General features: G+C 31.6%; 6 protein-coding genes and 1 pseudogene across 9 annotated transcripts; 4 read left to right on the forward strand and 3 right to left on the reverse strand.

Moving 5' to 3' along the window:
- Positions 1-358: 358 nt before the first annotated feature.
- On the reverse strand, positions 359-2416 carry LOC7498161 (transcription factor MYB4). The gene is made up of 3 exons (XM_002325645.3): positions 2192-2416; positions 1636-1765; positions 359-1094 (listed from the first exon to the last, which is right to left on the reverse strand). The coding sequence occupies exons 1-3, from the start codon at positions 2322-2324 to the stop codon at positions 605-607; spliced, it is 753 nt and encodes a 250-aa protein (XP_002325681.1). The 5' UTR covers positions 2325-2416; the 3' UTR covers positions 359-604.
- Positions 2417-14003: 11587 nt separating this feature from the next.
- On the forward strand, positions 14004-19906 carry LOC127904762 (uncharacterized protein At5g23160-like; annotated as a pseudogene).
- Positions 19907-24606: 4700 nt separating this feature from the next.
- Positions 24607-27015, forward strand: LOC7458851 (uncharacterized). Its single transcript, XM_002326068.2, has 4 exons — positions 24607-25216; positions 25585-25686; positions 25784-25961; positions 26399-27015. Exons 1-4 carry the CDS (start codon positions 24666-24668, stop codon positions 26621-26623), a joined length of 1056 nt encoding a protein of 351 aa, XP_002326104.1. The 5' UTR covers positions 24607-24665; the 3' UTR covers positions 26624-27015.
- A 710-nt stretch (positions 27016-27725) lies between these two features.
- LOC7498159 (G-type lectin S-receptor-like serine/threonine-protein kinase At2g19130) lies at positions 27726-30591 on the reverse strand. The gene has a single exon (XM_002325644.4). It carries the CDS (start codon positions 30449-30451, stop codon positions 27977-27979), a length of 2475 nt encoding a protein of 824 aa, XP_002325680.1. The 5' UTR covers positions 30452-30591; the 3' UTR covers positions 27726-27976.
- Positions 30592-36760: 6169 nt separating this feature from the next.
- Positions 36761-40702, forward strand: LOC7498158 (uncharacterized). 2 transcript variants are annotated; one of them, XM_002326067.4, is made up of 5 exons: positions 36761-36932; positions 37682-38140; positions 38229-39474; positions 39588-39734; positions 39863-40702. In XM_002326067.4, exons 2-5 carry the CDS (start codon positions 38090-38092, stop codon positions 40486-40488), a joined length of 2070 nt encoding a protein of 689 aa, XP_002326103.2. In that variant the 5' UTR covers positions 36761-36932; positions 37682-38089; the 3' UTR covers positions 40489-40702. The 2 variants fall into 2 exon arrangements, with proteins under 2 accessions (XP_002326103.2, XP_052305479.1); XM_052449519.1 differs by lacking the exon at positions 36761-36932 and adding an exon at positions 37028-37052.
- Positions 40703-44176: 3474 nt separating this feature from the next.
- Positions 44177-46708, forward strand: LOC7458850 (universal stress protein PHOS32). Of its 3 annotated transcripts, none has more exons than XM_024590902.2 (3): positions 44177-45106; positions 46070-46118; positions 46428-46708. In XM_024590902.2, the coding sequence occupies exons 1-3, from the start codon at positions 44359-44361 to the stop codon at positions 46429-46431; spliced, it is 801 nt and encodes a 266-aa protein (XP_024446670.1). In that variant the 5' UTR covers positions 44177-44358; the 3' UTR covers positions 46432-46708. The 3 variants fall into 3 exon arrangements, with proteins under 3 accessions (XP_024446670.1, XP_024446671.1, XP_024446669.1); XM_024590903.2 differs by having other exon boundaries at positions 44177-45109; positions 46072-46118; positions 46428-46605; XM_024590901.2 differs by lacking the exon at positions 46070-46118 and having other exon boundaries at positions 44177-45109.
- Positions 46709-47158: 450 nt separating this feature from the next.
- On the reverse strand, positions 47159-51133 carry LOC7498157 (uncharacterized). The gene is made up of 5 exons (XM_024590900.2): positions 50875-51133; positions 49687-50161; positions 48339-49596; positions 48074-48220; positions 47159-47944 (listed from the first exon to the last, which is right to left on the reverse strand). Exons 2-5 carry the CDS (start codon positions 49735-49737, stop codon positions 47322-47324), a joined length of 2079 nt encoding a protein of 692 aa, XP_024446668.1. The 5' UTR covers positions 49738-50161; positions 50875-51133; the 3' UTR covers positions 47159-47321.
- Between the last annotated feature and the right edge of the window lie 9078 nt (positions 51134-60211).

The following is a 60211-nucleotide window of genomic DNA, read 5'->3' on the forward strand; positions in this document are numbered from 1 at the left end:
TTGCTGGTAACACATTTGCTGTCGGGAATACTAAGAATGAAATCACTTTTCAAGCCCAATGACTTGCGGTTGGGTATCCGTAATCCTCACAGATCATCAAAATCATTTTACACCACCAGAAAGTCAAAACAAGAGATAAGCCGGAAGGTACACGTCAAGTAGAGGAATGGGCAATGGGCAATGGGCAATGGGCAAATTAATGATTTTCCTTATCGTGATGAGAGTGAGACAATAAACATCGCCATACAGTGCCTCCACATGCATGAATATCAGTTGCCACTCAAAAATGCTAATAGCAAGTTCCCGAAAAGAAAAATAAAAAAACATTGAAGGATATTGTGAAATAATTATCATCTCATGAGTTTCAAGAATATAATTTTATTACACTTACTAACAATATACAATAGAGGATAACACAACATTTTTACAGCATATGACCCAATGAGAACAATAATGTGAGCTTCCCCCCTTTCCATGCATGCCTTTAGTATGTGACGTCCAAGGATACAAAACCATCTCACGAGCTCGAATCGAGGAAAATCTTCGTTAGAAGTACCATATTGATCATAGATAATAACAAGAATTGCACAATTTTTAGCTGGTTTCAGTATAAGTTATAATCCTCCGTATTGATGAAAGCAAAAGGGCTTGAAATCTCGCCATCAAAAATTGGTGAATCCGGGTTCACCAAGGGTGCCAAGAAATCATTAGGCATGAAATAATCATCGGACAAGAAAGGTTCTGTCCAGAAATTCCCACTAGGGATCTCATATGCCTCCAGGAAAGACAAATCATCGTCAGAAACGAGGTCCATGTTTGTTGCCGCTATGTTATCTGTGGTTGAAAAATCACCAGATGATGCCTGGGGAGACAATGCACTTGAGGAGCTTTCAATTATTTGAGCACTATTCGCAGGAATTTGTTTATTGACTTCTGTCTCTCCTGTGTCTTTCTCCTGGCCCTTGTCATCATCTGAGCACGATCGTGTTGCTTCCACTGATTTTTCGCTCAATCGTTTCTTCAGATTTGTGTGCCAATGGTTCTTTATCTCATTGTCAGTTCTTCCAGGTAACTGGGCAGCGATAGCAGACCACCTACATGTGAACCAACATCATAATGTAATGTAATTCATGTAATTCCATGGGATGTAAGAACGACATATAATCGTTTTAATAACTAAATTAAACATATTTTTCACTCTATTATTATATTATAATTAAATCTAAATATTATTTAAGAAAGTAATCCATTCTTAATCTTTTATATTACGTCGTGTTCTTGTATATATGTTTGTGCATCAATATAAATTAAATATTTTTAATTTTGAACCAGAAAAAATATGATGATAGCTTTGAAAAATGCGGTGTAATTGTTAATGTAACAAAAGAAAAATAGATTATAATCTCTTATGAATCCAAGGATGATAATGATGACAAAATAAGCACATGCTTTCACTTAGGGAAGCACTAAAAATAACGTAATTATCATGTAAAACTCATATATATGAACTTTCATATCATACATTTAATTAAGAAAATCCTGAAAGGAATGATATAATTAATGTGATGCATCATCTTCTATTTTTCTTGTCTATTTGTTTTAATCTTTATTTGGTCAAAATCAATGAATTAGTACCTGTTCCCCAGTGTTTCATGCAAGCTGATGATGATTTCCTCTTCTTCTTTAGTGTAATTCCCTCTCTTGATATTTGGCCTCAAATAATTCAGCCATCTCAATCTGCAACTTTTGCCACACCTTTGTAGACCTGAAATGAAAGCAAATGTGATCAATGGATTAGTTGTCAAGCCAAGTCGAATGCGTCTACGAAAAAGTATCCTGGCTCTAGCTAGACTTTGCTCCAAATAATAATGAACTGCTCCACAATATTTGAAAAAATTCAAAGAAAAATGGAGCACAAATTGAATTGCATATAGATCCTGAATTTCAGGTGACAAATAGATTAATCAGATTAAACTTTTTTATAAAGGGTTTTTCTTTTTCTCTATCGTTTTTTTTACAGTTTTTGAGCTCTCATTCTTATCAAGTAAGTCCTCAATGAATCAGAAAATGTTGAACAGTTTGAGTTTAATTGATTGACATAATGGGAACAAAGCAAAAGGAAAAAAAAACAAGAAGAAGAAGAAGAAGAAGAAGACATTTCCACTATATGATGATTAATTCATTCACATACCTGCATACTTGGGAAGTTGTCTCCAATTCCAAGAGCCATATCTAGTAACATAAGCCATTAGCTTCATATCTTCTTCTGGTGTCCAAGCACCCTTCTTTAGTTCAGTTTTATCACAGCAAGGAGTTCTCGCCATTCTCACACTCTCACTCCCCTTCCCTGACTCTCTTCCTCAGTTACCATCACTTGTGCTGCCAGCTACTTATACCACACACCCCAAGTTTAGAAAAACAAACGTGCTTCACATCGATTTAATGCTTCCACACTTTCTGCTAACGTTTTTTTTTTCCATTAATAATACACATATAATTATAACAAAAGCTAAATTGTGTGGGGAAAATCACTGTAACTTTTATTATAAGACACTTTGAATTGTTATAGTATTTTTCCATATGGTTTTTTTCTTTTTGTTTTTTTGTTATGATTTTTTTCAAAATTATTTTTATCAATTATATTTTTTAATATTGAGCTAGTTAAAAATTTAGCTTTATATTTTTTTTCTTTATATTTTGTCTTTCTATGAGCTATGCGTGGTTTGCGGGTTTATCGAAATAACTCAGGTTGACTCACTTTATGGATTTGGTGGGTTTTTTTTAATTGAACTTGATTGTTTTATAGTTTATTTTTTTTCTATGTTGTTGAAAAAAAAATTTTAGAAAGAAACCATGTTATTAAATTTTATGAAGTAACAAAAATTAAAAGATGTGAGGGAAATCAATGTTCATCCAGTACCCATTGCATTGTGGATTACAATAGTAATCCACAATGTTTTGCTTTCTTTTTTCTTTTTCTTATTTTTTAATTTTTTTATGATTTTTTTCAAATTTATTTTTGTTGATTTTATCTTTTAAAATTGAGATAGTTAATAATTTAGCTTCGTAATTTGCTTCTTTTTATTTTTTATTTATATGAGATTAACGTGGTTTATAAGTTTGCCAAAGTAACCTAGGTTGCCCCGATTTACGAGTTTAGTGCGTTGTCTTTTATATTTTTTTAATTGAACTCAACTTTTTTATAGTCTATTTCTTTATCATATAGTTAGAAAAAAAATAGTTTTAGAAAAAAATCATGTTATTAAACTTTATAAAGTAACAAAAATTAAAGGGTGTGAGGAAATCATTGTTCACCCATACACATTGCACTGTGAATGACAATAATAACTCACAATGTTTTGCTTTATTTCTTTTTTCTTTATGTTTTTTTAATTTTTATCATAATTTTTTTTCAAATTTGTTTTTATCGATTTCATTTTTTAATATTAAGGTGGTTAAGAATTTGAATTCATAATTTGTTTCTTTTTATTTTACCTTTTTATAAGGTTAGCATGGTTTGCGGGTTTGTTAGGCTAACCCGGATTGCCCTGGTTTATGAGTTTGATAGAGTGTCTTTTTTTTAATTGAACTTGATTTTTTTTCATTTTTTTTCATATAGTTACAAAAATAGTTTCAAAAAAAATTTATGTTTTTAAACTTTATAAAGTCCATAGACCTATTCACAAGTTTGATCGGTTGACTTGGTTCATGGGTCAGACAAGTTTAACTTTTTTAAATTAGTTTTTTTCATCCTTAGATACCTAGTTAATTAGGAATTCAGTTTTATAATTGATTTCATTTTGCTTTTTATGAGGTTACCATAATCTAAAAAAACATCTCAGTATTAGATTAGTGTTTGATTTCGCAATCATTTATTTTTGTTATCATGCAGTTAAATGAAAAATAGATTAAAAAAAACAAATTATAATCCTCAGTGAAGTCTATAACCTAGTTCATAGGTTTAGTGTACCAACCTGGCTTACCTGATTCATAGGTTTAACAAGTTTACCTACCGATATGATATTATTTTTTTTATCTTTTAATTGTTTTTAATTTATTTATTTTTTATTTCATCATTTAATATTAGATTGGTTGAGAAATGAACTACATTATTGATTTTTTTTTTACTTTTTAGGGATAATTGTCTCAAATAAGTGTCTATTTTTAGATTGATGTTTAATTTTGTGAGCATCTGTTTTTATCATATAATTAAATAAAAAATATAAAAAATTATTAAATCCAATAGAGTCCATGACCCGGGTCGCGGCCCGGGGGTGAGGCGAGGTTGATCTAATCTGTTATCATCTCAATATTTTTTTAAAAAAATATCATCTTGAAGTTTTTTTTAAAGTTAAATCATGTTTTAATTGATCATTAAGGTTGCATTTGAACCTATGAAATTGATTGATTTAAATTGAGTTAGCTCTCATATAGTTTAATTAAAAATTTGAGTTAGACAAAGAGTTGAGTCAGAAGATTTTAAAATTAACCCACTTGGTTAGATTTAATAATACTATTAAAAAAATTTCATACTCTTAATATTTTTTTTATATTTAAAACAAATATACTGGTATATTTTATTTCGTGGATGGTCACACAAGAAGATTCACTAATCAACTTCTTTTATTTTCATACTCTTAAGATAGCCTTTCTTGAAATATTTAGAGTTTTAGAAATAAAACAATTTACTTTTAATGCAGTGCCACGTGATGCACCCTGACATAGATCTTGATCTATGGAGATTGAAAAAAAATAAAACAAAATGTAGGGGTGGAGGTTTATATATAATTGGCTGAAATTTTATAATATGCTTTTTCTTTGACTGATTTTGTTAATCCAGGGTCAACGTGTGTGATTATAATCAAGTTAAATCTTGATTGGTGGACGCCGCTGGCCACATCAAATTTTTTTTTTTACTGAAAAACAAAGTTCAAGAAATGATTATGTTTTTAAAAAATGGAAGAGATAATCAAATTAAATCTTGATTAATTTGATAATATAATAAAAAATAAGGTAGCAATCAAAAAAATATTTTTTAAATATTGTTCTGGGAAAGCTGTGAAAAAGAAAATGAAAAAAAAAATATTAACCCTTATTAACTTTCTAAGCTCATGACTTAAGTCATCAGATTGAAAGCATCATGTATGAAAAAATCATTAAGCTCAATCCCTAAAAAATAAAGCGTTAAAAGATTAAATTGAAAAACAATTACACAAAAAAATAAAAAATAACAATTAGGTTTGTTGCTATCTAATTTTTTACCTATATTTTTGATAAATTTTCAGAAAAAAAAACCAAAAGTTTTATGATTAAATGAATACGAATTCAAACCCTATCATTTTTATTCTAACTAATTAAATTAATAAGATTAAACATAAAGATAATAGTAAATTTGTGTAAGTTTCAAATTCAAAGAATTTTTATTTGCAAAAATACATTAAAAGATAAATATAAAATTATTCTTGGAACCTCACTTAACCATTTAAATTTTTATATTCAGTTTTTAGGTTTAACAGTGCATTGCTTAGAAAGTGTATATATCTTAAATTTAGAATATAACATATATCTTTTTTTCTATGATAAGAATATAATACGTATCTATTAATAATGATTATTATATTAAAAAAATGATTGAGGTTGTGATTGGTTCCTTAGCTTAAAAAATTAAAATCATGAGAGGATGAATTCTGAAGAAGAAATGCAATGCCTTATCTATTAACATAATATATCTTCCTTTTAAATAAATGCTTTTTGAACTTGGATTTTATAACTTCATCATTATTTTATATTTAATTTTTAATATATTTAGAAAAAAAATAAAATTCAAATTCATAATTATTTATTCATGGTATAAATATTATCTTTGCAGGCCTAAGTTGTTCCATAAAGAAAAAAAAAATCAAAATCAAAATCAAAGGAATATTAGGTCGTCTTTTGCTCAAAGATTATGAAAATCCAAGATCTCATGTTTGTGATTCAAGAGGAAGCACGAATCACAAATTAGGGATCAGACACGTGAAGTGGTATTTAAAAAAAATACCATTTGCATCTTTCACAGTTAAAGAAACGACGAGGAACCATCCACGAGCTAGTAAAGGATCATCGTTGTGTCTTTCAAGTTGCAAATTTCTTTGTGTAGCCGTGAAGTTAATCATTAGTTTCTGGCTAATCTACTCCTCAATCCTGCATAGCGTTTTGCATTGCATTTGAAAAGTAGTTTTAAAAAATTTTGAATTTTTTTTTAAATTAATATGTTCTTGATGTTTTCAAATCATTTTGATGTGTTAATTTCAAAAATAATTTTTAAAAAATAAAAAAATTATTGATATACTTTTCTGAATAAAAAACACTTTGAAAAACAATCATAACCACACTCCCAAACACCAAAGACTCTAATATATTTCTCATTTTACAATCTATCATACTCTATAAATCAGACTAAAAAACTTACACAAAACGTAGCACTATCTTCTTATGTCTCTGTGTGTGTGTGTGTATATAAGTAAAAATAAATAAATGCAAGATATAAAATAAATTTATTTTTAAAATAATTTTAAAGTAAATTTGTGTTTTTTAAAAATAAAAAAAGACAGGAAAGATATCATTTATAGGAACCATAAACTAGATGCTAATCCAAGCGCTGTGTCTATATATATATATATATGAATGAGTTTGGTGAACTTTCAAATCTATTATTGCCGATAAATTTAGAGATATTATCTCTTTGATAGAATCAAATATATTTTTCCTCTAATAAAATCAAAAATATTTTTTATTTGATAAAGTAAAGACCTTTAAGTCATCTTATCGATAGAAAGGTAAGAAAAATGAGCTATAAAGACCCATTAAATTCTCACAAAAAAAAGTTCTCAATCTCCATTCTAACTTGCATATTTGTTTTTAAAATCTCTCTAAAATAATATTATCTTTTCTCTAAAAAAATATTTACTTCAGCATCAGAAAGTCTCTAAATGCATCAAAAAAAACTTTTTACAGATATCAGACAATAACCACTATTTACTTTGGCTAAGAAAAATAAATTATATTAAATTATTAGAACTAAAAAAATAAATAAATTATCTAAAATATTAATCTTGATTCCAAGCTTCTGATATCTTATAGCCAAATATGAAAAACTCTTGTTTGAAAGTCCGTTAGAAAGGGCCAAAGACTGAAAGGCGACTCCACTATTGCAACTGAAATTCTAACACAACATACGTCCACACGTTTTTCCCTTCACTTTTATTTTTCCTCGCCCATTTTCTTGAATTGGTAGAAACACATCAACTGATTGATTTTGTTTTCTTCTGAAAAGAGAGAGGCTTACTTGTAAGTCAAAAAGCTCTGTCGACCGTCGTTGCTACAGTGAATTCTGACATATTGTTGCCTTCTTGGTTTTTTCCTTTTCGTTTTTTTCTGAACAGTACGGATTTCGATTAATTTTTTTAAATTAATTTTTTTAATTGTATTGTTGGGTTAATGTTACAAATAATTTTTTAAAATATTATTTTAACTGAAAAGAATTTTCAAAAGATAATATACTTCATTAACAAACACACAACGAAGATTTTATTGAAAGAAGGAAAAAATCACAAGGAAAATTAACAGCACAGTCTCTCAAGATCAATATAGAAACTAGCAAAAATCTTAATGTTTATTAATTTAATATCATTTTTCTTCTTGGAAGTGGGTAATTAATTACTGATCAATATATTGCTGTCCCTTCACAACAAAAATTACAACAACCAATAGAGAAGAATCAATCCAGGAGCTTCAAGTCCATTCGTGGGATCAAAACAAGAAAACGGTGAGCTGGTCGAACCACTACCACGAATACCTAGCTTGATATATATATATAAATTCATTTCAAAACTATTTTGAGAATAAATTTATTTTATATATTGTAGTTTCTGTATTTGTTTGCTTTAATCTTAGCTGTGCTGGCTAAAATCTAATGAACTTGCAATTTTTAATGTAATCTAACAACTTTTAGAAAATTGAAACAATAGAGAAATATTGCCAAGAGGATCAAATTGCCCTGCATCTTTCGTTGTTTATTGGAGCCAGTTGTTAGAGTGTTTGCAGCATTGGCCCATGCACGGTCGGAACCCTTCGTTATTAGACAAGAGCACATGACTTCGTTAAGTAACGAGATTCTCTGGCTGCTTTGTGGCCATGAACTTGTATTCATGCACCAAGTTGATCTACCTCTAAAGATCTAACTCTTTTAGTGTTGACAAAACATCTAAAAATCACTCTAATAACATTTTTAAACTAATTCTTAATCTCTAAAAGTGTAAAAAATTGATCTAAAATTTAAAATCAACCCGAAAACTAATTTCTTCCCGACCTCAGATATGGTTTTTCTAGACACTTTCAATGTAAAAAAAAAAAACACTTAAGTCAAACTTCCCTCATTATATAAAATTATTTAGAACAAATATTTAACATTTTGGTGGCCGGAATCGAAGAAATGACATTTATCTCTCTAGGCTGGATCGATCTCGATCTCTCTCTCTCTTCACTGGACTAAAAGATAATGAAAATAAAATTTAGTACCGAAATCCAATTGTTAAAAATGCAAAGGACTGGTTACTTTATAGCAAAAAAATATATATATATATATGAAACAAAAATATACTTTACAAATAAATTTGAACACACCACCCATATCACTCTTAATTTGCACTTTAGTTTCCTGACATTCAATTCAATCCTCAACCACAAAAAAATATTCAATTAGGCTATAATTTGGGCTCAATTGCGCCGTAACAAAGGAATCAAATTAAAATTTTTCAAAAATCTTACCATTACAAATTACAGTGAAATCTGAGAGAAGAAACAGTAAAAATATATACAGTAAAATAGGCACACGTTTTATATTATAGGTAATACATGATGCATTCTTTTTGGTCCAAATTAAATTGGATTATTATAGTTATGTCCCTTTCAACCTTTTTAATATATGGTTTTTTTGGGGTAGCCCTATGCCTGCTAGGCCTGTAACAGGGTTGCCTGCTAGGCCTATAACAGGGGACCATAAATATATTTTTTATTTCGATGGAAGGACCTTATTTAATAGTATCTTCATGTTCGTTACACTTTCAAATTATTCAACACTTGAATTATTTTGTCTGTTTTATTTAGCATGCAAGGCTTCCACATGAATTGGTCTGTATCTGCAGTTTTTAAACTCAAAATTTAGAACATTTGTTACCCTCTAATCAATTGTCACCCTATTTATTATTTGTGCAAGTGGTCAAATTTGGCCAGCATTGGTCTCTATGTACGTAGATTTTATATTTATTTAAGTAGACTTAGATTTAGTTGCACGAGACGTAGTTTTCGATGAAATTTTTTAAAAGCAGATATAGCTGTTAAGTATATGGCTTATCACCAAAAGAAAGAAATAACTCTTCATTATTTGTTTTTTTTTAAAAAAAAATCAATAATCCAACCATCTATTTTGTTTGGTATTGTGGTAGCTTTTGTGGTTATGGTTTGAAAAAAATTATTTTATGAAAAGTACTTTTAATTGAGGTTGGTTTCATATTTATATATATTTGGTTAAAAGTGTGATTGAAATTAATGTTGAATAAAAAATAGTTTAATGTGTTTGGTTAAACATGCTTTTTAAATTGAAGTTATAAAACAACTAATATATATATATATATATATATATATATATATATTGATTGTTTTTAATTTAAATATTGTAAATTTAATTACCACTATTACATCATTAAATAAATAATACTTTATATCAAATATTTTTTATTGTTCCATTAACTTATCTACAATTTCATCACGTATGAACAATGAACAATGAACAATGATAACACAGTTCACGTGAACAGTGCCACGTGAATTAATTCACTGGCACTGTTCCCTTCAAGAAGTGAACAATACAATGAATTAATTCACGGCAGGAAAGGAGAAGCAAATTAATATTGCTTTCTGCTAACCATCGTTTGAAACGTGAAAAATAGTAGGTCCCATATACAGTAAATAATGTTTTGGATTTTACCAAACATGTTGCTCTTGTGTTTTGCTTCAAACACAAACACAACCTCGTAAACAAACATAGTCTCTTTTTTTTTATTTAATACTTTTTATCTCTCAATTAAAAAAAAATACAATTTCATCATTTGTTATTGATAATCTATTTTTTTTACTCAACTCAAACCTAAAAAAATGCAATTTCATCATTTATTGTTAATGATCTACCTTTATTATCTTGGCCTCACGTGCCTATCATGAATTTTTACTTTTAAAAAATATGTTGTTTCATACAAAACAATATCATGCGTTTTATTGTCGTATAATTAAATAAAAAAATCTTTGTGATAAAAAATTTATTGGGTCTAATGACGTGCATGACTTGTATCACGAGTTTATTCGGTTGACTCAAGTTCACTATTTTTTTTAATCAAATATTGTTCTTTATCGATTTTTTCCTTTAACATTGAGTCAATTTCTTTCTTACCCAATAAAATGAGATCTCATTAGGCATAAATATGGTCCATGCCCACAATTTCAATTTCAAGAGCATAAACCTAGGTATAGATAACCTATAAAATAAACAAGCCCAAAGAAAATTTAAGATTCTAAATAAAAAATCATCAATCACTTTACCTTTTTAACATTGTCCACTCATAACCAATTCAAAAAAATTAGAATAAATTAAAGTTTAAATTGACTTAAAAAATATTTTTCTTGCAATTAAACCCTTATTAAATTCAAGTAAACCTTAAAAATTATAATTGAGTTCTTAAGCATCCAATATTGAATTTTCCTTACCAATAAAGCCTTCATTAGTAAAAAATATGTTGTCAAAGTTTGTCAATTTTGTGTATTTTGATCTTTCTCAATCAGTATTTGGTAACTTTTTGGTCGTTCTTCATGTTTTTCCCACTGATGTATATATTTATTTTTTAATTTTCCAACATTTTCTCTTTTATTTGTATTTTGTATTTTTTGTATATATATATATATATATGGGGTCTCAAAATGGGTAAAAACATCAATTATTTAAAAAGCACGAGCCTTGAAGTTCAAGGATTTACAAGGCCTAAATAACCTATAAAATAAACGAGCCCAGAGAAAATTTAAGATCCTAAGCTCGAAGAATCATCTGTTACTTTACCTTTTAAACATTACCTACTCATAACTAATTAAAAAAAAAATGAAATAAATTAAAGTCTAAATTAACTTTAAAAATCAATTTTTTTTATAATTAATTTCTTAATAAATTCAATTAAATCTTAAAAATTTTCTAATTGAGTTCTTAAACATCCAATTTTGAATTTTCCTCTTTAAATTAAATTTTCCTTATTAACATAGACTTTATTAGTCAATAATATGTTGTCAAAGTTTTTCGATATTGTTTATTTTGATCTTTCTCAATTAATTTTTAGCAACTTTATGTTTGTTCTTCGTGTTCTTCTCACTTATGTATATTTTTTAAAAAAAATTCTAACCTTTTCTCTTCTCTTTTTTGTAATTTTTTATATATGTATATGGGGTACCAAAATAGGTAACGACACCCACTATTTCAAGAGCACAAGCCCAGAGAAAATTTATAAGGCCTAAATAACCTACAAAATAAACCAGCCTAGAGAAAATTTAATATCCTAAGCTCGAAGAATCATCAGTCACTTTACCTTTTTAACATTGTTTACTCATAACCAATTCAAAAGGAAATGGAAGAAATTAAAGTTTAAATTAAATTTAAAAATCAATTTTTCTTGCAATTAAGCCATTAATAAATTCAATTAAACCTTAAAAAAATCTAATTAAGTCCTTAAACATCCAATTTTAATTTTGTTTCTCTTGAAATTGAATTTTCCTTGCCAACAAAATCTTTATTAGTTTTAAATATGCTGTCAAAGTATTCAATCTTATGTATTTTAATCTTTCTCAATCAATATTTGAAAACTTTATGGTCGTTATTCATGTTTTTCTCCCTAATATATATTTTATTTTTATTTTTCCAACTTTTTGTTTTTTTTATATATTTTATATTTTTTTTGTATATTTATGTAGAGTCTCAAAATAGGTAATAACACCCACAATTTCAAGAGCACAAGCCTTGAAGTTCAAGGATTTATAAATCCTAGATAACCTCCAAAATAAACCAGCACAGGAAAAATTTAAGATCCTTAGCTGGAAGAATCATCAATCACTTTACCTTTTTAACACTGTCCACTCATAACCATCAATGGATTTCTTACAGGTTTTTGTGGCCCCTGGGAAGCTCTTGGCCTAAGTTTAAGAAAGTTAAAATCTTTGAACATAAAGAATACCTGTGAAACTCATAGTAGGAATGTCTATTGCTTAGAATGTCTATTAATTTTTTTTAAAATGATATTAAAAATATATTCTTTGTATTGACATGATGCATGCTAATTAATAAAAAAATAAAAAAATTAGAAGGTCCGCCACTGTTCATGTAAACAGTGAACCTTCTACCATTGTTTTTCAATTATATCATTTTATAGTCTAATTATATAAAATTAAGATTTAAATTAAAATCAAAGAAAATACATGTCTCCCCCCAAACTCATGAAAATTCTTATTTTAATTTAAAATTTTATTTTATTTATTTTTCAGTTCCTGAGTCGGAGAAAGAAGAGAGAAAGTTGCTAGAAAACATATATATGCATGCAATTTTTTTTATTAAACTTGTTATAAAGTTCAAATATATATATATATATACAAATTATTATTTTTTTGTATTTCTTGTTTTTGTTATAAAAAAATTGCTAAAAACATTAATGCTAAAACAAGCATAAAGTTTTGGATTTTTTGTATTATAAATTTTTGGATTTTTTTTTTAATTTTCATGAAAAGCCAAACAAAGTTTACACACACACACACACACACAATGTCCAAATATGGCACAATGAATTTTTTTTAAGTACTTTGCCCATGCAAAACTTTAAAAAATAAGATAAAATGGACAAGATAAAATCCTAAAGATGATAAAAGCCATGAACCGAGAGCAAGGAGGGTTTTTGGGACCCTAAATAAGCACAGGTAAGACAAAAACTTCTCAATGAAGTTGCCCATTTTCTAGGGTTATCAAACACGATCATGCAATATATGACAAGAGGATATGAGATTGCAATGTAAAGGAAGGCCATACCACAAGCACTTTTCATCTTTTGCACGTGATTCAAGTGAAAAAAATTAAGTCCAAACATACATATGTTGCCATGTAAAGCAAAGGCTAGCTATATCCTGACCAAGGGAAAAGGACACCTTCATTGTTTTCTTTACGTGTAGGGTATGCATGAACTAATGCAAAAATCCAATGGGTATTTCTTTGTTCTCAGCATAGACCAAGGGCGAAGGACACCTTCGTTTTTTGTTCTCAGCATGGCAAGCAATAAGTATGTTATGAAAGCTATTCCAGAGGAAAGAGACCGAAACTAAACAAAGCTTAATGATGCAGAAGCAGCAATATTATGTTTATATCTTGGAACTAAGAATTCTTATCATTTAATTAATTAGCAACACCGGAAAAAAAAAAAGATCCGTGCAAAGAGATAAAAGTAACAAGGTAATGTGCAAACTTTCTTTTTCTCTCTCGCTGTCTAACGTTCAAACCCTTTCATTTCTTTCTTTTTTTGAAAAAAAAAAAAAACTACAACCATCACACGATTATGGACCCCCGCAAAGTCTGTGTTAGTGATCTTATGGATGGAGATAAATACAGCTAAAGTTTGTTCTGCTTTTGATGGAAAGAAAACACCAATAGTCCTGTCATTGTTGGACTGTTGAGGATGAGTTTTTTTTCACATTCGATGCATGATAGTCGTGGAGGTAAAGAAAACTAAACCAACTAGTGAGATTTGGAATAGACAATTTGATCTATAATTTGGATCAGATTTGGTGCAATTTGGTGGAAAGACTGTGTTAAACCAAAGTCATTTTGGTGGCTTCTCGGGCGACTTTCTCTGGTTCAAAAGAAAAAAGAAAATAAACAATGATCGAACGACATGTCGTTCGTATTAATGGTTCAATGTCAGTTTTCAATTTACTCTCTGAACTTCTAAAACCTTTCAATTAAACCCATAATTATCCTTTTTTATAATCTTTTTAATTTTACCCTTAGATTTTACAATTGGACTCTTGGATTAACAAATGATATGATGCATATTAATTAACAAAATAAGAATACACGCATTTAGAATATTAATTATTACAATTATTTTTTTCAAATATTTTTTATTGCCAATATGCTTTTCAGACCAAACAATCAAATATTGATTAATATATAATCGATGAATAATATAGTACTAAATGAACCGCACCATAACATTATTATAAAATCAAGGTAATTTAAACCAAACCAACTACCTTATTCAGATTTATTTAATATATCAATAAATCGTAAAAAAAAAGAGAAGTTTTTTGTTATCCTAAGTGACTGAAATTTCTTGATTCCAAAGAACTGGATTCATGAAAAAGTTTCTATTTCGCGCTAATTTGCAAGGAAAAAAGCGAGTACGAAAAGCTCTCATATGTAGCTAAAATAGTTACATATATGTTTAAGTTAAAATAGTTATATTTAAGTTTGGAAAGGCATGGATCTCTCATATGTAGCTAGCTTTATGGCAGGCCTGAAGCTGCCGGGCCTCAGTACAAAAAGCTCTCCACTATCTAACTCAGCAACGCACGCTCCACGCTGGGATTGGCACGTGGGATGGGCACACAAGATGAGACTGACCATGATTGTGGGTACCGACCGACTCTTGGGTTATGACAAATGATATTAAAAATATACACTTTGTGCACTTGAGGGTCTAGCTGCTGTGGTCAACCGTGTGACTTGTTCCGCCCCCGTCCCGGGTTCGACCCTCTATGTGCACGCCTGTCACCCCCGCGGTGCCTTACTTGCTCCTGGGCTTGCAGGATGTCCAGTGGGCCGTGGGGAATAGTCGTGGTGCGCGTAAGCTGGCCCGGACACCCCACGTAAATAAATTTAAAAAAAAAAAATATACACTTTGTAATCCTGAGAGATGTAACTTAACTGGACAAGCTCTAGATTTGCTTTCTAGAGATCACCAGTTCGAGTCCCACAAACTCAGGGTCAAATTATAATTTTTGAGAGTTGATTTGGTCAAATCAGGGACTTAATTGAGTAAATATTGAAGTTTGATGGCCAATTAGAGACTTAATTGAAGAAATCCGAAACCAACGACCAAACTAGAAAAGGCACATAAATAGAGGGGCTGTAATTGACGGAATCAGGGGCCAAATTAAAGAAATTAGAAGTTTATTGATCAATTGAGGGTCAAATTGCATAAATCAGAGACCAATGACTAAAGTGAAAAAGGCGGCCAACTTCAGGGGCGACATTTGAATTTGGAAGGTATACAATTGAATTGATTTTTAAATCAAAATTGCAATTTAGGACTTGATTGAACAAATTACAAATTGAATACTGATTTGGACTTTGACACGATTTTGCCGCCATTTTCTTTTAAATGAAACGACGCTATTTCATCCACTGTTTATTAAAAAAAAAACCCGAAATGGTGCTGTTTTGAACGGCACTGTGGGTCTTCTTCTTCCCCTGGACGCGCGAGGCAGGGGAAGAAGAAGCAGCAGCCTTCCCCTCTCCCTCTCTCTCCTAAAACTCAAAAAGACGCCGACCCGAAGCCCTCACTTGCCTAAGCTCTGACCCGTGGCCTACCACGATGTGGAAAAAACAGAGGGGACGTGCCCCTCTGGCAGTTTTTGGGGCGGTTGCACAGTGGTCGTCTTTGCCTCTCTCTCCCCTATTTTTCCTATAAATATAGGGAAGATAGTAGAAAAAAAAAGAGAGGAAGGAGCAGAACAGAAGAGGGAAGGAGCTGAAGACTGAAAGAAAAAAGAACAGAAAAACAGAGGAAGAAAAGAAAAAAAAATACAGAGAAGCAGAGGAAAAAAGAAGAAGGATCGCCGCCTGGAGCCACCGCCATTTCGCCACTAGCATCACCGCCAACGACAGCAGCCACCACAGGTTAGCTTCCCCCTCCTCTTCCACCTCCTTATTCTTCTTCTACGTCTTCTTCTCCACTGTTCACGTTGTATGTGAACAGTGGAGAGGCCCACTATTTAATGGGCCGGGTTCGGCCCAATTCAAAAAAAATTTCAAAAAAATTCTTTTAAAAAAAAATTGTTATATTTCTGTGTATTTTTCGATTAAATTTTGCTTAATATTGGTTGGTATTTTTATACCGTAAAAATATCAATTCGATATTAAAATACCCGGTTTTTGTCAAAACATTGAAAAATTAAAAAAAATTGTTTTTACGCATATGGACAAATCTCTCAAAGCTAAAACAAAAACCATATTGTATTTTCATACAACAAAGAAAACTTCAAAAATGTTTTAGCATGCATGTCGGCTTTAATAACCAGTTTATTAAAGTCACGAGAACTTGGTCAATATTTCAAAAATTTCAAAAAAAAAAAATATTTTTTGTTTTGCTTTAGTATTAGGGATTACGAATTTATACGTAAAACGTATTCCCGATATTAAAAAGGTATTTCTTTTGACGACATAGAACAATTAGATTTTTATCCGGTAAGATAAGGATCTCCTTACCGAGAATGACTTTTCTTAAACCGTAGACAGACCGGCAATTAGAAACCGCAACAAGACCTTATATTTTATCAGACAACAAAACAATGCAGCTTACCTTAGGTATGACATATTTGGGGTGCTAATACCTTCTATTTACGCAACCAGTCTCCGTACCCAATGTTTGAGATCGGTTAGGGTTCCTAGTGACCAGAATACTAGGTGGCGACTCTCATTCAAATTTTCCACTGATAAAAGACAAGAATTTCTTGTCTCTCCATATTTTTCAGATAGACATACATTAAACCCTGAGGGAGGACGATCGTCGCGGCGCCGCACACGTGCGACATTAATGATTTTATTTATCTAATTGTTTTTAGGATTTTAAGAATTTTCCACTCTTATATATAAATTTTTAACTCCACTATGTTAGCCACTATTATAAACTTGTTAGCCACTATTATAAACTTGATCTGACCTGACAAATTAACCTAAGATCTGGTCAACCCGAAACCTAGACTGGTTTAGGTTAAAGAAAAAATAGAGGAAAAAACTGACACAACCTAGCAGGTTGATTTAGAACTTAGACTGATTTGAGTTGAAGAAAGAATGCGGGGAAGAAATTGACCCGTTCAAAAACCAAGGTTGTTCACGGCCTATTCAATCTAGGTAAAACCTAGTTAAAATCCATGTATTTTTTTGAAAAATAAAAATTTAATCAAAATAATATCATCTTGATTTATTTATTTTTTAAAAATTATTTAACTCCAATTCACACCTCCCGACTTGATCTAAATCTTATCTAGAATCACCTCTGGATCGGTTGTGCGAGCCCATCTTTCTTTACAACATGAGTTATTGTTTAATCTCCAATTCCAATCCAGAAATTAGTAAACAAGACTCACGAGATTGAATATAATGGCACAAGACCTAGAAATTAGTAAACAAACCCATGAAAACAAAAAACAAAAAACAAAAAGAAACTAAAAAGCCAGACCGTAGTCCAAATTTAAAGGACGGCTACGTTAAAACCTCCAAGCTCCCATTCACCAACCTAGCCATTAAACCATCTTTCCCTTCCAAAAATACAAAAAATAAAAGAGAGTGAAGGTATTTAAAAATGTAATAAGAGTTAGAGTTTAAAACTAATTTTTATTTAAAAATATATTAAAATAATATATATTTTTTATTTTTTAAAAATTATTTTTAATATCAACACATTAAAACAATTTAAAAACATAAAAAAAATTAATTTTAAAAATAAAATTAACTTTTTAAAATAATTTCAACTATATTTCCAAACATTACCTCAAAACCTCTTCTCTATCCCTGCAGGGCAGCCCTACACTGCCCATCGTGACAACCTTTTCTAACTCTAAACGCACACCCTCATTAATTTGATCACTTTTCGTCAAGAGAGAGAAGAAATCACCCGCATGTATAAATATCCATTAAAGTTCCCTCATATATATATATATATCATGGCATTATCTATTTTGTCATAAAAGTCATCGTAACCTTGACTCCAACTCCACTTCGAATTAATTTTCTTATATATATCTTGTTTCAAGTAAATTATGTGCATGCATTTATTAGAAATTGTATTTAATCCTATTAAAAGTTGTGTTTAATTCTAATCCTATTATATAATGATTTTAGAATTTAACTCTTGAAATTAGTATTATTTATCTTAATATATGATGAAAAGCATGTGTTATTAAAACAATTCGAGAAAAAAATAATTAAATCTTGAATGGTATATAAACTAATTTAAGTATAAAAAAATTAAAAATTATGTTTTCCATGAACTTTCTAAATTAAAACGATGACTAATTAATAACATGAAGAGCACATACAATTAGCAACTGAGTGATCCTAATTACCTATTATCTAAGTATTGCTAAATATACCCCATCCTTGCCGACCTTCTGCTTCCAAATAAGAACCTCACAGACAAAACAAAGCACAAGCTATCGTCTGATTCATTTCTTTTTTCCCTCGTTCAAACCCAAAACTATGAAGAACAGCAATCTTTAAACCACTTACTAGCTGTTATAGTTATTATCGACAACCTTTCTCTATGCCCATCAAGTCTTTGTGTTACAAACAACAATACTCATGAAGAACGTTTCAAGAAACAAGTTGTTGCTATGTTTTAAGCCAGTGGTTAATGTGGATCAGCTACTGCTCGATCACTCCAAAGTTGGTGTTGTTGATCACTCAAATATCCAGGCTTTGAAGCTTCTTGGAAGGAGAAAGAAAGAGGATATGAAGCGATTGGTGTCCAATTCTTCTTTTCTTTCGGATGATAAGAGGAGGTGTTCAGCAATAATTTCTTCTTCGAAAAATTCATTGATTCTTCATCCTCCAAAGAAGAACTTCTCCCGTGTCATCAAGGCCGTTTTCTTCGAAACCATATTGGTTAGTTCAATATCAAATTTCTTACTTCATCTATTTCTTTCCAGGCTTAAATTTTTAGTACAATAATTAATGATTGTTCAAAATTTCTATATTTTGATAGCTTTTCAAGGTGATTTCTTCCTATGATCATGTTTTCTTCTTCTTTTTTTCTTCGTTTTCAGTACTCCTTCAAGCTTAAATTTTCAGAAGAATTGATTGTCTCCAAAATTATATTTTTAGTTCATCAAATTCTTTATTTCAGGTTTTTTTTTTATTTGTTTGTTTGTTTTAATGATGATCATATGTTCTTTCATTGTTTGTCAGTCCAAGAGAGTTCGTGATCGTAAAGGGAGTCAATGTCAAGACCACTCAAATGGATCAAAGCATATCTCTTCTTCTTCACCAATGAATAGCAAAAGAACTTTGGATGATACAAGTGATCATCATGACAATACTGACCATCAAGTTAGCGAAGCAAATTTGGTAAAATCTTGTTCAAGTTCACTATCAGAAACAAGAAAAATGTCCAAGATAAAAAAGAACTCAACAAACCCAAATCAAGAACTTGAATTCAAGGCAAGAAACATGGACAAGTCAGACATATATTTACTCCTCATGAGTTTTACAGTGACAATTTTGTGGGGTAAGCTATGTGCAATATTTTGCAACTTAATTTGGTTATATTTTTTGCCTCGAAGACGGCATAATACTAGCCGGCCTGAAAATGTTAGAACAAGCTTGTGGCTGCCAGAGAAAAAAGAGAGTAAAGATCAGTACTACTACAAGAAGAAGGTCATAATGGCAGGGCTGCTTGAAAGGAAGCATCAGAGGGTTAATGACATTAAATTTTTGACGTGAAAACTCTATTTTTCGTGTTCGATGCAATCTCTTCATCTCTGGTTTTGTGAAAAATTAAAGTTTTGGCAGGGTTCAGGAGACAGATCACACACTAGTTTCTTGTGTTGATTGCCTCTTTGCATCTTTGGGGACTATGGCAGAATCTGAGTACATAACATTCTCATTTACTTTTTGCTTCTTTTCGAACTTTATTTTCATTTTTTTAATATTTTGGAAAATTGTAATCTATTAACGAGGGGAAAGAATATAAAGAAATTGGATTGATATATCATGGAATGTATGGGATCATGGTTTGTTGGATGCTTTAAACTAACTTAACTGGCAAAAAAATTTCTTTATTTAAACTGATTTATATGTTACTTGGAATTTTTTAATGTAGTATTAATGACGCATTTTTAATATTAATTTTATTTATTTAAAGAAATAAATTCCCCTAGATATTGCTACAACTTAAACTCATGAAGTCAAATAAATTAGTATATCTTTTTTAACCACCAGGTCTATTTTGAGGATTAATCGGTAAAGATTGAAGGATGAAATTCAATTTTTTTTTTTATAGTTTAACGTGGGTGTCCGGGCCAGCTTGCGCGCACCTCGACTAATCCCACGGGCTCTGAAGTTAACGACCATGTAAGCCTTCAGTGGCCATCATATGAGCAACTTCAGGGCTCGAACCTGAGACCACAGAGGGAGCAAACCTCTTGATCCCAAGCTCTTACCACTAGGCCACCACCTAGATGAAATTCAATTTTATTTCATGGGCTTGAAGCTAAGCCAAAACTTGAGATAAAATTATTAATCTTATAGTTTTGGTAATTTTGATAATTTGATATATTTTTTCTTGGCAAAATGACTAAAAATTTATGTTTGATATTTGCAAAAAATCCTGTTTTTTTATTCATTTATTTAGAAAAGAGGACTCAAGAAAAAAAAAGGTCAATCCATCAATATAATTTTATTTTAGATTTGTTTTGAATTGAAGATGGATGAAGAATTTTGCTATCTCTATAATGCTCTTTAAAAGTTTTTTAATCTTCTTTATTTATACTTGAAATCTATAAATAATGAAATTCACTTGAATCAAATATAAATGTCTCATAAGAGTTTTTCAATAATATTTTAAAGACAGGTTGAAGAATACACATCTAAATTTTGTAAATAAATTAAGTTATCATAAATCAAATTCAAGGATAGAATCAAATGATTGTTTTATTTTTATTATAAGAGTATTTTAAATAGATATTATATCATATTATATATTTTAATAAAATGAAATATTTATCCATGTGTATTTAGGTATTCAAATTTATGTCCACAATTATAATTATTAAAATATGAAAATATATATATAAAAATGAACTTGAAATATAAAAAATATTAATTTTATAAATTAGTCGTTATTGATATGTTATTTACAATATAATGATCAATAACAATCGTCGCTATTATATAATAACATTATAGTTATTATTGATGTGATTCATCAGCAATGATGCTGTAAGGCCAAATAACGTTAATGGGGATACCCGAATCCGTTAAATAATAATCATTATGTATACAATAACCGCAATAATTATTTATAAGCATGCTCCGTTAAATAATATTAATTTTAGGAAAATTAATGCCAATTTTTTTTTTTATATTGTTGGTAATTAGATTAAGATTGATTAAAGAATAAACCTAGTTCAAATATTTAGAAGAGCATTAAAAAAAATAACTGTTTTCTCAATTTATATATATACAAGTACATAACTCATATGAAAATGTAAGTTTTTATTATTAAAAAAAATATAATTATCTTTTTTTTTCATTTTAAATTTTGTATATTAACTTAACTAGATTTACAAACAAATTTATATTATATATATTGGTGATTTGAGAATTTACTTTTTTTTTATATCTAGATTAGTTATTTCAGTATATAGAGGTGATGGGCCTTTAGTCTAAACTTGTTAACTAGTTGAACGTTTAGTCCCAGTTGCCCATTCGAGTAGAATTTCTTGACATATATTACCATAAATATAGTTTTTAAACGCAGCTCGGACAAGTTCCAGATTATAAATTGAGTTAGTTATTTAAATAAACTTGGGTCAATTCTATTATTTTTTTATAAAAAATTGACATATTTTTTTTTTAAAAAAAGATAATTAATAAGATTTGATCAAATTTTAATTAAGTTTTTCCGAGCTCATCAAGTCATATATTAACTTTAGCACAAAAAGATCACAAAAAGATAAAAATCCCTTTTTAAAATACGAGGATAAATAATGGCTAGCATACAACAAATGGAAACAAGATCTGAAAGCAAAGCAGAGGAATCAATCAATGCAAAATAAACTTTAGCACGAGTAATTATCAAATTTTAAAGGGAAAAGATTTTAAAGCAAAAAACTCTTTTAAAAAGTAATTTATGCTACAATATCAAATACATATTATTCTTTGGAGTGTTTGTTTTTGTGGTTCAACTTACTTTTTTTAAAGTACTTTTTTATCTAAAAAAATCAAATTGATATTTTTTAAGTGTTTTTCAATAATTTTAATGTGCTAATATTAAAAATAAAAAATCTAAAAAAATTTATTTTTAATGCATTTTTAATTAAAAAAAACTTTTAAAAAATATTATCCATTGTATTATCAAACACACACTTAATGGTGGTAATCCTAATTTTTTCTAGTTTAGCTTGCTATAAGTGCTATAAACAGAAATGGACACCCTATGCTCAACCACAAAACTAAGGAAATTTTTTAGTTTTTACCATCAAGAAAAATTAAATCAATATGCTTGAAAAATGTCATTAGATCACATAGTCGCGTACATACCATGCAATTTTTTTCCCTCATAATCTACCATATTTTCGCTTTTACTTCTTTTTGTGTTTTTAACTTAAAGAAAAAGAGAACGAATTATGAGCCTATACGAAATATTCTTATTAATTTTGATGAAACTGAATGTGATTTGTTATTTTATATTAATGTTCGTGCTCTCTTCAAAATGGATTTGTGAAATAATTAATAATATTTACTCCAAAAATAATATAAATTTCTTGAGATGTATAAACCCTAGGCTGTGTATAAATATGTGTGTGTTCTAAGATATTTTAAAATTGAACTCTCTTACATTAAAGAAATTAATAAATAAAAAGAAAAAAAAAATACTCCCTTTTATATATGTAGACCACACCACGACGATCTTCTCGTGAATGAAAATCACCAAAATAATATACTAGCAATGTGTGAAATGCCCAACACCCTAAAATGGATGTCTGCCATCAAGGAATTAAGCAAGTTGATTTAATAACTAAGTGAAGGGAACCTCGTTAATTAGTCATTAATTGATTGATAATTACATATAGGGAGTATGTGTGTGTCTATATATATATATATATATATATATATATATATATATATATATATATATATATATATATATATATATATATATTTGCATTTTCTTTCAATGTGTTCCCAATGATAAAAATAAGTATGAATTTTTTTAGTTTAGATGAAGAATTTTTTATATATAATTTATAAGGTAGTATTTAGTTATTATTTTATTACATAAGATACGAAGATATATAATTGAGATAGAAAAAATATATATATTTTCATGTACTTCCTGTTTTGAAATAAAAAAAAATTATTTAAGAAATGAATTTATTTTTGTATCTATTTTTTATTTTAAAAAGATAAAATTCACTTTAAAAAAAATTAGAAAGAGAAAATTATCCTATAAAAAGCTCTTCATATCTTTTTTAAAAAATAAGGACCGAATAAAATATTCTATCAATATGAGTTAAGAGCAAAGTTGATAGAAATTGGTCGTTTCTTGAGGTTCTTCTTCTTCAAAAAAGAAAAGTTGATTAAAGCTAAAAGCCATGATTCTCAAATAAAATCAAGTTGTAGCTATGGTACCTAAAGCAAGGCCATTTTACCAAATTTATTGTTCTTTATAATAGTTAATGACTATAAATATTCCTAAACAAAACAAGAAAAAATAATTAATTAATTAGTTTATTAAGTCCAAAATCAATATGTTAATTTAGAAGTATGAACTTTTCTACTTAAGAGTATTGTTATTAAAACTCATAATAAGTAAAACTCAAGATAATAGGGACTAAATATACAGTCAAACCCCTTTTGAAAATAACTCCCCTGGATAACAGACCGCGCGCTTCTTAACTGCTTATCTCCCTCTCTCTCAGGTGCCTTTGCGTTTCTTCGTCCAGCTAAAGCTATCTCTGGTTTCTTGAACTGATAACTTCGATGTGAATGATATCAAATTTGATTTTTCTATCATCATTAGTGTTACCATCCTTAACTTTATCTTTCTTTTGTTATTTTCATTAGTTTCTTCAAGGTTAATCCTACTGTTTCTTGAACTTAATTTTGAATGCAATCAAGAACTGAAACAATTTCACTGTTTCACTGTTTCTTTACCATTCTTGTTTGATTTAATAAAATGCGTTTGGTTTAATCTCTTAGTTAACATGTTCTAGTTGCTATTTTTTGTGTTAATGTGTAGATAATTATGTATGCTTTCACATTGTATATGGATTTGCTAAGTTACTTTTCATTTTACGTGATTTTTTGCTTTATGGATTCTTGAAAAATCCCTCATTGGGGGTAGTGAAATTCATTGTTAACTTCATGTTAGACCTGAAATCTTTTCTTTTGATTCTCTATTTTTTTTTTCCCTTCCTGTTGACAAGTTTACAGTTGCTTTATAGTCTATCTTTGATTTCATGTTGTATTGTGGCCGATTCTTCTAACGATGGAATTGGTTCTTCATTGCGCATTGAAATTCTTTGTTTTGTAGAAAAATCTTGTAAAGATGACACCTCCAAGAGCATTGATTCAACAAAGTGTGGAGCATGCTAAAACGAAGAACAAGAAGGAGAGGAGGGATAGGACTGTGCCGACCAAGAGGGAGATAGATAGTCTAGAATCAAATGCTGCTCGAAAACTGCAACTAGAATATCAGAGTACATTGGGCGATCCAATAGCAGAGTTTGAAAGACTCCTTCATTCTGCTGCTCCATTTATCACTTCCTCTTGTACAAATAAAAATCAGCAGTTAGATAGTTCTCTTCATCAGGCTCAGTTACCAAGAATATCACTTCAGGATGTTTGGAAGTGGTATGAGACACCTGGGAGTTATGGGTTAGAAGTCAAGGCAGGAGATTCTCCAAATATTAATGGTTTTCTTGCTGAATCGACACCATTCTGTGCATATTTTGTTCCTTACCTGTCAGCTGTTCAATTTTTTGTTTACCCACATCTCTCAGATGTTTGTGGGAAGGATAAAGTGGACACCAATCCTGAACTCGTATTTGAATTCTTTGAATCTGAGCTTCCACACGATCGAAAGCCTCTTCATTTAAAGTTAGTCTTCTTCTTACTATTTTCAATCTTGCCTGTGTTATTACTGTTTTCTTCTGGGAGTATGAGCTCTTTACCTGTGCTATTGAGATTCAGGCAACAGCATGCCTAACTAGAATATCCTCTGATATGTAATCTCATGTGTGCATGAAGGATGGACATTTTATAATGATGCCAAGTAGCTGAGCCTTGAGGCTTTTTTTACTCAGGAAATGTTCCTTTAATTTGCCAGGAAATGTTCCTTTAATTTGCCTCACTTTTGGTTGCTTTCCACTTCTTGAACAAACATTCTGGTTCCGCCCTTCACCGCACCCTCTGAAACCTTGTGGTAGGATGCAACTGATTTTGTGTTAATCCCTTGCTAATTGCAGAATCAGGGACCTCATCAGTATCAACACTTCTAACCTTCAAGTGTTCGGTGATCCATCAAAGCTAGAATCTATGAACCTGCATGATCTACACCCTTCATCTTGGTGAGAAACAACAAGATCTTGTAGTTCTTGTTATCCGTAGTGCTTATGTGACATGTAAAATTTATCATGCTCATGAACTCTGGATAAATGGTTTCAGGTTTTCAGTTGCATGGTACCCTATATATCGAATTCCAGAGGGCGAGTTTCACGCAGCATTCCTGACATACCATTCATTTAATCAATTAATTGTACGTAGCATTCCAATTGATTCGCTCAGTAAGACGTTTCAGATGATTGTCTTCCCAGTTATGGGATTGCAAAGCTACAGGATAAAGGTAACTTCTATATAACACTGACTCAAACATTCCGATGATTTTAGGTCCGGATTGTGCTTCTACATGTCGAAATGGTGTCCGCAAGAGAAGGAAACTGCAATCAGAGATTCATGTCATCACTACATCTGATTTTCCATGTTCTTCATTTCTGAACAATGACATGTTCATTTTAAGTAGTTGATGAGAATTTGGTCGAATTGCTTGTATCAAAAGACATGATTGATTGACATACCGCACGATAAAATCCTTCTGCGTATACGATGATTAGTTCTTTTCTGTTGTGTTGTTTCGGTTTATGATACTTTTCGTCTGTGGTCAGTACATAATAGATGATAATGCTCTAAGAATGGTGTATTTGGTGGGAGCCTGCATTCCCAATTTGCTAAGACTTTTACAAGGAACAGGCTGATTAATACCTGACAATCTTGTAATTGTAGGGTGAACGCTGGTTTGATCTCAGAACTCATGTTGAGTCTTCTTCAGAAGAAAGTACTTCTAAAACTTCTGAAATTCTCATAGAAAGAAGCAGAGCACTGGAGGAAAGATGCAGAACACTGGAGAAAAATGCCTTGCTTCTCTCTACAAGAAGTGTTACAGCAGATCAAGTCAAAAGATTTAATTACCATCGAGATTATCAGTTCTTCATTAGTAGGAAACGCTAGGTTGATCTTTCCTGCATCACATCTTACACTGTGCTGATTTCTGTAAACAAAAAACGTGAGGTCTAAAATGCTAGTACGGTATCAATTTTGCTGGTTTTTGTAGGTATTAAGAAACAGAAAGTATACAACAACCCCACGGCAGAAGAGTTAATTTCAGTTTGTACAATCACTGTAGTTGATGTCCCTACAACATGCAGTTCTGGAGGTTTTCCACTGTAAAACTTGAAATTCCTCTCCTATCTCTCTATTGCTATTTCCCTCTGTTTCTTTTCATTGAAATGTTGAATAGATAATACAATTAGGTGATCAAATTGTTAAGTTTCTCCAAATTAAATTGCAATTTCATTTGTATCCATGCATTCTGGGTCAATGCCAGTCAATTGAGGACAGCTTTCTTTCAGTTGTTGACTGTTTTTGTTCACCCTGCATTGTGCTTAAAATGAGTGGAATCAGCATGCTTTGTATACATATTCGCAAGGTGAGAGTCAGATGCATGGCCTGGAATATCAAAGCTATTTTGTCTTCTGTTTAGCAGTCTGTGGTTATCAGAAGCAAATCCAAATTCACTGCTGATGATTCGTCTTTAATCATAAGGTCTTCTGCTTCGCACACAATTAACAGATTCTTGGTCCCAAGTCAAGGCTCTCCCTCCAACTCAGGTAACCAATTTGTAACTCTTTTAAGTTCTAAGAAAGAAACAAAGAAAAGGATATCATTTTTACATGCATGTGGGTGGGTTGGACTTTTGAAGCTAGATTCTTCATTGGTGTGCTGGACCATCCAAGTCTTGCTCATTAGTGATCAAATTTTAGATTGTATGGTTTCAGGGCAAGATCCCAGGTTCCATCTCGCTGATGTTATTGTAGTAATGAATGAAAAAGTAGTTTGTGGACAAGTAATGCTTAAGATATTAAAATCTCTTTCTTTGAAAGACAATTTACTGGATAGCACCACCTTGTTCTTGGAGGAATTGCAATTCTGAAATGGATTGAGGATGAAAAGGTCTGAGTAGACTTGAAAATAGCTGCTGCTTGCCTTAGTCATAGATTATATATACATTTAGCTGTGTCTAGATATCTCATAAACCAATTATAGGCTGAAGTTGATGTCATGAAGCATGAAACATGCCATAGCTTTGGAGATTATATAAGAAGAAAGGCTTTTACAACAGTACTAGGATTTTGCCACTCTCAGAAAACTTTGAAACTAGCCTTCAAATAAGGTACAAACCATGTACAGAGAAGAAAAAAAACTAACTATTACAATTAACTAAGACTCTTGCATTCTCAAATATAATAGCAGTATTACAGTTACTTGAACCAGATTTCTCAGCGTCCTTCTTTGGTTCTCTTTTTAAGACTTGGGACTTTTGTTTGATGTGGTGTTCTTAGTCTGAGTAGAAGCAGTTGAGGTGTGGCTCTGTGCCTGTGAACTTTGGCTAGAAGATGATTCTGTGAAGAAAATTATGCTCTCCTGGCTGTCAAACACTTGGAGACATCTTGGAGTTGGAGGTGGATTCACGCTCACAACCCCTTCGAGGATCTGAACTACGTGGCCCATTGATGGCCTTTGGGTTTCTTCATCTTGGATGCACCAGCAAGCAACTTTACAGACTCTTGTTAGCTCTTCAAGATCAGCATCCCCCTCCAACCTGTGGTCCAACAAGCTAAGGATGTCACCGTACTCTTGATTGATTTGGCTTGCAGCATAACTTGGGAAGAACTTCACTTTCCCATCTTCAGATTGCTCAGAGTTTCTCCTTCCTGATACAACTTCAAAAATCATCATTCCATAACTGTAAACGTCTGCTTTGGCTGTTATAGCCACTCCTGAAATCCACTCTGGAGCTAGATAGCCTCTTGTACCTCTCATGGTTGTCAGCACCCTGCTAAAATCCCGGCCGACGAGCTTTGCCAGGCCAAAATCAGCCACTTTTGGGCAAAACTGAGCATCTAAAAGGATGTTCTCAGGCTTTATATCGCAGTGTATGATACAGTCCCTGCATTTCTCATGGAGATAGTTCAATCCTCTAGCTGTCCCCAAAGCAATACTGTACCTAGTTTTCCAGTCTAAGACCTTTGTGTTTTTCTCACTGAAAAGAAGGGAATCAAGAGAACCATTCGGCATGTAGTCATAGACCAACAGCTTCTTATTTCCCTCTGAGCAGAACCCACGAAGGCGAACCAGATTGACGTGCTGGATTGTCCCGATAGTGCTGACTTCTGAGCGGAATTGCTTCTCTCCTTGGCTGATGCTATCAAGCTTCTTCACAGCTATGACACTAGTATCAGGCAACAACCCTTTGAAAACAGAACCAAAACCTCCTCCCCCCAGTTTCTCAGAGAAATTCTTCGTCGCACTTTGTAAATCTCTGTATCCAAAAGCCATCAGTGAACCCTCTACTGCTTTGCCCATTTTGACTGTTTTTCTCCTTCTCAAGAATATGAACAGAACAAGGGCAAGGATAGACACTATCGCCACTGAGCCCACAACACCGCCAATAGCTATTCCTTTATTATTCTTAGAACTTGAAAACTCAGAAGCTGCAAGCCTGATATAGATAGATTTTCCATCTGTGCCATCTGCAAGTTGCTGCATGTTCAATAGATCGCCGGACCAAGCTGAGCACTGACCACCATCAAAAGCATAGGCAGTACAAGAACAATTCTTCAAGCAAGTTGATTCACATTCCTGTGCACTCCCAGCTGCCACTATCTGTGGATTTGCAGGCAACTTCATATTGTAACTTGGGAAAAATCTGTCACTCTTCCCATTAACAACACTAGAATTCCCACACTGCAGATTTGTTGCCCTCTCACATCCCCCAGAAAAAACCTCCGAATACCAGTCCCCCGTCGAATTCGGGTTGAAACCTCTCGGGCAGTCGCAGAAAGGCTGTGATTTCGCATTACAGCTTCCAAAAGCCCCACAGTAAGCATACACCTCACATTGCGTCTTTGGTTGAGACCAGAACAAAAACCATGCGTTGGTACTCGCCGACCATGTTTGCTGTTGAATCTGCCCGCCATCATCCATCACAAACCGAGATATGACTGTACTGTTGTACATTGAATAGGTGAAATAGCTCTCATTATCATTGCTAACATAACTAAAGTTGTAGATATAATTCAATCTCATTTCAGGAACTAAGCTGAAAATCTGTCCATTCCATTCTCCACTAGTCCAATACTGTATAGACCTCTTCCAGAAGATCAAATATTGACTCTGATTTGGGTCTAGCTCAAGAGAGAAAAGACCCGGTGCAGGATTATCTTTGCTTTTCCATGAAATGAGACGTGTGTTCCTATTGTTGATTTTGCTCAATCCAACCTTAGCACCAGGCAGCCATGTATCAGCTGGAAAATCAAAAGACTGCCATAGTGGTGACAATGATGGATTAGACCTATCTCTCAAAACTAGATTTCCATCATTACCAAGTACTGCTTCCACAGATCTAGAGCTACTAGAGCTCAAATTTGTGGACCAAATTAGGATCTTGGACTCATTAAAGAGAGCTAAATTCCCATCAGATATTCTTAACTCCGAAGAAAATCTATCAGAAACAGGTGTCTCTCTGTTTGCCACCCAAACTATGGTCTGTGCAGACACCTTATCTCTATAATACCACATGCCTATGTAGTAGTTTGAGGAGTTACCTGGCTTGAAGAAACCAAGTTCGAAGACTTTTCCTGCTGAGACAACAGTTTGGTCTCCAGAAAGAGAGCTGTTTGCAGAGATTGTATCAGCTCCAAGGGAGACATGGGGCTTGAGAGAAAAGCATAAGAAAATAACAAAAGGCATGATCCATGGATTGTTTCTGACATCCATGGCTGCTGCTAAGGTATTTTGCAGGTAAGTTTGAGATTTTCAAGGTGTAAGAATGTACAGCTGGTTTTATGGAGTCTGAGAGAGAGAAAACAAGACTTGGTCTCAGTATACGCCGTAATCATTTGCCAATGAAACTTACGAGATTGTTGTTTTGAACATGAAGTCACCGAGCTTTCTTGAGGGTAAAAATCTATAATATTTTTAATTCTCGTTACTTATGTATCTAAAAAAAATATTTTTAAAAAAAATATTTTAAATTAATTTGTTTAAATGTTTTTTAATTATTTTAAATCATAGAAAAACCACTTAAAAAATATTTTGTTTTATTATTGGGGCAAAAGAGAGGAAATAATGGGAATAGTATATTTTCTATTTTAAAAGTACAAAAATTAATAAAAAAATCAATTTACTTTATTTTTCTCAACCTTCTCATTATCTTCATCTTTTATCATCTCAAAATAATAACAGAAAAGGTTATTTATTTTAATCAAATCCACTCTTCATCCATTGTAGCCATCATAAATGAATTGATAATGATTGAATTGGATAAAAAAACAAATTATAAAATGAAAATCATGATCACAGCAAACCATTTCAATCTCAAGAGCTAAAACTAATGTCTTGTTTTCGATCAGTAAACCACAAAGTCATTCTCGTGCCCAGAAAAGAAAATTCAAAGTTTCCAGATTTTGCAACCTGAGACCTTCTAGAGATCAAGATTGAATTCTGTGAAAGACAAATGGTTTGTCATCAGCAGAGGACCGAGGATTCAAGCCTGGTCAGCATGAAACAAGAACAAATTTATAGCCAGACATCAGGTTGAATGTTGAATATATCTCTTAAATGTAATCTGAATTATTATATAAATAGCACTATCTGATTAGGAGAAAAACACATCTCAACCATCAATCCAACCTCTTATTAGTAAAAGGGTGTCAGGAAGTCAACACTATTCAAATAATTAAGCAACCAAAGATATTTCTTTTATTTTCCCCATAATCTAATAATTTTTTTTTAAAGAAAAGGACAGACAGAGCCATTGCCGTGTTGAAAACTCTCCTCGATCACTTTCATGAAAATAAAACGCCTTTATGGCTGGGTGGCACAATTGCTTTCACATGGCAATTGAAACTTGCCCATCAATTTTCAACCTGCCTCGCTACTTCATTAAAATTTGCAATAAGAAAGGGTTGCCCTTTGCCATAATATCATTCATGATTTTCCCTGCTGCAAAAGCATGCTTTAAGGTTCTAGATTCGAGCTTCGTTCTTAATTTCTTTTAAGAAGTGGGATCTCTGCAGTATCAATAAATATGCTTTAAGGTTGTTGATTCGAGCTTCGTTCTTAATTTCTTTTGAGAAGTGGGATCTCTGCAGTATCATTAAATAATTATGATTATTAGGTGTATATATATAAATATCTTAAAATTTAAATTTAATATAAGGAAATTAGAGTTTTCTATGTATGTGCGTGAAAAAAACTTTTTTATTAACTTAGATGTTCGGGTTAGCTTGATCGCAGCTCGACTAATCTCACGGGTCCTGAAGTTAACAACCATGTAAGTCTCCAGTGGCCCTGAGAAGACTCGAACTTGTGACCATTAGGAAACAAATTCAAGACCTGATCAATTAAGCTACTCCTCGGGGTTTTGAATTTTAATATTCTATATTAGGTATATGGTCAATCTCCATGTGTGTCTGAACGAATTTATAATGGTTAACTGGTCTAAATATTCATGTAAACTTGAATGACTATCCTAATTGAGGGAAGAAGATTTGATGGGTTGGCTTAGCAACAGCCACAGGTAATTGTTTATTTCTTTCAAGTCAAAAGTTATAATTGGATCCTAAAAATCAAAACAATACATAAACATTTTCTGTTTCAATATTAAAGTTATAATTGGTCATCGGATTGATTCTCACTTCCTCTTCCTCGAAGAAGATTTGCCCTCTCCAAAGAAAAAACAAAATATTCCTTTTTCTTTCTTTCTAATAAATATAGAGAGTATTTTACAATGTGGTTTGGTTGCTTTTCAAATAACTCTTCGTATCGAAATACATGCCAATAATTTTTTTTATTTTTTAAAAATTATTTTTGACATCAGAACATCAAAACGATCTAAAACATACAAAACATATTAAATTTTAACAGAAAAAAATATTTTGAATTTTTTAGAAACGAGGTTTCCACCGCGTTCCCAAACATGTTAATAATTAGGTGATCATAGTATTTCAAAAGATTTAAGATATGTCTTTTAAGATTATTTAAAAAGGTAATTTAACTTCAATTTACATACAAATTAATTTAAAAATATTCTTATTATAATCACTAAAATAACCATGAAGCTCTATTATTAAATTTGGTTGTGTTCATTTACGTTATGACCTTCAAGTTTTAAAAAAATTATTTAGAGTGTATCATGTGATTCGATAAAATTTTTTAAGTTGGCTTATGATTCTATCAAAACTTGTTGATTTAAAAAAAAATTAATTAATCTAAATCTATCTAAATTAACCCATCTATTTTATGACTTGAGTTTGTGCTAGATTATTATTGGGGGTATTTATGAAAATAGTTAGGTTAGGTATGAATCTATAATTATATCTACTCTAATTTATAATATTTTATAAATTACAAACTCAACTCATTCAATTTTTTTTCCTAAGAGGACCTGTCAGTGATATAATGGAGGAAGATGGGGATGATGTCAAGTCTGCGTAGCCGGCTGGGCCACACACGTGTTACTATGACAATTACAATGGGAAGCAACTTTTCAAGTTGATTGAGGTGTGAAACCAGTGAGCACATGTACTGACCTCGACACAACCACTCACCGTTAATGATAAATTAGAAATCACTCAATCAATTGTTTAAGCATATAAATCATAACACTCTTTCGAGTTCTTCAAACTCATCAGGCAAAAACTCTTTTTAAAAAATAAAATAAAAATAAAAGTCAAAATAGATGGCCCCAAAGAATTTCTTTTATTTTTAATTTAATGAGGTTTGCAACTAGCAAGACCACAATCATGAATATTTGGTCATTTGTGCAGAGCTAACCACCCACATGACCTCCCGTATAGATTCTCATACAAAACAAATATGTTTCTTCCAGAAAGATTAGTTTTATGATTAGAAAATGAAAAAGAAGTTCTTTTACTCTCCTCAAAAGACTCTCCTTAAATTATTTAAATATTAATCTTTATTTTCCTAATCCTAAAAAAATAACAAAATAACCGGCAGAATGACGCATGTTACAAATTCTAAAAAGTCATCGGAATGACGCCACAAACCATCCATTGGTGGCTCTGCGGTGCTCACATAATTTTCTATTATAAGGTTCGATCTTCTCTATTTACACACGAACAATTATCTTTTTTATATATATATATAACCCAGGGTGTTTAGATCAGCTTACGCGTACCACAACTAATCCCCGGGTCCACTGAACATCCTGCAAACCCAATGGGTATGTAAGGCACTGTGGGGGTGACAGACATGCACAGAGAAGATCGAACCCAGGTGCAGAGAAAGAAAACAAGTCTCTTTCCCCGCTAGGCCACGACCTTTAGTGCGCACGAACAATTATCTTGATGTCTATCTTTCCGGCTAGTGGCTCTTTTTTTAAAAAACTTGTTTCTTTAGTGATCACCTATCTTTTTTATTAATAGTTATTTTCCATTAATTTATATTATCAGTAGGTATCAATTTTTCTCGCTAATCACTAACAAGTGTCAACCTTTCAACTAATAGTATCACAACAAGGTACCACAATGAGAAAAAATAATTCATCATTACTTTACTATTTATAAGATAAGCTTGTATAACCAATATGTATAAATAATTCATTGCACAGGTAAACAGAGAGTTCCATTCGCAAGTTCATTCACTTATAACTACAAGTTCATACAATTTCAAACACTCCCTATTTTTAGTAAAAGCATGGAATACCCAAGTATAGGCCCATCATTCAGTGGCTAAATCCAATCTCATATCAGCCCATCAAGTAATCGTGAAAAGACCTTAGATTTAATTTGAAATTTTCACACAACTTCATGAGAAAGATAACACTAATAATAATACAAATAAACTACACGCATGAAAACAATATATAATCTATCAGCATCCAAAAAATGGCGAAGTCTAAGGAGGAGGAGCATCCCATTAAACTAGAGAACGAGTTTGTGAGGAACCAAAACTAGCCAAGAAGTCAGCACACTAATTACCCTCGTGAAGGGCATGAATGAGCCTATTAGGGCCGAAGGATGAGAGATGATACTGAATTCTTGAAGTGAGGATGAAATTTGTCGGGAGAAGATAACAAACAACAAATTGCTTCTAAGGAATCGCACTCAACTTCAAGAGGAGAAAGTTTTTGTCTCTATAGAAACATTAATACCATGCCAAATAGCCCATAGTTCCGCCGCCATGTTAGTGGCAGAGCAAATAAAAGAAGAGAAACCAAGATGCCAGTTACCTAGAAAATATCGAAAAATGTCACCAGAACGTCCGCAACCAGCCTTTCCCCTGAGCTCCCTAGTGAGCTACCATCCACAATATTAACCTTCCGCCAATCATACGAGGGAGGGTGCCACTGAATAAAGCGAATGGTAGGAGCAGAGTTGGGTTTTAAAAGACGAGAGAACGCAATCTTCAATCATCAATCTAGCTCTTGAAGCAAACCCCAACTCAGCTTACCCTCCCCCATGGATGCGAGGCATCACGTAGAGGATATCACTGTTAAAAAATTATTTTAATATAATAATTTAAATTTAATAAATAATGTTCATGATATAATTTATATTATTCACTAATATATATTTTTAAATGAAAACTCTTTAGATTTAAAACTTACATAGACTCACACTATCTTGTGTTTAATTTTTATTAAATAAATAGAGATAATAAGATTCGAACTCGTGACCGCTTAATTATTAAGATTTTAATACTATATTAAAGAATCATCTCAACCTAATAATTTAAACTTATTAGTTGAGGTCTCAAAATATAGTTTTTATTACTTTTACAAGCAAAATCGCAATATAATGTTAGTAACTTAGGTTACAACTATTTTTTTTTCCTTTTTTTTTCAGAAATTAGGATTAAAAGCTCAAGAAACTAAAGATTACAACCAACAAATATGGAAAAGAGCTACCCCATTAACACCCTATAAAAGAAAATTGGCAATTTCCTAACGTTGGGAAATTTAAAAAACAATAATCTAAAATAAGATATAAATACACTTAGTTTATATTTAGTTAGTGTCTTAATAAAAAAAAACAGATATATAAGAGATAAAAATGTATTTTGTTAAAAAGATAAAGATAAAATGCTTTTTTTTTTCATTTAAAACAAGAAGTATAAATAAATATATTTATTAATTAATTTTTTTAGTCAAGTAAACTTGGAGTCACATATGTCACAATATCTGTTAATATATTGTTAGATTTTTTTTTTCTAAAAAGAAAAAAATTGTTAATCACAGGAAGACATTCCCTCTTAAGAAAGCAGCTGACTAGGACGCATCCCTTGCGGTTCGCAAACGACAAGATCCACTTTCTCCTCTCATCCTCCTTTTTTGACCAAATCTGTGGATGCAGAATAAACTCTCTTTTTTTTCTTTTTTCTATTTATTTATGACTTCAAATGGTCAAAATCAAAATTTATATTCACCAATGTATGGTTTGATTACAATTTATTTGATATATTTATTTATTGGGTTTGATAATATGATGCAAGAAAAGCAATTAGAACTATAGGACATGAATGCCCTATATTTAATTGGGCAAAAAATAACAAGAAAGTATTTTTTATTTATAAGATTAGATAAATTTAGTTTATGAATGTCCAAATTGCTCCCATAATACCTTCCAATCATAGCATAAAAATCAGGTAAAACCAAATAAAACCAATTATTGGGTTGATTCAAGAATATAGAACTAAAAATCTAATCATATAATAATTTCTCAATTACACGAAATAAATTGTTAAAAAATCTAAAAAGTTGGTTCGGTGATTAAGAGAAAAGTTGTATTTTTCAACCTTTTGAATTAAGATTTTAAAACCAATATCTTGAAAATTTTATTAAATTACTTTAATTGATTCGATAATACTATTAATAAAAAAATAAATTATTAGAAAAGGTAAAATAAAGGAAATAGCTCGTGAGTATATTGAAAAAATCAAGTGAGACAGAATCCAATCAAATCTTTTTCTTTGTCCTATCCATATATATATTTTTGATAATATAAAAATCAAAATTGCAATAAAAAAAAAAAGAAAAGAAAAGACAACTTTAGGGTTAGCCTCAGAAAGTTGGATGCTTTACCACAGCCGCTGCTCTAGAACAAATTTCTCTCTCCCTCTCTCTAAAATATAAATCAAAATAAATATTTCTTACATTTTTTATTGACCATAAAAATAAGGCCTTCCGTTTCTTCCCAATACAACAGTGTCTTTACCACAACCTGGCTAGAGAAAGGTACGGTCTTTCTCCTTCTTTTTTTATTTTTCTTGTGCCAATTGCTTTGATTTTTGTTTTCTCAAAATGGGTTCCTTTTGATTTTTTGTGTTTATTGGTTTTGATTCATGAAGTTTGCAGGTTTGTGGAGATGGGGTTGTTTTTTTATTTGAGAGAATGAATTATGTTTGCCTGTTTTTGAGCTAAGAGTTGTTAATTTTCCTTTATAGGTTGATATTGGTATGTTATTATGGATTAATGTTTTTGTATTGCTATATGTGTTGGAAAAGATTTCATTTTTCTTTTCTTTTTATGTTTATGCATAGATTGATTTATTGTTTCTTTGAATATCAGAAATGTGTTTCTGCTTCATTGTGTTTTTTTATTATGGTTTGTTGCTGAGGGGAAAAAGAAAAAAAATTGAAATCTAATTGAGCTAGAAGAAATCTTTTATATGGGCTCAAGGTAATTGGCTGCTGCATTTGTTATATCATATTAATGATTGTTATTTTCTGGTCATTTTTTAATGGATGATTATATATCATTTGTATCTTGATGAAGAAGTCTCTTCCGTTTTCTTATTGCAGCAAGTGTTAGTTGTTTTTTCCCCTTTGTTTGCTTGTCTTGATTGTAACAATCCAATGTGGAACTTGAGATGTTATTGATTATCATGGATATTGATTGTATCACCGTTCTGAACTGTGTTTTCCTTCAGCTTTCTTGTTTAATCATGAAAGCCATTTATTTTAAGTTTTTTTCCTTATTTTCAGGCCAGCATCTCTTATGTATATTAGGAATTGGGTTTTCCTAGTTGGCAAAGATTTTGATTCACTCTGGCCGCTTCAACAAATTTGAAGTGTTCTCGCACCTCCAGGAGGGTGTGGGGTGATAGCGAGGGTGTGATATTGCTGTGTGTTTTAAGGCGATCAAGATCATCTCATGTTTGGAGACTGTGCCGTGTTATGGAGGGCTTGTCTCTTGATTATGGCTAAGGTTTGCTAGGTTTCTGGAAGCTTGATGGTAGTTGGAGAATTTAAGTTAGTAGAGTCAGGTCATTGTTTTAGGTTCGTAAGTGTGGAAGCTAGAAGCAGCACAGTATAGTTGTTTACCCATTACGTTCTTTATGTAATTCAATAATAAGGTTATTTGTGGATGTAGCTTGTGTTAGTGTGGCTACAATGGTTAGGTTCTCATGTTTCAATGCTCACATCCCTTCTCACAAACCAAAGGTAAGTTGAGCAATCACTGATTTGGACGTAGTATCTTTGTTCTTACCTTCCATGGCTTTTCTGATTAGAGTTTTCCTTTTTCCTTCAGAAAACTGCCGAACTTTCTGTTAAAGCAATGCATAAGAGTTTAGAAGATTTTTCTCAAATTCAATCTCCTAAGACACTGACCAAAGCTACAAGCTTGATACTTCTGAAGGCACAAACAGATACTGGAACTATTAATAGTGTCAGGGATGCTACAAGCTCTGTATCTGCTGAACAAAGCTGGGAATTCGACAAAATTGAGGACAAAATGGATTTCAAGAATGACATAGGAGTTCATCAGACAAGGCTTATTAAGAAAAGTCAGTCTCTTGGAAGTGGATTATGCCATGAGGGAATGGTTCATCGTGACAATGATACTGAGGAGGAGATAGATCAAGGATTCTCTGGTGATTCCATTGATCAAAATGGGTTACCTAGACCAGATGGCAGCAAGGATACAGGAAGGAGCCCAACTAGCGTGCATGAGAAAGATTTGCAACTAGAGTCTGTTCAGATGAGTTTTGATTTTGACAAGGAATGCATTTTCTCAATTGGCAATCCTCAGCATTCTGGAAAGGAAGAGCCGGAAATTTCTGATTATCTGTTATCTGGTGAAGGTGGTGATGCATCAGGTAACCAGTCGCCTGGTAGCCCTCCCGTGATTGAAAAATCATGCTCATTTCCTGACATGGGCACTTTTTCACCCACATCCCATGGACATTTAGCATCTCACTCAAGATCTTTGGAGGACCTGCATTCTCTAAGTATGAGGTGGAAAACAATTTCAATTAATGGGGATGAAACTCACAAAATGAGAAAACAAGAAAGGGATGATTGCATTCCTAAAACTGAGGAAAACAATATTGAAAGTTGTCTTGATGAAGGTTTTGATTCGTATAATTACTCAGCTATGGCAAAGGATTGGATAATGCCAGTTGTGAATGAAGCAAACCTTCCAAATAAATTCCAAGGAGAATCCTCCACTCATCAGTGGGAAGAATTACCAAGTAAGGATTTTAAAATGAAGCGTATTGCGGACTGGGTAAACAATCTTCAACACTGTAGTTCATTCGAAGAACCAAATGAATTGCCTGATACTGATGACACGGTCCATGGAGATTCAGATGATTTTGCCACTGCAAAGGTTGATAGTAAGGTCACTCCTGTCACGGAAGCTGCTAAAAGATATATCTCTTCGTTGACTGTCTCTGCTACCACAGCTCATCTGTCAAACCTTGGGCTGGCAGAGATCCCTTTTCTTAGTGCGTTTGGCAGCATGAGGATGCTTAATCTATCAGGGAACTCTATAGGTTCACATCTCGAACTTTTTCCTGTTTTTATTCTTGCCTTCGTTTTTTATCTGCCTTGGTGAAAAGTAGTCATGAACTCGAGAGATTGTTTATTTCTCTTACATGCTTTTCAGTGAGAATAACTGCTGGTGCCCTCCCTAGAGGACTCCATGTGTTGAATTTGTCAAAGAACAGCATTTCCTCCATTGAGGGTTTACGCGAGCTTACTCGACTTCGTGTATTGGACTTGAGTTACAATAGAATATTCAGGATTGGACACGGTATGTCGAATGCGTTGTGTTTGATGGTTGTAGCTTTCCCATTTTCTCCTGTTTTCGCTTTCAAGTGTCCAATTTGTAGATATTTGATTACTTCGAACATTGTAATGATTCACTTTCTGCTGTTAAAGGTTTGGCATCTTGTTCCTCCCTGAAAGAGCTATACTTGGCGGGAAATAAAATAAGTGAGGTAGAGGGTCTCCACCGCTTGTTGAAACTAACGGTTCTGGATCTGCGCTTCAACAAAATCTCTACCACCAAATGTCTTGGCCAACTTGCAGCTAACTACAATTCGTTGCAAGCCATCAGCTTGGAAGGAAATCCAGCACAGAAAAATGTCGGAGATGAACAACTCAAGAAATATCTGCAAGGTCTTCTCCCTCATCTGGTTTACTTCAACCGGCAGCCAACGAAAGCCAGCACATTGAAAGATGCAGCGGACCGATCAGTTAGGCTAGGCATCAGCTCCCATCAATTTGATCGTGGCCTCAGGTCAGAGAACAAAGCTGCAAGAAAGGCTAGCCATAGCCTAGCTGGTGCTAGGCCATCATCCTCATCAACTCATGCTCGTAAAAGTCATGCTGTAACCTCACCTAAACGGTCCAGGGGCAGGCATCTCCGTTTGCCACCGAATGGAGCCAAAACAACATCTAGTCATCGCTATCATCATAATCATGCTGATCTTGACAAATTCAATTATGGATTGGAGTTCTCATTTCACAGGAGTCGAAGTGAGGGAACTCTGGGAGCGTGCTGAGGTTTTCTATTATGCTTTCAACAGCATGGTTGGTACTTGGAACATTACTAAGTTTGGTTGTGTGGTTTTCTATCTTGGTATTATTTCTCACAAATAGGCAGTTGCCATGTTTGTGCACCAGAATTATCCTATCTTGTTTTAAGTTTGATGTTGCAAATTATCTGTTAAACAATGTTTAATGTGGTTTCCCCCTCAAATGAATTTCTTTTCTTTATGAGTGGTTTTTTTGTTCTTAATACTCTTCGATCAATATTGTAGTAATAGTTGTTTTTTTATTTTTATTTTAAAAAATATCAAAATAGTATATATATATTTTTTATTTTTTATGTTTAAGAAAAACAATTTTAATTAATGTTTAAAAAATAATAATTTTTAAAAAATATGTATTTATTCAAAACGGATAAATTTTTACATGTAAAATTAAAATAAAATGCAAGTTTATACGAATGAAAAACATAATACTTTAATTTTTATAAAACTAAAATTTAAAATACAATTACATATAAAATTTAATATAAAAACAAAATAATTTTTTTTTATGATCATATAAAAAATAAAAACTACAACGATATCGTAATTTATCCCGATAGAAGTAAAACTGTCTATGATCTGTTGAAAAGAGGTAGAAGCATGCATCAACAACTCTAATGATTCGATACTTTTTGACAGCGCAGCCTCTACTGTGCCCCAATCATCGCTCATGTCTCAATCTTCAAACAGGACTCACATGCCAAGAGACCTAAACTTTGTGGAGTTAATGTCCAGCCTTTTGCTCTCTCACTTTTCTTGTATGGTTTCAATTCAAAGCCGGCAAATCCCAATCGTTTCCAATCACAAAAGATCAAGAAGAGCACTATTTTTTTTTTTATTAATATGATTGTTGGTTTCAGTTTATACATATTTTAATTAATCTCATAAATTCTAAAATTAACAATTATATAAATTTTTAATACCTATCATATTAGTAATCACATGACTTAAATTTAAAATCACAGAAAAACAAACACATTGATTTTAAGTTTTTATCACTAAACATATATATATATATATATATATATATATATATAAAAAAAACACTATTTATCTTTGGGTTGTTGGCAGGCAGGCAAATCAAATTTGATATTTTGACTTCATTTTAACATTTTGTTTTTATAGTTTTTTAAATTAGTAAAGTTCTGTTGTTATGAAATATAAAAGATAAAAATAATATATTTTTATATACTTTATATTTTGAAAATATAAAAATGAATAGATTTATTTTATATTTTTTATTTATTCAATTAAATATTTTTTTGTCTCTTATGTTCTAAAACTCCAACTTAACGCAATCCAAGAAAACTTTTCTCTTTTCTTTCTTTGACAATGAGATTTAGCTACTAAATTTAACACAATTTAAATTTAACTGTTCTAATTTATTGAAATTTATCCAACTTGTACATGATTAAAACTAATTTCTTTTTTATTAATAATCTTATAAACATTGTTGCCAAATATTATTAAATTAACCACAATAATAGTTTCTTTGTGTTTGATATTATGATGTAACCTGTTTTTTAATACATGTTTTAAATTATTTTTTGTTTAAAAAATATTAAAATGATTTTTTTTAAAGTATTATTCAATGATTTTTATATAATGGTATCAAAAATTAAAAAAAAATTATTTTAATATATTTTTAATTAAAAAATAACATTAACACAAGAATTACTCAAACACCATTCACTTAAAATTAGTACAACTGTACAAGTACTTCTTGAAAGAAGACAACATGGTAGTACAAGAAGTGAAGTGGGGAATTCATATATGTCTGCCAAATGGACACACAATATCTGATTAGGTGTGGGCTACCCCATAATAATGGAGAAGAGAAGCCAACTCTTTCCAAGCCATGAGTGGGTCCAGAAGCATAGATGATAAAGCTAAAATGATCACGCAACTGCTTACCTTTCAAGCATAAAATTTTAAGGGGAAATAACTTGTTTTTTTAAAAAAAAAAAAATTAAAAATTCTTCTGCCTTTTTACTCTATCTGTTTTTTTTTTCGTTCTTGTAACGCTTACAATTAATTCTACATTTGATTTTGTTTGTGGATTTTAGATTACAAATTAACATTTTAATTTAAAAATACATCAAAATAATATATTTTTTATTTATTAACAATTTTTCCTAAAAAAAAATTAAGAAAAAAAAAATAACTTATTTTTTTTATTTTAAAAAAATCTTCTGCCTTTTCTCTATCTCTATTTTGTTTTACAAGTTTTTTTTCTTTCTTGTAACTCTCACAATTAATTCTACATTTGATTTTGTTTGTGGATTTTAGATTATAAGTTGACATTTTAAAATAAAAAAAGATTCTTTATAAAATTTAAGTGTAAGTAAAAGTTTGAATAGCGTTTTTTCAAAAAACATTTAAATAAAATAATTTTGTGTTGATTTTTTTTAAAATAAAATAATAGTGTTGATTTTTTTTAAATCAAACAGGGTTTTAATAAAATTGTTAATTGATCCATCAAATCAAGTAAATTTAATTATGTTAACTCCTATTTAAAACCATAACTAGGTTTGGGTTGGAGAAATTATTTAATTAAATTGGGGCAAAGTCAGACTCATCCTAATCCAAAGTATTACTATAATCAATTGAACAACCGTCACAGAATAAAAATATTAGAAACAATGGTAAGCTTGATATTAAAAAAAAGAAATTATCTTGATTGGCTTATAGAAAATTCTTATATGAGGATGTGACCTTAAACACTTACTCTAAAATAAAATAAAATAAAATAAAATAAATAATTCTTATATGAGACCCACATTTAACATTTTCTTAAGAAAATCTATGCAGGATCAATTTAGTTATTAAAAAAGAGGAATATTGTATATATTACTAACTAAATTACAAATGAGTTTGTGGGTGCTAACTAATTTAATTAAATAATATAAATCACAACCAAAAATCAAAGGGAAACTTCATCCCCAATGTAAGAAGTATAAGGAACATCCTCTGACTTTTTTTTTTTTTTTTTTTGACCCTTGAGTTAGATAGGAGTCTACTCTGCAACAAATAATCAATTGTTAAATAGAGTTATGATTAATAATTAATGGGATAGATGAGTTATATTATTATAATATAGTCTAAATTAGTTTATTAATTTTAATTGGAGTCAGCAAATCATCATAGTGACATGTCAACTTGATTTAAGTTAAATTTTATGTTAAATTAGGTGCAACTCAAGCTAATATTTTTTTTTATTTTAAAAATATAAAAAATAATTCTAAAATTATTTTAAAAAATATATTTCTTCAATAAAACATGTTTTTATCTCTTTTAATTGTTTTAAAAAATTTCATCAATAAAATTATTCAAAAAATTCATTAATAATAAGCAAAAGAATTATTATTTCAAAATCAAATTTCATCACATATTTATTTTTAAGTAGGCTAAATTATATTTCATAAAAGTATCTAATTACTTTCGTGTTTGATATTATTGTGGTAAAATATGTTTTTTAAAAATATTTTTAGAATATATCAAAATATTTTTTTTATATTTAACATTAACACATTAAAATTACTAAAAAAATATTAAATTAATATTTTTTAAAATAAATATACTTTTAAAAAAACATATAAAAAACAAAAATTATTGCAATCCCTGCCAAATTTAAAACTTTAGCTATGAAGTAGAAATTTCTGAAGTAAATGTAAACCGCAGTACATCGTAGCACATCAATAAAACGAGCCTTCGCAATACTAAAACCTCAAGAATTTCTATAAATACCACAAAAATCATGGCCATGACTTCATCCTTCTCTCCAAAGTCAACCATAACCCAAAATAGACGAGAGAAAAGTTTCCCGTTTCTTTGATCAAAATGAACTCAAAACAACCATACCAGTCTGAACCGGACCTCCCAGTTCCACCACTCCCCACACTCCGCGTCCGCTCACCTTCTCTCTCCACCGCCCCCACAACCAACCGCCGTGTTGCCATAGCCGTGGACCTTTCCGACGAGAGTGCATATGCAGTCAAATGGGCGGTCCAGAACTACCTCCGTCCAGGTGATGCCGTGATCCTCCTCCACGTCCGGCCTACCTCCGCCCTCTACGGCGCTGATTGGGGGTCCATTCAACACCAAATCAATAACAACAACACCCCTTTTGATCAAAATAACCCAGACAGTTCTGACAATCAAGAAAGGCAGAAACTTGAGGATGATTTTGATAGTTTTACAAATAACAAAGCCAATTTGCTGGCTAAACCATTGTTGGAGGCTGATGTTCCTTTCAAGATTCATATAGTGAAGGATCATGACATGAAGGAGAGGCTTTGTTTGGAAGTTGAGAGGTTGGGGTTAAGTGCTGTGATAATGGGAAGTAGAGGTTTTGGTGCTACAAGAAAGATGGGGGGTGGTAAAGGAGGGATTGTTGGTGGTGGGAGATTAGGGAGTGTTAGTGATTATTGTGTGCAGCATTGTGTTTGTCCTGTTGTTGTTGTTAGGTGTAATGATGATGGTAAAGAGGGAGAGAGTGTGAAAATAGGAGGTCTTGGTGAGGAGATTGAGGAGGGTCTTCATCCTGTGCCTGAGGAGGACCAAGAGGAGTGTGTTGATGATGAGCTGAAAGGTTTGTATTTTGGAACTTTTTGCGTCATTTTTAGGTATGAAATGATGAGTTTTTTATTTTGTGATGTGGGTTTTGTGTTTGTGTGGGGAAATTTTGGGTTAGGTGATTGGTTTGGTTAGTGGTGCTGTTTGCTTTTCTTGTTATGCTTTGGTTTGCTTGCTTGCTGTGGTTTGGAAATTTTAGGGTATTTGTGTTGATGTTAGTGATGCTACGTGGAGAATTTCTTTTTTGATGTTGCTTGTAAATTTTAGTTTGGTTTGGGTGATTGATTAGAAAATCTGTTGTCCAAAACTCTATAGGGGATGAAGTTTAATTTTTTTTAAAAAAAAAACAGTAATCTTAGCATAGATTTGTTGAATTGAATATTCCGAGTTTCTAAACTCATAGATGCTGCTGTTCTAGTTTGTTTATGGGGAATTAGCTATCGAAACTTGTTTGTTGTGTTGGAAAATTGGTGGGCACCCTAGCATATCTATTACGAGGAATGAGCTGAGTAGTGATAAAACTTTGGGCCCTTTGTGGTAGGATGGGATATAGGAAAGGGAGAGTGATAGCCTACTATCCTCTGTTTGGTGCAGGATGGCATAGAGATTTTATTCTTGACTAGGGTAAAGTAGATCTATATTCTATTTTGTGTAGGAAATTGCTAGATGTCCTTCTTCTTTCTCTTCTTGGTGCTGCTTTTAAAATTCAGCATTGCTAACGTGATAGCTTAGAACACGTGGGGATTGCATTGTTGCTTTAGTAATTAGAGCTAGGTTTCCTGTCTTTTTGGAACTTATACCAGCGAGACTTTGGACCTTTTGACTCTCTCTCATGCTTTTGGTAATAACATTGATGGATTTATTTGTTCTTAACTATGTGGTTTCTTCGCTTGGTAGTGCCTCTGTTTCCTAGTGCCTGACTTACTACCAAGTTTATGAATTGTCATGATTGTATAACACTTAACCTCTGTGTAACAGATGCTTAAAATGTGCTTGGTGCAATTGCAAGCTCCCTCTGAATTCAGGTGATGCTTTATTGTACTTCTTTTTCTTTGTAAACTTGATGAGCCACCCCCACCCAAATTGTGTACAGAAGGAGAAAAGGGTTTAAGATGAGAAGTATGAGTTGTGGGTTTTATTTACTGCACGGGGCGAAAAATTATTGCAGTAACTGAAATTTTTCTTTTTTTTGAATATAAGATGTGCAGTGTTCAGATTTTCTAATCATACCTTTTATTCGATTAACTCATTAGTTATTTTGTCCTCAACAAGATGCCAAGTTTATTGCAATCTATTGGCCAAATCTGATGTATGTATATATATGTTTCTTGCAGCTAACAATTTTAAGGCCCCAAAATACGTGAAGGCTGTGGATTGTCATGAAGTTATAGGGTTATAATTTAGACATAATTTTCTTTGTTGGACAATGAACCAGGTTGCTTCTCTTGTACATGGATCACGATGTCTGACAGAATAATTACTTTCTGGCTTATTGGCTTCTTTAGAACTCAATTCAACTGTTTTTTTCTTCTTTTTTTTTTAATCAAGAGTGATGTATTGCTAGTTACATATCTAAATGTTTACCCATTATCTCGGAGAATGTGTGTTTTTAGCATTTCAGTGTCTTATCAGAACTGGTTTTTGGAGTTGTACAGATTTTAAAAAGTTCCATGGCTTTTATTCTTGTTTTTGGACATCTTTTGCCTCCCCGGTTTTCTCTTGGATTTGTAAAAAAATTGCAGCTTGCATGATGATGTTTAATTATACTCTCCTTCCTTTTCTGGCCAACATGTTATTTCTACATTATGCTCCTGGCTACTTGGGCTTTTTGTCAATATGTCCACTTAGAGGAGAAAGTATTGCTTGAGCCTCAACCCCCCGTTGCACAGGAAAATTAGGCAGATTGAAGATTAGCATGGCTATGAAACTTGCAGAAACGCTTGGTTCTGCATATCGAGAGAACCTTCAATATCCGAACCATACAGCCAATGTTCATATTCCTCTCGGGTTCTTGTGTGACTTTATGGTAACAAATTCATTAAATAACACCTCAGAATGCCCACAGTGCAAGAAAATAAACACCACTCACGATCAGGGTAAACCAAAACATAGGATAATTCTAGTGCATAACAAGCAACTGCCTTGAGTAACAAATAATTCTGAGATAAGAAACCCCATATAACCAAAGTAATGATCCAGCCGGACTTTTGAAAGTATAATAGAATCTCCTAGAAAGCTCCCAGTGTCCCCTCACTTCGACTCCTGTGAACAGAGGACGACTCTGATCTAAAGTTCAGGAGTTTGCTACCAAGATCATGATGACGAAGACTGGTTGTTGCTTGGGTTCCACTTGGTTGTGAACGGAGATGCCTTCCACTTGACCGTTTAGTTGAGATCACAGGTTGACTTTTACGAGCATGAGTTGATGAAGGTAATGGCCTTGCACCACCTAGACCATGGCTAGCCTTTCTCACAGCCTTGTTATCTGACCTGAGGCCACGATCAAATTGATGGCTACTGATGCCTAGCCTAACTGATCGATCGGCAGTGTCTTTCAAAGTGCTGGCTTTAATTGACTGCCGATTGAAGTAAATCAGATGGGGAAGAAGGCCTTGCAGATATTTCTTGAGTTGTTCATCTCCAACATTTTTCTGGGCCGAATTTCCTTCCAAGCTGATGGCTTGCAAGGAACTGTAGTTGGCTGCAAGTTGGCCTAGACATTTGGTTGTCGAGATTTTGTTGAAACGCAGATCCAGCACAGACAGTTTCAACAAACGGTGGAGACCCTCTACCTCGCTTATTTTATTTGCTGCCAAGTATAACTCTTTCAAGGAGGAACATGATGCCAGACCTTTAACAAAAGAAAGTAGTGTTACAAGAATCAACACATATAATGATAGAAGATTTCAACACTAACACAGAAAAAGAGAACAAATAGGAAAGCTACAAACATCAAACGAAAATCCAGCACATAACATACCGTGTCCAATTCTGAATATACGATTGTAGCTCAAATCAAGTACACGAAGGCGGGTAAGCTCACGTAAACCCTCAATGGTGGAAATATTGTTTCTTGACAAATTCAACATATGAAGTCCTCGAGGGAGGGCACCAGCTGTTATTCTCACTGCAAAGGGTAGAACAAACAAATAAAAATCAAACACAAATTTAGTTCAAGGCTATTCCACAAGGCACATAAAAAAATCATGGAAGGAATAAAATGGGATGAAGTTGAAAAAGCAAACCTATAGAGTTCCCGGATAGATTAAGCATCCTTAGGCTACCAAATACACCAAGAAATGGGATCACTGCCAGCTCATGGTTTGACAGATGAGCCGTGGTAGCAGAGACACTCAAAGAAGAGATGTATCTTTTAGCAGCTTCTATGCCAGCAGTGTCCTTATTATCAACCTTTGCAGAAGTCAAATCATTGGAATCTCCCTTTACCGGGTCATCAGTACCAGGCAATCCATTTGTTTCTTCCAAAGGGCCAAAGTGTTGAAGATTGTTTACCCAATCTTTGATACGCTTCATTTTAAAATCCTTACTCGGCAATTCTTCCCACTGCTGAGTGGAGGATTCCCCTTGAAGATCTTTTGCCAAGTTCACCTCATCCATAACCGGCATTATCCAGTTCTGTGCCAAAGCTGAGTAATTATAAGACTCAAAACCTTCATCAATACAACTTCCAATATTGTTTTCCTCAGTATTAGGCATGTTATCATCCCTTCCTTGCTCTTTCATTTTCTGAGTTTCACCCCCCTGAATTGAAATCGTTGTCAACCTCATGCCTAGAGCATGTAGGTCCTCAGAAGATCTTGATTGTGGTGCTAAATATTCATAAGAATGTCTATGGGAAGTCAGTGCATAAGGGCCCATGTCTGAAAAAGAGCATGACTTTTCGAACATAGGAGGGCTGTGAGGAGACTGGTTACCAGATAAATTGCCACCATCACCAGAAAATGGAGTATCAGAATTTTCAGGTCCTTCCTTTTCAGAATAATGACGATTGTCAATTGAGAATATGCATTCCTTCTTAACAAAACCGTAACTCCCATTAAAAGATCCTAGTTGCAGAGCTTTCTCATGCTCACTAGTTGTGCTTATTCCTGAATCCTTGCTTCCATCTGGTCTGAGTAACCCATTCTGATCAAGGGAATCACTATAGACTCCTTGATCTATCTCCTCAGTATCATTGTCACATAGAACCCTTCCTTCATGGCATAATCCACTACCTAGAGACTGACTTTTCCTAATAAGCCTTGTCTGATGGGCTCCCATGTCATTCTTGTCACCCATTTTGTTCTCAGTCTTGTCAGAATTCCAGCTTTGTTCAACAGATACATCAGCTCTTGTAGCATCCCTGACACCATTACTAATTTGATTACCCGCTTGTGCCTTTGGAAGTATTAAGCTTGAAGATTTAGTCAATGGCAGAGCTTGAATTTGAGATAGATCTTCTAAACTCTTATGCCTTGCTTCATCAGAAGGTTGGGCTGTTTTCTGAAGGAGAAACAAAAACTCTGATCAGAAAAAGCCATGGTACAATAACATCAAAGATGCTACCTCCAAGTCAGTGATTCCTCCACATACCTTTGATTTGTGAGAATGGATGCGAGCACTGAAGCATGAGAACCTAACCATTGTAACAATACTAACACAAGCTACACATCCACAATTGCCAAGACTTGAATTACATAAAGAATGCTATCAGCAAGCAACTATGGTACTTCTTCCTCCTAACGTCCAGACTCCAGGAGCCCAGAACAGAGACCAGACCCGACTTTGCTAACTTGTTATCTTCAAGACTTCAACTATCATCAAGCTTACAGCAACCTAGAAAAACTTAGCCATAATCAAGCGACAAGCCCTCTGAAACACGACACAGCCTCCAAACATGAGATGATCTTGATCGCCTTAAAGCACAAAGAAATATCACACCCTCATTATCACCCCACACCCTCCTAGAGGTGTGAGAATGCTTTGAGTTTGTTGCAGCGGCCAGAGTGAACCAAAATCTTCGCCAACTAGGAAAACCCAATTCCTAACCTGCATAAGAGATGCTGGCCTGAAAATAAGGAAAAAAAAGGTTGAGATAAATTTAACTGCAATTTCACCCAAGAAACATAAAGCAAGAAAACCAAAAGAAAAGGAAACAATATACAGCTTGTAGGGTTGCAACTGATAACCATGGTATCAGTAACACATGCAGATCCGCATTGGATTGGTCCAATAAAGAGAACTAAGCATGAGACAAAATAACTACTTGATGCAATTAGAAAACGAAAAATAGCATCTGAAGAACCTTTCTTTCTCGAGCATGGATCATAAACAAGAACCAAAAGCAATTAACCATCATTCATGTACACTGTACAGCCATCATTCCTTAGAAATTATTAAGGAAATAGCTACCACATATAGCCAATGCAGCAGCAAATAAACTAGAACCAACCATAGCAAATTCCAATGTTAACCCAAGATCAAAAGGCAGAACTTTATGAAGGAGAGGCACATTGCTGCTATTCAAAGACACAAGAGACCAATCTATGCAATAAACAAAGAAACAGGAATACAAGGATATCAATCACGATGAGCTTTTAGCTCGAAAACAAGCGGAGAGAATTCATTCTCTCAAACAAAAAAAACAAACCCACTCCACAAACAAGTAAATTACATGAATCAAAACCAAGAAATATACAAAAAAAAAAAATCCATTTTGAGAAAACAAAAATAAAAGTAATCAACACCCAAAAAACAAAGGGAGAAGGAGAAAGATGTTACCTTTCTTTAGCCAGGTTTTGATAAAGACAACGGCCTTTGTCAGAGAAAAAGGTTTTGTTTTTATTTAGCTGTTTTGTGCTGTTCTTGAGCTAGAAAAAAAAATCATTATTACAATGGAAAAAAAAAACTGTAAAATATATTTCTTTATTTTGAGAGAGATTTGATCAAGGAAGAGGCAAAGGTTGGAACTTGGCTAACCCTAAGATTTTGTGTATTGAAATTTGTGATTGTGATTTTTATAGACCAAAATATCAATGGCTGTGATTAAAAATAAAATTCCAATGGTTTCGTTTTATACTCCATTAATGTGGAAAGAACAAATGCAAAGATTGAATTGGATTCTTTGTTAATAAAACTGTGGTCTTGTTTTGATGCTTTAAATTCTAAAAGTGTACTCGTTGACAGAATGCATACTCTTTTGTAAAACATTAATAATATCTTTTAAAATATTTAAAAAATATATTTTTATTATTTTTTCATGTATATTTGAAAAGTAAAATCTTCATGTTTTTTTTTTTGTTAAGTAGAAACATGCAAAATGCTACATTTTTCTTAACTTCAAACTCAAGATAATGCATAGAGGCTCGTGAATATGTAATGTGTGTAATTTTTTTTAGATTAATTTGGGTGTCCGAGTTAGCTTGCATGCATCTCGATTAATTACACAAGCTCTAAAATTAACGATCATATAGGCTTTTAGTGGTCCTAAGATTTATGGGACTCGAACTGATGATTTTTGAGAAGCAAATCCAGAGCATAATGAATTAAGTAAGTCATGCCAGGATTTAAATGCATAATTTCTTGTTTAAAATACAATTTGGGAATAACTTAAAAAAGGAGTTTATTTTGTGTTTGCAAGAAAAGAAGTATTGCAAGGAGAAGGAGGAGGAGAGACTGTATCTTGTCGTTTAAGAATGGCAAGTGATGCCAAGCCACCTAACTAGTAGTTTCCTAAGGAGGAGGGAATGTCCTTCCTTGGAGGTACTGCAAATTGACATAAAGTGATTTGCTTTTTCACGTGTATCACTATTTTTTTAATTTATTTTCAACCATATGAAAACAATATCAATATCAATTATTAAGCTTTGATTTGGGTTTTTTTTTTTTTTTTTGTCATTGATTATGGTGTATCATAGTTAATGATCTGGAATTTAAAGACAAGGAAAAGCAAATAACTAACGAATCAGGTGTCGACACTAATATAGAGCTAAAAATGGAGTGTTAATTTCACTCCTTTAATTGAGTAATTACTGAATTCATCTTTGTAATCGAGTAAAATCTTAAATATTATTGATTATACGAATTTAACGTTCCATTTTTATTTTTAAAATATGAATTGTATGCACGGTGGGGATTTGTGCAATCACATAATCATGATTATACTTAAAAATAGTATAATAATTTCAAATTTTAAAGGGCTGGTTTGATTATTGCGAAAATAGGTTTTTTTTTTTTTAATTTTTTATATTCGAACCTCGAGTTTAACATCCCATGAAATATATAAAATTTATGGGAATGCGCGCACTGAGCCGATGTTGGGGTGTGCCCTTAAAAGCGTCCAAGAAAAGATTTAATTTCGATTAATATATGTGAGCTGATCAATGTGAAATGTGTGCTTTTAAAATCTTCTAGCTAGGGGATTTAATCTCTATTGATATGGAAGCTAGTCCAAAAATATTTTTTTAATGTGAACAGAAAACGTTTTAGAGAACATGCTGATTAATTTTGTTTATATTTTTTTATATATTCGGATAAAATTTTAAAATATTATTTGTTTAATATTAATTATTTTATGGTTTTAGATTCTTTTAATGTGCTGATATAAAAAATAATTTTTAAAAATAAAAAAAATATTTTAATATATTTCTGAGCGAAAAGTACTTTATAAAGCAATCAATACCACACTCACAAATATCCTATTAATATTTCAACTTTAAGAGGTTAAATCATCTCTCCATCTCCTTCCTAACACTTGGAAGAAATTTATTAAATTCCTTGCCTATACAAGATTATTAAAAAATATCTCTACCATCGAAAAAACACTTTGAAATTTTATTTGCTTGATTTAGGTCATAAACATGAAATATTATTTCCTACTATAACTTAAGTCTTAAGTTTGGTGTTTTATTTGTACAATATGGATGGAATGAAAATCCATCACAAATTGCAGAACATCCTTGTAAAAAAAGAAAGAAACAATTATCAAAACACAGAAATATGAGTGAAATGAATTTCAAGTGGTGAGTATACATGAAATGTTTCATTTAATTAGCTAGGGAAGGTTCTTGCTCCCTTCCTCACTTATTAAAGAATATTTGATGTAGTGGATACAGAAGAAAAGGTAAAAAAGAGGCAGCAAAATCAAAGATCATCAATTATTTCATTCCTTTATGATCCAATCAAATCATAGCTAGGGAATGTAGGTTCCACCATTAATAAATATTCCAAGGAAGTGGCCTCCAAACAATTCTTGCTTTGAGAGTAATCAAACACATTCATACAAGCATTGGTTTTATCGGGGGAAAAAACAAACATAAAGGCATGGAATTGATGAGTGATGGAATGGGGTAAATGCTCCCTAACCACAGCCAAAGGAAAGGGATAAAGGAATACGAAGAAGTCAAGAGAAGCACAAGATGATAAAGGAGGAGTGTGAGCCATGAATGTAGACAGAGTTTTACTCCCATACATAATTAGATAACCATTGGTTTTGCCCTTCGTTGTGCGTTGTTGTTATTATTTCTTAATCTCTCAGCTCATATCGCTTTTCTTTTTAATTATTTTATGGTTGGTGGTGGATTAATTTTCTAGTTTATTGTATCTCATTAGCTAATTTTTGACTCAATTATTTTATTATATATATAAAAAACTAAATGGAAATGAAAAGTCTTTGTAAACATAGATTTAGATTACTGTTCACATGACGTGATGGTGTACTTACCATTTAATTTCCTCTTTCCAAAAAAAAATCAAATCCATGGAGGAGAATTAAATCTTTTTACATAGATTTAATATTATTTAAATAAAAAAACCTATTGGGGGGTGTGGGAGAAGCCCACGCATTTCGAGCAGTGTATCCTAAAAGCAAAAATATCATTTTACGATGTCATTGAAAACACTCTTGCGTCTTCTTTATATTGGTGCAAATCATGTCAGTGGTTGTAGGGCAATTTTTTGTCAATGAAGTTTTTTATTTTTTATTTTCTCTCTTTCCTTTCTTAAAAATTACAGCTTGGCCATTTTTGTTATTGATATTTTAACTTCAGTTTTTGTTCTTTTGATTTATAATTTTTTTTCTTGAGTCTTTTGTAAAAGTTTTATTTGTTTTTAACTTCATCATTCAATCCTAATTTATCATATATATTTTTTTTTTCAATTTAGTCCTTATTCTTTTGATTAATAATTTTTTTATTAGCCCTTTTGTAAAGGTTTTATTGGTTTTTAATTTCATCATTCAATCCAAATTTATGGCATATTATTTTTTCCAATTTAGTCCTTATTCCTTTGATTTTATTGTACTTTAATTAAAGTTATTTTTCTTTTCAATCTCACCCTCCAATAAAAAATTTGTAGTTGCCCTCTAATTTATTTTTTATTTTCATTTTTATCCTCAGTCTTTTAATTTTAATTTTTTGTTTTTGGATCCTTTTGTGTAATTGATTTTTTTTCTCGATTTTATCATTCAGTATTTGATTTATTAGGGATTGGGCTTCACAGTTGTTCCATGTATGGTGCTTCCAGTCTAATAACTTAGGTCACTTGAAAAGTTAACAGGGGTTGATATCTATTTTTTTTGTTTATTTTCTTTTTTGATTTCATTGTTCGACATTATTTTTTTTAAAAAAATTAGCATTGTGGTTTTCTTCAATTTCTTTTCTATAGGGCTATCCCCATATCATAATCTAAGATATGAGTTTGATGGGTTAACCCGGACTGACTCTACCTTTATTGTCTAGGTTACATGTCTATCGTGTTACCTTGAGTCAGTTTCTTTGTTTTTTTTTTTTTTTATCAAATCTTGTCCTTCTATATATAATTAGTTAAAAATTAAACTACATCATTTTTTCCGCTATTAGAAAAAATATTTTTTATTTTTTTGTCAATTTACTATTATTGTTTTTTCCCCTCAAGTTATTGTAATATTTGTTTTTTAATTTTTGTCTTTTTACTATCATTAATTTTTTTTTATTATCTAATTAAAAATAAATCAGCTTATTTAACCAATCAAGACTATATAAACTGAGTTGTAGAGTTTTCTTTTGTTTTAAAACGCACTTCCAACATTAATTAAGTAAATTTTTTTTTATAAAAAACCCATGGCGTTACTCGTGCCCATATCTAAGTAATGAGCCCATGTCTAGTAATATAATATACTTGGATAATAATAATAATAATAATAATAATAATAATAATAATAATAATAATAATAATATGAAAACATGAAAGTCATATGCCTGACCATCTATGAATGACCTAAATGACTCTAAATTTGACGATGGAGTTTAAAGGGTTTAAAAGATGAAATTTCAAAGATTTTTTAGGCAAGAGATATTTATGGATCCCACCAAATGTGTTGAATTAATGATTAGAAAAAGTCATGGGTATTGGTTGTCTTCATGAGACTTCACTGAACCTTTGTGAATGCTCTCAAGGTCTCGTTCCATTTGCACAAAATGATTGATCAAGAGAGCTTCTGTTAGTTCCTTGCAGCGTGGGAACAAGGAAGGTGATGCAAAGGAAGATTGGTGGCAAAAAATGTTAGAAGTCTCATATTCTCTGTGAAGACTGTGATATGAAGTTGTGAAAAACCCCGTAGGCTTTTCATAATCGTGCCTGTGACTGGTCCGTGAGTTTCTTCTATCTCTAGCATAGGGATGTCTCTGAAAAACAAGTCCCTTGTGGATATAAGAAACGCTCTAATGTTTAATTAAGTTAACAAATGTATAATAGAAATGAGAGAAAAATGTTCAGTTTTTTCCCCTTTACATGATGGCATGATTTTTAGGGGGTTTTAGAGAACTTAGGGTTTAATTGAAAAACTCAAGTTCTGATAAAATTTAAAAATTAATAAATATTTAATTATCTATAAGTAAAAAACCCCAATTAAAAAACTACAATTTCTAATTTCATTTTATTACAACGTTTTCTTCTTCTTCTTCTTCTTCTTCTTCTTCTTCTTCTAGGATTAGTCTTCTCTCTACTCCCTGTCAGCCTCTCTCTCTCTCTCTATCTTCTTCCTCTTTTCTCTCACTGCCAACTTCTTCTCTCTATCTTCCCTCTCATTCACTTCCCCTCTTTCTCTCCATCCTTAACGTTAGACACGATCTTCTTCCTCTTTGCCTCCACGCCAAGTAAGTCTCTTTCTTTTCCTTTTTTTTTTTTTTGCCATTGTTCTTTTATGGAAATCTTTCTTTTTTGGATGTTATGGAACTTATGGTTTGTTAAGAAGATTTAGTTTAGATAACATTAATTAAGAGAGAAGAAATAAAAGGGAATAATTGAAATCCAAAATAGGTGTAAAAAAATCATATACTGTATAATAGATTTTATGTTGAAATATATTCTAAATTTTGTTTATGTTGTGAATTATTGATAAAGATTGAAAATCCCTAATTTTATGCAAGTTAGATTTTATGTTGAAATAAAGCTGGATGAGAGAATCTTGTTTGATTGATTTACCTTGGTTTATGTGTTGTAGTTAATTAGTATGTTAATAATATTGTTTTAATTATGTTAGTGAGAAAGATTTGTTTGATTTATGGTGTTGTGCAAATTTTTAGAATTGTTAATGAGAATTTACTGCATTGACTTGAATTGGTATTAAGGTTTTGATTGTTTTGGAAGAGAAAATAATGTGAAAATCTTAGGTAGTTTCCCATGCAAGAGAGATATTGTCGATTTTTTTTAAATAAGATATAATAAAAATGTTATTTTTTTTATGTTTAACTTGTTTAGATGATAAAGATAAAGTCATTAACGTGTAATATGGATAAGAGCATTGCTAGATCTTCTCGCAACGCTTCTAAAGATTATGAGTCGCTAGGTGCCACCATGACTAGGCACTTAAGGCATATACACCCTCTTTTGATGCAAGCTTGTTGAGTGCAATGCTGCCTCACAAAGGGGGTGTTTGATCTGCGTGGAATGTATATATTGAGAAGTACATTGCGTAATAGAAGCCAGACCAAGGCATGCAAGTTTGTTTTATTTCTTTGCATGATTTAAAAATAAACAATGATGAATAATTTTTGAATGGTTAATTTTAATGAACGAATATAATTTCAGGTTTACAAGTATGGAGGTTGCTCGCACAATAATATTGGTGATGAAATCATTGATAGAAGTGTCTTTGTTTCAATGGAGTCAGGTTTCTAAAAATTCTTAATGGAAGCCTAAAATTGATGCATGATACAGAAAGTTCAAGGTTAATATATATATACCAATTTTTTAATTATTATTTTAATTCAATTATTTTTTTTTAATTTTAATGAACTAATTATTTTATAAAATTGACGTGAATGAAAAGGTTAGTATATGCTTTATTTTGGAGGCTACAACTCCGATTAAACTTTTTGTTTAAACTCACATACAAAATGAGGATTATAGGAAAAAGGTGCAATAACTTGTGAATAACCGAGCTTAGAAGTTCATAGTAAGTTGGATCTTAACAATTTTGTTCTTAAGTTATTATTTTTTTAAAATCTGTTGATTTTTTTTTCAAGAAACATATAACACCCGATTGCAGGATAGATACACGGATGATCCTTCATCCAAAACTCAATCTGAATTTGTGGTTAGAGGCTTGATCATTCAGTGAACCTGATAAAAATCGAGTTTAAAATATCTCAAACACTACAACTAAGAATATGCAATATTCTAGTTATGATTAAAATCATCCGAAAACAAAAAAAAACAATAATTTAAAGCCTTTTAAAGCCAAATTAAATACACTTTTAAAATACATTCAAAATACAGTTCAACCGAAAAAAAACAGATACTAAATTTGAAATGTAGACATTTAATTTAATTTCAATTACTATGTAAACTGGTTAGAAGATAAATTTTTATCATCAACTTAATAAAAAAATACTAAGAAAACGTTATAATCCCTGTCTCAGAATGAGTGTCCATTGTAATATAAAATTACATTTGCTTCCTTAATTATCACACCCCCCATGAGTCTCAAAATGATCTGTGTAATGATTCCCAAATCCCAGTTCTTTCTCCGTTGCCAACCAAACAGCAGAATATTAGGTGCCTTCACCATATCATCAAGAAAATATATAAGGCAAAGGATGAGAAGGAGATGAGGTTGTATGCTTTCAATTATGTAAATTCAACAGAAAATTAACCCAACAATAAAAGAAAAAAAAATATTGATGCTTTCACAAACAGAAGATTGAAGAATATGCGGGGATAAGAAACAGGAGGATGTAAGCAACAAATTGATTCTGCAACACAAAATAGGAAGGAAAAATTGAATAAAATGTGACTACCAAGGAAGGAATAAAAGCAGATTGCTAGAAGATGGTTCCGCGGTCTCAAATGATTATCAACTTTGGACAACCACAATCTGTAAAAGTAGCAATTATGTGTTAAAACAAGAGTTAATTAAAAAGAAGGAAATTTCTAGATTAAATCTTACCACTTGCATTTCTCAACTCATATATAAATATATGATCGTTGGAGATCTCGAGTTAATGAACTCTCTTCCATGGTTTGGTTCTTGAGAGTGAATCCACAATATCAAAAAAGAAGAAGAAGCAGCTTATCTTCAAAGTTGAACTTTGGCAATGAACAAATTACTTGGTTTTAAAGTTTAATGTTTTCGTGTGTTTGAAAATGCTTTTATTTCTGCTTTTATGTATTTTTTTAAAAGTAATTTTAGTTTGAAAAAACATTAAATTAATATTTTTTTTCTAGTGTTTTATAATAATTTTGATGTATTGATATAAAAAATAAAAAAATTTTAAAAAAATTATTTTAATATATTTTCAAGTAAAACTATTTTAAAAAACACTCTCCACTATATTCTTGAACACACACTACAAAAAAAAATGTATAAATAAACAATCATATATATATATATATATATATATATATATCTCGAGAAATGTTAATCGTGTCTTTCATGTCTATATATATCTGAAGAAATCTCTATCATATCAATGTTGAGACTAAAATTTAGGATAGCTATATAAATACGATGAACTGAATATAAAAATGTCATCTGTTTTTACTAGAATTTAAAACTTTAGCAACTGTTTGAGGTATATTAGAGTAGCAGAAGCAACAAAAGGAGGGAAAATAATAACACGACATTTATTTATAGGCTAGAAAAGGATCATATTGCCCCAAACATAGTGAGACCAATACTAATATCAAGGCATGCACATTTTTTTAGGGAAATTTCTAACCTAGTTGATTAATATTTTTTTTTTGTAGTTTTTTTAATTATTTTTTTTTATTTTCTTTAATATTGGATTATTAATTCGATAATTAAACTTTATGATTTTATTCAGTTTTCTTCAACATTAAGTATTACAACTGGATCATAGATTTTACATCTTGACCTGAGTTGGCTCATATCAATGTTTTTCGATCTTTTCTTAAATTATATTTTTTTCTTAATTTTTTTCATTCAACATTTTATTTGCTAGAAATTGAGCTTTAACCTTTTTTCTTTTGATGAAGCTATCACGTTTTCATTTGATTTGTTATGAATTTCCCTTCAGACTTTTTTTTCTACTTTTTTTATGAGATTATCTCAATCTTATATCAAATATCGTAGAGTTTACGAGTTAACCCATTTTAACCATGGTTTTTTTTTTTTTTTTTTGACCTTTAGCTTTGGGTTGTTTAACAATCTGGATGAACCCATATCAATTTCTTTTTAACTTTTATTTCTTGTTAATTTTTTTATTAGTTTATTTATTGTCGTTGTATTTTTTTCTTCATATGATTTAAATTACTAATTAAACTAATGACTTAGTCTTAGAATTTTTTTCTTAATATTTTTTTATGTTAAAAAACTCCGAAACGTGGACGGGTCATAAATCTAGTTTTAGTCTACAATTACTATTGAATTCCATGGATATTCGCTTCCTTATCACTCCTCCATTTGCTTACAACTAGTAAGCGATAATGTTGTTAAACTTGGCTCTGCGCAGGTCAGGTTTTAAAAAACAATATAGGAATTAATTAGATTAAACCTAGGTGATTAAGTTAAAACCCAATTTATTTATTTTTTAAAAACATTAAAACAACTTCCTACTGTATCTCTATCTGCATGGACCAATAAGAAAAGATGGAATCGACATATATGTATGGACGACCC

This window comes from Populus trichocarpa, chromosome 19 (genome assembly GCF_000002775.5).
Source record: "Populus trichocarpa isolate Nisqually-1 chromosome 19, P.trichocarpa_v4.1, whole genome shotgun sequence".
In the NCBI taxonomy this organism is placed as follows: Eukaryota; Viridiplantae; Streptophyta; class Magnoliopsida; order Malpighiales; family Salicaceae; genus Populus; species Populus trichocarpa.

Bases quoted from the DNA above. Each gene is read 5' to 3' on its own strand.
- LOC7498161 (XM_002325645.3), bottom strand. From the start codon at position 2,324: ATGGCGAGAACTCCTTGCTGTGATAAAACTGAACTAAAGAAGGGTGCT. The intron at 1,766-2,191 runs GTATGTGAATGA...CTTTCATTTCAG, and splicing joins ACAACTTCCCAAGTATGCAG to GTCTACAAAGGTGTGGCAAA. The intron at 1,095-1,635 runs GTACTAATTCAT...GTTCACATGTAG, and splicing joins CATGAAACACTGGGGAACAG to GTGGTCTGCTATCGCTGCCC.
- LOC7458851 (XM_002326068.2), top strand. From the start codon at position 24,666: ATGACACCTCCAAGAGCATTGATTCAACAAAGTGTGGAGCATGCTAAA. The intron at 25,217-25,584 runs GTTAGTCTTCTT...TGCTAATTGCAG, and splicing joins CGAAAGCCTCTTCATTTAAA to AATCAGGGACCTCATCAGTA. The intron at 25,962-26,398 runs GTAACTTCTATA...TTGTAATTGTAG, and splicing joins TGCAAAGCTACAGGATAAAG to GGTGAACGCTGGTTTGATCT.
- LOC7498159 (XM_002325644.4), bottom strand. From the start codon at position 30,451: ATGGATGTCAGAAACAATCCATGGATCATGCCTTTTGTTATTTTCTTA.
- LOC7498158 (XM_002326067.4), top strand. From the start codon at position 38,090: ATGGTTAGGTTCTCATGTTTCAATGCTCACATCCCTTCTCACAAACCA. The intron at 38,141-38,228 runs GTAAGTTGAGCA...TTTTTCCTTCAG, and splicing joins TCCCTTCTCACAAACCAAAG to AAAACTGCCGAACTTTCTGT. The intron at 39,475-39,587 runs GTTCACATCTCG...CATGCTTTTCAG, and splicing joins TCTATCAGGGAACTCTATAG to TGAGAATAACTGCTGGTGCC.
- LOC7458850 (XM_024590901.2), top strand. From the start codon at position 44,359: ATGAACTCAAAACAACCATACCAGTCTGAACCGGACCTCCCAGTTCCA. The intron at 45,110-46,427 runs GTTTGTATTTTG...TGTTTCTTGCAG, and splicing joins TGTTGATGATGAGCTGAAAG to CTAACAATTTTAAGGCCCCA.
- LOC7498157 (XM_024590900.2), bottom strand. From the start codon at position 49,737: ATGGTTAGGTTCTCATGCTTCAGTGCTCGCATCCATTCTCACAAATCA. The intron at 48,221-48,338 runs GTTTGCTTTTTC...TACCCTTTGCAG, and splicing joins TCTATCCGGGAACTCTATAG to TGAGAATAACAGCTGGTGCC. The intron at 47,945-48,073 runs GTATGTTATGTG...CTTTTGTTAAAG, and splicing joins TATATTCAGAATTGGACACG to GTCTGGCATCATGTTCCTCC.